General features: G+C 39.6%; 1 protein-coding gene across 4 annotated transcripts; it reads right to left on the bottom strand.

Annotated features, from left to right (window-relative positions):
- Window positions 1-19,455: 19,455 nt before the first annotated feature.
- Window positions 19,456-70,691, bottom strand: gad1a (glutamate decarboxylase 1a). 4 transcript variants are annotated; one of them, XM_073047276.1, is made up of 17 exons: window positions 70,552-70,691; window positions 69,178-69,356; window positions 66,409-66,471; window positions 60,851-61,009; window positions 60,211-60,453; window positions 55,389-55,479; window positions 52,813-52,925; window positions 49,004-49,119; window positions 48,823-48,902; window positions 48,657-48,711; window positions 48,377-48,493; window positions 48,222-48,286; window positions 47,665-47,743; window positions 34,772-34,921; window positions 25,617-25,724; window positions 25,063-25,152; window positions 19,456-21,140 (listed from the first exon to the last, which is right to left on the bottom strand). In XM_073047276.1, exons 2-17 carry the CDS (start codon window positions 69,257-69,259, stop codon window positions 20,967-20,969), a joined length of 1,785 nt encoding a protein of 594 aa, XP_072903377.1. In that variant the 5' UTR covers window positions 69,260-69,356; window positions 70,552-70,691; the 3' UTR covers window positions 19,456-20,966. The 4 variants fall into 4 exon arrangements, with proteins under 4 accessions (XP_072903377.1, XP_072903375.1, XP_072903376.1 ...); XM_073047274.1 differs by having other exon boundaries at window positions 70,384-70,676; XM_073047275.1 differs by lacking the exon at window positions 70,552-70,691 and adding an exon at window positions 70,239-70,374.
- Window positions 70,692-72,089: the final 1,398 nt, after the last annotated feature.

Raw genomic sequence — 72,089 nt, 5'->3', positions numbered from 1 at the left:
AATAAATTAACATTGCGAAAAAGGAAGGACAAGGTAGTGTTCATGGGTCCTGGACCATTCAGAAAGCAAATGGTAGAGGGAAGAAGCTGCTTCTAAATCATTGAGTGTGGGTCTTCAGGCTCCTGTACCTTCTCCCTGATGGTAGTAATGAGAAGAGGGCATGACCCAGATAGGAAAGGTCCTGAGTAATGGATGCCGCTGTCTTTTAAAGATGTCCTCAGTGGTGAGGAGGTTGTGCCTGTAATGAAACTGGCTGAGTCTACAACCCTCTGAAACCTCTTTTGATCCTCTGTATTCAAAGATTCAAAGGTTCATTTGTTATCGAAGCGTTATCCATATACAATTCTGAAATTAGTCTTCTCTGGATAGCCACAAAACAAAGAAAAAACATGAAGATCTTTCAGGGAGGAACATCAAACCCAGATACCCCCCCCCTCCCCCCCAACAAAAAACAATGGCATCCTGTGGTGAACTACATATACCTGTCTGGACTGCTCCTGTGGCTCCTCCCACAGACCCCTGCTGACAGCTCCTGTGGCTCCTCCCACAGACCCCTGCTGACTGCTCCTGTGGCTCCTCCCACAGACCCCCTGCTGACTGCTCCTGTGGCTCCTCCCACAGACCCCTGCTGACAGCTCCTGTGGCTCCTCCCACAGACCCCCTGCTGACTGCTCCTGTGGCTCCTCCCACAGACCCCTGCTGACTGCTCCTGTGGCTCCTCCCACAGACCCCCTGCTGACTGCTCCTGTGGCTCCTCCCACAGACCCCTGCTGACTGCTCCTGTGGCTCCTCCCACAGACCCCCTGCTGACTGCTCCTGTGGCTCCTCCCACAGACCCCTGCTGACTGCTCCTGTGGCTCCTCCCACAGACCCACTGCTGACTGCTCCTGTGGCTCCTCCCACAGACCCCTGTCTGGACTGCTCCTGTGGCTCCTCCCACAGACCCCTGTATAAAGGCGACTGTGGGCTGCTGCTCTCCCTCATTTTCCCCAGGATGTAGTGCTGTTTATTCTTCCAGTCAATAAAAGCCGATATCTCACTTCCTAAGTCTCAGCGTGAGTTATTGATGGTGCATCACATCCCAATGAGCAACCCCCCAAAACCCCCTTCCCTGCACAGAAATGGAACAAGAACATCAAATCCCAAAAAGCAACCCCTCCTCCGCACAAAAAACAAACAGAACATCAGCCCTCAAACACCCTCCCCTCGCACAATAAAATGGAAAAGGAATAAACGCATTAGTTCAATCCATAAACGCAGAACCATGATACCATCCCCCGACATCACCAAAGGAGAGGAACACCGCAGAAACACAGAAGCCCACCCACCTTCCCCAGCGAGACACACAGTGACAGGCCACTCACAGACTCCTTCTCAGCAGTGATCAAAAGGCAGGCAGTTGGCAACTTTCACTCGCCCTCCGCATTCGCCTCAAGGTCTCGATCTTCCTCAATACTTTAATTGGCGATTAGTGCAGGCTCATGCCCCGCCTCGAAGTCTCTTCACATTGAGTACGTGCTCACTTCCCAGAATCTTCTTGGAGACGGCAAAGTGCTGGGTCACTCGAACAATCTCCAAACTGTAAACTGCAGGCTCTAACGGTCCCAGAAACACACTTAAGGTGAAAAACAGACGTATGAGAAGTAAAAAAGAATTTTTTTGATGTAAGTGCACTAAAGGGGTAAATAAATTTTATTTGTTTAGATACACTTCAACTCTTTTCCATGTTTTAAATTACTGCAGATAAATTTGTGCCATTCTCATATTGAAATACAATACAGCATAGTAAAAGGCCCTTCAGCCCATCATATCCATACTGACCATGATGGCACATTGACATGTTGTCAGAATGCTGATTTCAGTTTGACATGCAACTTATTGTCCCACAAACCTTTGTGAACAAACTCCTACTCCTCCTCCTCTGCCTAACTACACCACTATACAACTGAGTGTTGGACTTCCTAACGATGGACCTCAGATAGTGAGGATACACAACTGCTGCTCCCTCCTCATCACCCTCAACATGACTGTTGCCCCTCCCCAGGGCTGTGAGCCAAGCCCATTGCTGTACACTCTGTTCAGACGTGACTACATGGCCAAACACCCGAGCAATCACATCGTCAAGTTCACTGACAGCACAGCAGTGGTGAGGCTCATCACCAACAACGATGAGCTGGCCTACAGAGAGGACGTGGAGGAGCTCAAGGCATGGGGTCAGGCAAACAACCTCTTCCTTAATGTCAACAAGACAAAGGAGATGGTTACCGGCTTCAGGAGAACTCACACCACTCTTTATATTGGTGACACAGCAGAGGAAACTACAAACAGTTTCAAACTCCCGGGAGTACACATCACACACAACCTCTCATGGTCCCAGAACACATCCTACACAGTCAGGAAAGTTCACCAATGCCTCTACTTTGAGGAGACCGAAGAGAGCTGAACTTTGCATATCTGTACCCACAGAGATGCAGTAGAGGGCATCCTACCAAGCTGCATCACTACTTGGTACAGAAACTGCTCTGCACTGGACAGGAAGGCTCTACCCGGTAGTCAAATCTGCCCAACGCATCACTGGCACCAGCCTACCTGCCATCAAGGCCAAATATATAGAAAGGTGCAAGAAAAATGCCAGTAATATCATGAAGGTTCCCTCCCATCCTGCTCATGGACTGATTGTCCTACTTCCATCAGGGAGGAGGCTGTGTATACTCCACGCCAGGATCACCGGACTCAAAAACAGTTACTTTCCCCAAGCAGTAAGGCTGATCAACTTCTCCGCCCACTAACTCCACTGACACTTCAGTATTTCCCATCAATCATCTTATGTATAGCCTAGCGTCACTTTATAGACACACAATTAAACTATGCATATAAACTATCTTATGTATTTATACTTATCGTGTGTTTTCATTACTTGTTCTTGAAGAAGGAAAGAAGGAAGTCATCAGGCGGAGGTGATAGTCAGGTGAGGAGAAGAGGTAAGAGGTCAGAGTAGGGAATAAAAGAAGTCGGGGGAAGAGGATAAGAAAAAAGAATTACTGGAAGCAGAAATCAATATTCATGCCACCGGGTAGGAAGCTACCTAGACGGAATACGAGGTGTTGCTCTTCCACCCTGAGAATGGCCTCATCGTGGCAAAAGAGGAGGTTATGGACTGACATGTCGGAACAGGAATAGGGGTAGGAATTAAATTGGTTGGCCGCTGGGAAATTCTGCTCTTTGCAGATGGAGCGGAGGCATTCACCCAATTTACATCACGTCTCACCAATGCAGAGGAGCTGCAACGGGAGCACCGGATACAAATGACGACCCCAACAGATTCGTGGGTGAAGTATTGTCTCATCTGGAAGGACTGTTTGGGGCCCTGAGGTGAATGGGCAGGTGCAGCATCTCTGTCACTTGCAGGGGTACGTGCCAGGAGGGAGATTAGTGGGGAGCGACAAATGGACAAGGGAATCACATGATTGGACAAGAGAAAGTAGAGAGTGGGGGAGGGAAGGTAAAGACGTGTTTGGTGGTAGGATCCCGTTGAAGGTGGTGGAAGTTGCGAAGAATGATGTGTCGGAGGTGGAGGTGGAGCTCTTTGGGTGGTAGGTGAGGACAAGGGGAACTCTATCCCTGTTAAGGCAGTGGGAAGATGAGGTGAGTGAGGATGTCTGGAAAATGGAGGAGATGCAGCACCAATGGTGGAAGATGGAAAACCACCTTCTCTGATGTCCTGGAAAGGAAATCTCATCCTCGGACCAAGTGAATTTAGGGGCAGTGTGGAAGTTGAAGGCAAAGTTGATAAAATTGACGAGCTCTGCATGTGTGCATGAAGCAGCACAAATGCAGTCATCAATGTAGTGCAGAAAGAATTGGGGAACATTACCAGTGAAGAGATGGAACATGGACTGTTCCATGTAGCCAATGAAAAGGCAGGCATAGCTGTGACCCATGCATGCGCCCACGGCTACCCCTTGGGTTTGGAGAAAGTGGCAGGAGCCAAAAAAGAAATTGTTGAGAACATAAGAATATAAGAAATAGGAGCAGGAGTCGGCCATCTGGCCTGTCAAGTCTGCTCCACCATTCAATAAGATCATGGTTGATCTGGCCATCGACTCATCTCCACCTACCTGCCTTTTCCCCATAACTCTTAATTCCCCTACTATGCAAAAATCTATCCAAACTTGTCTTAAATATACGTTTGTATTTACTGAGGCAGCCTCCACTGCTTCATTGGGCAGAGAATTCTTCAGATTTGCCACTCTCTGGGAAAAGCAGTTCCTCTTCATCTCCGTCCTGCATCTACTCCCCTGAATCTTGAGGCTATGTCCCCTAGTTCTAGTCTCACCTACCAGTGGAAACAACTTTCCCATCTCTATCTTATCAACCCCTTTCATAATTTTATATGTTTCTATAAGATCTCCTTTCGTTCTTCTGAATTCCAGTGAGTACATTCCCAGGCGACTAAATTTCTCCTTAGTCTAACCCCCTCATCTCTGGAATCAACCTGCACCACTTCCAAAGCTAGTGTGTCCTTGCTCAAGCAAGAAGACCAGAACTGCACGTAGTACTCCAGGTGCGGCCTCAACAATACCCTATACAGTTGCAGCATAACCTCCTTGAGGGTGAGCACCAGTTCTACCACACAGAAGAGGGTGGTGATGGTGTGGAACTAGTTGGGTCTTTTGTTGAAAAAGATGTGGAGAGCTTTAAGGCCTTCTTGATGGGGATAGAAGTGTATAGGGACTAGACAGCTGTGCTGAAAATGAGGTGGTCAGGGCCAAAGAATTGAAGGCTGTTGAGAAGATTGAGGGCATATGAAGTGTTGCAGATGTAGGTGGGAAGGGGCTGAACCAAGGGGGAAAAAGTGGAGTTGAAGTGTATGGATACAAGTTCATTGGGGCAGGAGCAGGCAGAGACAATGGGCCTTCCTGGATGGTCAGGTTTGTGGATATTGGGTAGGAAGTAGAAATGAGCAGTGCGGGGTAAGGGGACTATGAGATTGATGGAAGTGGATGGGAGATCTCTGGAGTTGATGAGGTTAGTAATGGTGCAGGAGACAGTGGTTTGATGGTCCAAAGTGGGGTCCTTTACAAGGGATACTTAAGAGAAGGTGTCTGAGAAGTTCCTCCTGGTTTCAGCAAGGTAGAGGTCAGTCCACCATACTCCAACCGCACCTCCTTTGTCTGCAGGCTGGGATTGGTGTGGAGAGAGTAGGTAAGGTTCCGAGAGGAGAGACGAGAGCTCAAGTTGAGCCAGTTGCTGCTGCATCAGAAATTAGAGATGAAAGGATCCAGAGCAGGTAGAGAACCAGAAAGGGATGTCCAGGAAGAGGAGGAGGGTTGGAGACAGGAAAAGGAGTCATCGGTGCTGGGTGGGGAATTCTTGGCAAAGATGTGAGCTTGGAGATGGAGGCAATGGAAGAAGGGTTTGGTGTCGTGGCGGACGTGGAACTTAATGAGGTGTGGGCACAGGGGGACAAAGATGAGGCCCTTGCTGAGGACAGAAATTCTGCCTCTGAGAGGGGATAATCAGAGGAAATAGGGAAAACACAGGAAGGATTAAAGCTGCAAATGGAGTGGGGAGGAGAGTTGGTGGCATCAGAGCAGGGGGAGGGTTGGGGAGTTCAGGGCAGGTGGAGTGGAAGGAAAATGGAGGCTCTGAGGATTCAAGAAGTGACAGGGGAGCCTGAGAGATCTGAGGTTGAAGAGTTATGGTTGAGGATGGGGAGCCCAGGGTCCTAATGGCAGCCAGAAAGCTCTTGGCCCGGAGGTGGCAGCCGAGGGCTCGAGTTGGAGCAAGAGGCTGTGTAATTTGTGGTCCGAAGGCATCATGGGTTATTGGAATCAGAGTTGGTGATGGTGGAATCTGTAGGCTGGAGCTGCCCAGGGTCACTGGGGTCAGAGTTAGAGACAGTGGGATCCACAGTCTGGAGCTGCCCAGGGTCGCTGGGGTCAGAGTTAGAGACAGTGGGATCTGTGGCCTGGAGTAGCCCAAGGTCACTGGGGTCAGAGTTAGAGACAGTGGGATCCGCGGTCTGGAGCTGCTTGGGGCTGCTGGGGATAGAGTTAGAGACAGTGGGATCCGCGGTCTGGAGCTGCTTGGGGCTGCTGGGGATAGAGTTAGCATTGGTGATATCCACTGTCTGGAGGCATCCAAAGCATCAGAACTGGAGTTGGAGACTGCTGGATCCATTGGTCTGGAGATGGACTATCTTCCAATCCTTCCTGGACGTAGGGAAGTCTCCAGGAAGCATATTGGTTAAGAGAATGTATACTGGTAGCATTAATTTCAACATTCACAGGGCAACAGTACTATCAATGTCAAACAACATGCTAATAATATTGATCTCTGAGATTTCTGTAAGAGTTTAGAAACACAGCACTATCACTTTGCTGTACAACAATGTACAGCATTGTTCCAGAAAATACATAGTGCTGATATTATTAATTTCAAGGAAAACTAACACTAATACTGCCAGCATTGGACAATATCGGTACAACACTGACTCTGATTTCAAAGAACATATAGCACCAACTTCAATGACTTCTAAGTTCACAATGCTACTAGATTAGAGAAATACAGGAACTATATCAACTTTGTGCTATTGACATTTTTAGCAATCCATGTGCTGATAGAGCATCACAAGATGTGGTTGCTCTTTTCATTTCTGGAACATTACCTTTATTGTCTGCCATGGATCAATCCTTGCTCCACACCTGCTATTCATCTACATGATCTGCCTCAGCAACATCATCTGAAAACATATGGCCATTAGGAAGAGTTGTGTGTTGTCAGCATAAAAATCTGGCTGAGTGGTGCCATAACAACGACCTCTCACTCAATGTCAGCAAGACCAAGGAGCTGATTATTGACTTCAGGAGAAGGAAATCAGTGATCCATGAGCCAGTCCTCATGGGAGAATCAGAAATGGAGGGGGTCAGCAACTTTAAATTCCTCTGTGTTATTATTTTGGAGGACTTAACCTGGGCCCAGCACGTAAGTGCAGATAAGCAAGGCAGAGCCTCTACTTCCTTAGAAGTTCATGAAAATTTAGCATGACATCTAAAACTTTGACAAACTTCTATAGATGTGCAGTGGAGAGTATATTGACTGGCTGCATCACAGCCTGGTATGGAAACACCAATGCCCTTGAAGAGAAAATCCTTTAAAAAGTAGTGGATACAACCCAGTCCATCATGAGTAAAGCCCTCCCCATTACTGAGCACATTTACATGAAATCAGCATCCATCATCAGGGACACGACCACTCAGAACATGTTTTTTTTTTCTCTTCTCACTGCTGCCATCAGGAAGAAGATACAGGAGGTTCAGGACTCTCACTTCTATAGATTTATTGAGTATGCCCACGAGAAAATGAAGCTCATGATTGTACATGTTGATATATGTACTTTGATACAAAGATTTACTTTGACCTTTGAAACATGACAAAATCTCTTGATGCTCTCATTATGTCTACTTTGTAAAAATGTTTATCCCCAGAATCAGTTGAGTAGATCCCATAACTAAGTATTAGAAATACTAATGCCTATGTCTTAAGAAGATACAGGAGCCTCAGAACTCACATCACCAGGTTCAGAAACAGTTATTATCCCTCCACCATCAGGCTCTTGAACCAAAGGGGATATCTTCACTCAACTTCTCTTGTCCCATCATTGAAATGTTCCCACAACCTATGGACTCACTTTCAAGGAATCTTCATCTCATGTTCTTGATATTTATTGCTTATTTATTTATTATTACTTTTTTTTCTTTTTCTATTTGCACACCAGTTGAACACTCAAGTTGGTGTAGTCTTTCATCAATTCTATTATGGCCATTATTTTAGTATGGATTTATTGAGTATGCTTGCAAGAAAATGAATCTTAGCATTGCATATGGTGACATATGTATACTTTGATAATAGATTTACTTTGACCTTTAAAAATCCAGCAAAAATTCAGTTCTACGGCCTCTATCTTTTTCAACTGCCCCAGGTTGAACCAGACGATGTTGTCCCTCAACACGAGCTCCATAGCTAAGAAAGCCCAGCAGCATCTCTACTTTTGTGAAGGCTGAGAAAAGTCTATCTCCCACCCCCCATCCTCACCACATTCTACGGAGGATGTATCTAGAGTATCCTGAGCAGCTGCATTACTGCCTGGTTCAGAAAATGCATCATCTCAGATCCTAAGACCCTGCAGCAGATAGCTGAAGGGATCATCAGGGTCTCTCTTCCCGCCATTACAGACATTTACACTACATGCTGTATCTGCAAAGCTAACAGCATTGTGAAGGACCCCACGCACCCCACATACAAACTCTTCTCCCTCCTGCCGTCTGGCAAAAGGTACCGAAGCATTAGGGCTCTCACGACCGGATTGTGCAACAGTTTCTTCCCCCAAGCCATTAGACTCCTCAATTGTGTTGTGTTGTGATAACTACTAATGTACAATAAACAGACTTTTCTAGGAACTGTTATACATCTGATCATTAATTTTACATCACTATGTCATGATTAAAATAAGGCTCTATTTAATTTCAACTACATTTTATATTACATGTGCCTGGAGGCGGAGGAGTTTGGGGAGGTCCTAAATGAATACTTTGCTTCAGTATTCACAAGTGAAAAGGATCTTGATCAGGATGAGGTCGAAGTAGAGCCGGCCTGTGTGCTGGACAATGTGGAGATTAAGGAAGAAGAAGTGCTGGATCTTCTTAAAAACATTAAGATTGATAAATCCCCAGGGCCGGATATGATACACCCCAGGTTGTTGTGGGAATTGAGAGAAGAGATCGCAGGAGCATTAGCTATGATCTTTGAATCCTCTTTGGCTACAGGGGAAGTGCTGGAGGACTGGAGAATGGCAAATGTAGTTCCCTTGTTTAAAAAAGGTAATAGGGAGAAACCTGGGAACTATAGACCGGTGAGTCTTACATCAGAGGTCTGCAAACTACTGAAAAGGATTCTTAAGGATAGGATCTACAAGCATTTGGAGAAGTACAGTCTACTCATGGATAGTCAACATGGCTTTGTGAAGGGAAGATCGTGCCTCACGAGCCTGATTGAGTTTTTTGAAGAGGTAGCAAAAGAAATTGATGAGGGTAGGGCAGTGGATGTGGTCTACATGGAAAGCAGAGGGTAGTTGTGGAAGGAAAGTATTCTGCCTAGAGGTCGGTAACTAGTGGAGTGCCGCAGGGATCGGTTCTGGGACCCCTGCTATTTGTGATTTTTGTAAATGACCTGGATGTAGAGGTGGAAGGATGGGTGAGTAAGTTTGCAGATGACACGAAGATTGGAGGAGTTATGGATGGAGCTGTAGGTGGTCGAAGGTTACAGGACGATATAGACAGGCTGCAGAGTAGGGCAGAAAAATGGCAGACGGAGTTCAATCTGGATAAGTGTGAGGTGATGCATTTTGGAAGGACAAAGCAGAAGACTGAGTACAGGATTAATGGTCAGTTACTTAAGATGAACAAAGGGACCTTGGGGTTCAAATCCATACATCCTTCAAGGTCGCTGCGCAGGTCGATAGGGTAGTTAAGAAGGCCTATGGGATGCTAGGCTTCATTAACAGGGGGATTGAGTTTGAGAGCAGAGAGGTCATGTTGCAACTCTACAAATCTCTGGTGAGACCGCACTTAGAGTATTGTGTTCAATTCTAGTCACCTCATTATAGGAAGGATGTGGAAGCTATGGGGAGGGTGCAGAGGAGATTTACCAGGATGTTGCCTGGTTTGGAGAACAAGTCATATGAAGCAAGGTTAGCAGAGCTGGGACTTTTCTCTGTGGAGCATCGAAGAATGAGAGGGGACTTGACAGAGGTCTACAAGATTATGAGAGGCATAGATAGGGTGGATAGTCAGTACCTGTTTCCCAGGGTACCAATAGCAAACACCAGAGGGCATATGTACAAAACTAAGGGAGGGAAGTTTAGGGGAGACATCAGGGGTAAGTTTTTTTACACAGAGGGTTGTGAGTGCCTGGAATGACTTGCCAGGGATGGTGGTGGAGGCTAAAACATTAGGAGTATTTAAGAGCCTCTTGGACAGGCACATGGATGAAAGAAAAATAGAGCGTTATGGGGTAGTGTGGGTTTAGTACTTCTTTTTAAAGGATTATATGGGTCGGCACTGATGCACCATCAATAACTCACGCTGAGACTTAGGAAGTGAGATATCGGCTTTTATTGACTGGAAGAATAAACAGCACTACATCCTGGGGAAAATGAGGGAGAGCAGCAGCCCACAGTCGCCTTTATACAGGGGTCTGTGGGAGGAGCCACAGGAGCAGTCAGCAGGGTCTGTGGGAGGAGCCACAGGAGCAGTCAGACAGGTATATCTAGTTCACCACAGGCACAACATGGAGGGCTGAAGGGCCTGTACTGTGCTGTAGTGTTCTACGGTTCTATATCCTAATACACATTCTCATCTGCTGAAAGAACTGAGCCTGAGGTTCTTACAATGTAATTTATGATGCAAAGTCACTACCATGAAGGTCAGATTCCCAAGAGTCTTCTGACTTCAAGGCTATTTTGAGAACTTATGTCCTATATAAATTTTCATTGCAAAAATAACATTATTATAACCTATTCGTAGATTCATACGTTTGAATCAGGCTTTCCTGTGGAGCATTGAATAAATTCACATAAACTGCAAAGATTCAAGGGACACATTCTGTTTATTGTGGCTGTTTCTCAGTTGATCCAGGTAATTGCTGCAGACAATATTGCAAGAACAGAATACTTAAGAATTAGCAGCCTTAAAGAGAGAATGAGCAATGTTTTCAGTCTTTTTTTTCTTTACTCGGCTAAAAATCTAAATTCCAAGATATTTCACTTAGTCTCCCAAGAGACAACACCTCCCCACCATTGAGCTGGTGAACAACATCATCCCACCAAACCACCACAAACAAGAGAAAATGTGCAGATGCTGAAAATCCCAGCAACATACACAAAATGCTGGAGGAACTCAGCAGGCCAGGCAGCATCCATGGAAAAAAAGTACAGTCAACGTATCGGGTCAAGACCCTTCAGCAGGACTGGAGAATAAAAGCTGAGGAGTAGATTTAAAAGGAGGGGGAAGGGGAGAGAGAAACACAAGGTGACAGGTGAAACCTGAAGGGAGATGGATGAAGTAAAGAGCTGTTGCTCCTTCCCCCTTTCTTCCATGGCCTTCTGTCCTCTTCTATCAGACTCCCCATTTTCCAGCCCTGTATCCCTGTCACCAATCAATTTCCCAGCTCATGTTTCACTTATTACCTTGCGTTTCTCTCTCCCCTCCCCTCACCTTTTAAGTCTACTCAGTTTTATTTCACCATTTGTTCCACCAATCCATTACATAGCCCTCCCTGCTTGCTATCCACCGGCCACTCTCTCAAATATATATTTGCCACTCAACCTCCTCACCAATTTCCCAGCATGTACTCTGCAACAATTCCAGTCTGACCCTTGCTTAGTCCTGTTAGTAACTAACACTTGTCCAATTCTCCGCCAATGACCATTGCCCTGAGCTCTCTTCCTGATCATGAATCTGCCCTATTTCCCTATTCAATGTTCCAAGTTCCAATTCCCCAGCTGTTGTCTTAACCCCACCTCCTAATCCTCTAGACCTGTCATTCACAATCCTTTTCCATTTTCCATTTACCTTCACGCACTTTTCTATTTACTTTTAGAATATACAATCTATTCAGTATGACTCATTCTGTTCTTATATACAACTGAATTTTGCAGTGGTGGCCCACAAATAAAATCTTTGTGCATTTTCTTGTAGGTTGTTCCATTGTATTAAACTCACTTCAACAGGCATGATTTAATTTCTGGGCCAAGGAATGTATTAACTTTGTTACATAGCCAGCTTGGTACAGGTAGCCTTGAATCTTCTCTCCATATCACAGCATTAACAATCAGCACTACTTCATTCATTTACAATGCACGCTCATGCTCACAGACACTGCACAAAGCTTCACTGAGAAAAATGGCATTGCTAATGCAATTGATGAAGCAGATCAAACCAGTGCAATTTATTCTGCGTCTGAATTAATTGTTTGCAAATTGACTATTTTAATATAGCTTTCATACTAGTTTTGCCACAAACAGTAAGTGTGTCCTTCATTAACTGTTATTTTTATAATCACAAAAAATTAAATTCTTCATCGAATTTTTGACTCAAATTTGGACAAAATATAAAAAAATGTTTTGCCTAACTATGATTGATGTGAGAAGCAAACTGCAACCCAGGAACAATTTTGAGAATCAATCAACAATAACTGGGAAACTAATTGCTCTATTTTGCAGTGTTATAGAAGTAGGAGTATATTTTGCACTATCCAATTTGCAAGGGCCTATCATACAGAATTAAAATGGACTAAAATGTCTACAGAGTCTTGTTTTAGTTATATTGTCTCCTATCCAGTATGCCATACTGAATATAGATGGCATTGTATATTACCACAGATGGTTTGTGTGAGGACCACAGCCTGCTGATGAAAGCTTTATTGAATTTCAATTATTCCCAATGTCTGAAACACCTGCTTCCAAATTAGTTATACAGTCATGCAGAAATTCAGTCCACTAAATAACCTTTCCATTCTGGCAATGTGAAACATTATAGAACTGTATACACACACACACAGAATAAAAAGTTAGCATGTTTCAAGACAAACAATTAAGCTCTCAAAATGAGACTGTAAACCTGAAGAGCAAAACCTAAATGGTTTCTGATTAAACCATTTACTTGTGTCGGACTAACTCTTGAAATAATTGATTGTGCTTTCCAAACTAGTCTGCATGCTGCTGTCTCCTGCTCCCTGTCATAATTGTTCAAATGATGAGATATAACACCAGTTCAGAAAGGTGACAATAATTGGGCATTTCTAACTCTGTCCTCCCTTGGAAATTAAGTGAGCCAAAGACACCTCCTTCTGTGGCCACCTCCTATGGTATACGGAAGCATGCATATTTCAGTAGCTCCTAAGAAGAAACATGTTGAGACTGCAAGTTTTAAGGAAAGAATTCCACATGCTAGATACTCAGTAAGTGAAAGTACATCAGCGGTGGAATGAATTATTTGAATATAAGCAAGAGTCCCAGAATGAGAAGAGTTCAGATATCGCAGAGAATTGTAAAGATTGGATGTCACAGAGAAATTTTAAATTGATCTTCAGAAATTAAAAATTGCAACATTGCTTAAGCAGGAGCTAATATTGTCAGTAAGCACATGGGTGATAAGTGAATGGAGTTGTGTCTGTTAGACCAAGGGCGACAGAGTTCTCTGTCAATCATTTAATGGAGGATAGAAAATGGAAGGCCAGTGATTGAATATTTAATTCAAGAGGCAAGTAAATTGTAATGAGACTTTGAGTTGAATTAGGCAGAGATAGCAATATTTGTCCTCAGTGTTGTTGTTGATATGCAGTCACAAGCTCGTCCTTGTCAAATACAACACCAAGATGTGGACAATCTGATTCAGCCTCAATTGCCAGTAAGAGGGATGTAATTCGTATCTAGGCAACTGAACACATGGTGGGAATAGATCATACTAATATTTAGTTGCATGTTTCTAATTCCACTAAAAACTGCTAAGCTGTTTGTCTTTAATTCATTATATTTTTAAAACCGAGATCCTTAAATTAAATGCAAACAATGGTTGGTAATTACCCTTTCTCATAATAATCCTTCTCCTTTATTGGACAGAATGCCATTGGATGTGTAGAATTGTTCATCCATGAAGATAAGATGGAGTGTTACAACAGAGCTGGACAAAGATAAACAATTAGGGAAGCTGTGGGGAGACAAGATGTGCATTGGAGCAAGTAAGGGAAGAAAAAAATTGAAACATTTCATCTGTGTGAACCAGGTATGCATGAACTTACAGATTATGAAAGCTTTCTTGATGGCAGGGCCAACATGTTTAAAATATTAATGAAAACAATATTTGTCAAGGAAAAATGTAATTTCTAGTTACTGTAAGTTGTCAAAAATTACGATACGGTGGTAGGGAAGCCTGCAGTGACAAGCTATTATCTTTTCTTTTGCCAAGACAATAATGAAGGCTGTTAACATGTTTGCTTGACTACACCAAACAAAATAGGTTAACATCAAAGGAATTCTACAGGCTAAATACCCTGTTTTTCTTCTGTTTTTACTAAAAGACAGAGCATGTTCTGTGACATATTACATTCCAACCAAAAAAAGACTGAATTCAATGGAAGATTTTTTTTAACCAAAGGGACTTTACATTTCAACAAATTAAAATGAAGTTTTCTGTACAGGATAAATTAATTTACTGCGAATTGATTCCAGTTCATTTAATTAAGTGCTGTTCTATTTAGTAATGTGGCTCACATAAAAACTGGAATAGGAGTTTTACTTGTTTAGCGAATCTAGTATTTGAAATAGATTAAAAAATCTCTAGGAGATAAAAATCACGCAAACATGCAATGTATTCTCTGAGTAACAAGATTGATTGTTGTATGTGCCAATCCAAACAGAAAAATAATAAACATATTTGGAAACTGTCCTAAAGCCATAGGCACAAGTGAAAGGATGTGAGAAAATCTTCCAGCTATGCACATCTTGAATAGATGGTCCAAAATAAATAAAAAAGTAACCTGCAGTTATGTAATGATATTTATGCCCTCTGGTTACCGCCAAAGTGCAACTGAAGTATTTATGAAGTGCGAAGTAAGAACAGGCCTAATGTTGGAGAGATATAAATATGTTATAAGCTACACAGTACATGTTAAAAATAATAAATATATAGATAAAGGTTTCAGAATTCCAAAGGTGCAATGCCGGTAGGTTACACGATAACAGATGGGTCCCCTTTTTAAAACTCTGATCCTTCCCCAAAGCAGTCTCCACTTTTATATCTAATACTGCATCAGTACAAGTAAATAATATCCTTATTAATCTTGAGAAAGACAACGTCAATTCATGGGGGAAGAGTACTGTAAATAGTAAAATGTTTGAAGACTGGAACATACCCCAAACAAAATTAAGAAAATAACTGGAATAATTTTACTGATTGTTCCCAAGTCAGCACATATTTGGTGCTATCTCATCCGACAAATGTTTGCTTCCTCAGTTTATTTTAATTCAGGTATAAGACGAAGCCTCTTCTTAGCAAGGCATGCAGTTATGGCCTCTCCTCAAATTAAAAATGAGTCTTTTTCTTGAACTGACGCAAGCACACCATTGGGTATGAGATTCCAGGACTTTGATCCTGCAATGAAGAAGGTATGGTCATATATTTTCTTCCAAGATGCAGTGTGACTTGAAGAATGACTTGGAAATGGTGGTATTTCCATATCCTTGTTGGTGGTGGAGATTGTGGATTTCAATGATGCCTAAGAATATTACAGCTGTGTATTTTGCTGATGGCACACACACAGCTAGGTTATATAAAGTGTAATAGATAGGGATCTATTCTTCAAAGAGGTGTTGGTAGGGCTAGTGGCAGGGTGGAATGTAGGTGGCCAAAATAGCTTTCAAAGCAATTTGGGAGATGGGAATTGTCAACTACACAGAGAAAAGACATGCCAATCAACTGGCAGACTGGTTCATGGACCAGGGACTTTGTGCCAGGGATTAACTCTGGTCAAGAACGGATTTTGAGAACGAGTGACAAGCAAGCTCCACTGACTCACAGAAAATCCAGTCCTGTATATAGAATGACGGACAAGATGCAAATCATTGGGCTGCTTTGTCCTGCAGAGGGTTGAAGGTCTTAATGTTGTTGGAGATGTACTTAGCCGAGTATTAGTGCTTACTTAACACTGAACCTGCCTAGTAAGTGATTGAAAATTGTGAGGCAATGGGAATTGAATTACACACAATGACCTGCTCTTATAGCTCAGTATTTATGTGATTAGTCCAGTCTTTGGCAATTCCTAGAATGTTTAATATGGGTGATTCAACAATAGTACTTGTTCTTTAATATTGAGGTATAATCTCTTTTAGAGCATCCTGAACACCAAGGGAGTTAAGGGAATGGAGAGAGAAGAGGAAATTGTTGATCAAGCCAACACTGGATCAGCCATGATTTTTTTGAATGGTAGAACAGGCATCAATCAGGAACTTTTGTCTCACTCTGAATCCTGTTTCTTAAGTTCCTAGGTCACTTGTAAGCATTTGTCACTGCTTAGCATTTCTATGGCATAAATGTTGCTTGCCTCTTATCAATTCAAGCCTGGATTGTCCAGGTACTTCCATGTGGCCATGAATAAACAATATTGTCATTTTTGTCATTGTTTAATAATTATATTTCTGGCTCTTGAAATTAGCTGAAAAACCTTTGGTCCCCTGAGTTTGAAGCTCAGCTCCTTCCATCATTCCAATAAATGTTTCGGGTCTCACTATCTACTGGATTACTTTGTTGAATTGGTTCTTTGATCAAACATCCTGCTAAGCAGGTCCTTGATAATGCCCCTAGAAAAGTTGTTCTATAATTTTATATTGAGCTCTTTCACTGGATTATTAGCCCACCTCAACTCACATATCTCAGTCCTTCATGTCCTCCATCTTGTCACTACTCCTTCTCCATACTTAGTGCTTTGTTTCAATATCACTCTCCTGAATCTGTCTGCTCCTCTGTCCTTTCCACTTATTCATCTCCCATTCCTTCTTTCTTCAACCAACTGCCTAGCAATTTTCTTCAAAATATCTTTCCATTCATCCCCTCTCTCTCCCTTCTTCCTCCATTCACCATCCTTCACTCTCTTTTTCCAATGCTTTCTTCCCTTTGCTTTTCATTGAAAGCACCAGCACAGGTGGGCATGCTAGACTTCAATAGTAGGGGCACCAAGTATAGGAGTTGGAACGTTATGTTGTAGATGTATAGATTATTGGTGTGGCTGCAACAGGAGTACTGTGTAGAAATTTGTTTCCTTGTTAAATGAAAGATGTGATTAAATGGGAACTAGAGGGCCTGAGTTATAGGTATAGGTTGGCCAGACAAGGTCTTTATTCCTTGGAACATAGGAGAATGTGTGATGACCTTATATAGGTTTATAAAATCTTGAAGGACACAGATAAGGTAGAAAATAGCAGTCTTTTCACCAGGTAGGGGACAGGGGAAATTTTTTACAAATACTGGAAGTGCAATTTTTTGTGTCAATGGTGGCAAATGTATGGAATGAGCCACCAGAGGAAGTGGTTGAGGCTGGTACAATTGTATTATTTAAGAAACACTTGAATAGGTATGTGGAGGAGTGGGGCGAATACATGAATTTGGGACCAGATGGGTGGGCACAACAGTCTCCATTGACTCCTGGGGCTGAAGGGATTGTATCCATGCTGTACTGCTGAATGACTCTTTATCAGCTCCTATATCTACTATTACCTTCATTTACTGCATCTTCCCTTCTTTTCTCATCTCACCAAGTTTCACCTGCTGCACTTTTTCCCTTATCATTCCCACTCAGAGACCTGCCTGACCTGCCCATCCCTGATGACCCCTTCTGCCTGATAGCCTACAACCACTTACTGACACCAAGGTTAGCATATAGATAGACACTTTCAGCGTCCATCAACATGTCCTTCAATGTACATGCTTAATATTGGCAAAACTTTCTAATGAGTTTTAAGACAGCATACAATCCAAAGGCTTTTATAGCTGACAAAGGCTCATCTTCTCCCATAGGTCTAACAGTTCTGACAAAATGTATAAATCTCCAAACTTTGACAATGATCTCTCAGGAATTTTTTATTCTCATGCACCTAAAGGATGTGAACTTCCCTCGGGACAGTCATTTTAGCAATCTATGAGCACTGAAATAAGTTTGAAATTTGCTCAAATTACTATGTTCTAAAAAGAAAAATCAAGAGAAAGATACAACTTTATAACAAAAATTAGGACAAGAAGAACAAATGATCCTAATGACTAAAATCCTCTTAAATAGTTAATAAATGGAAAACACTGAAACAGTGCATCACATCATTAACAACAGTGCATAGACAGGGCAAAATAATTTTTCCTATTATTATATTTTTGATGTATATAAAACCACTTCCATGTCTCTCAAGAAAATTGAGTTATCAGAGATCAGCTGATTTTAAAGATTTTTTTTAAAGTATTAATTTGATGTTTTTATCTTTAACTACTGAGAGACTCCAATGTTGCCTGATTGTAGCAAAGGGTTGACAGAAGAATCACTCATTGCATTTTCCAATTTCTACACATTGCTTAATCCAAAAATATTGCATGCAACCCATTAAGTGTTCTCCATTTTTAGTGTTTTACAAATAATTGCTTGATCAAAGAATGCTAAAAATATCAACTGTTCTGCAATGAAAATTAAACAGAACGTCAATACTTTGTAAACTATGAGTGTTAATCTGTCATCATTTAGTATTGTGTGAGCTATTTGAGAAGCTATTTAAATTGAAATAGAATGCCAAAAATTAGATAGATAGAATATAATTAGGAAATGGTACATTTATATTCCTATTGGTATTTTCTCAAAGTCGTTCCTTAATATTATTTTACCTCCAGATCTATTCATATTAAAATAAAATAAATTGCTGGAACTATTCAGCAGGTCAGGCAGCATCTGTGGAAAGAGAAAAAAGGGAGTTGGCTCTTAGGGCTGACAACCTTCCATTGAAATTCAAAGGGAATTGTCCTGACCCATAAACACTGCATAGATACTGCCTGACTTGCTAAGTTTTTACAGATTTTGTATTTCTATTTTACATTTCCAACATCTGCAATTTATTGCTTTTAATGCAGATTAATGACAATTCCTAAAGTGGGAATCATATAATGTGATAAGGTAATCAAATGATAAGGGAAAATACTTTAAATGCATCTTAGTCTTAATTTCGGTGCAGAATAATTGAAGAATGATTTGTCCATTTTGAAAGAATGGAAAAACATGCCCATAAAAATGTAAGACAATAAAAGCAATCCATATTCTACTATTTTGTGTGACATCTCCTTTCAAATCAAATTTGTGGGATTGATACAAGAAAAAAAATTTGAAAATCTATTTTAAGCATCTAAGAACAGAATTCTGATGTCAGAATTGAGGTAGTTGAGCAATTAATGATACTGTATATACACACCATTAAAGGAAATACACAATGCTTAATTTGAATAAGATGCTATGCTCTACTGCAACCTGTATAAAACTTTCAAAACATGTTGTCATGATTCAACACAAACCTATTAAAATATGACCTTTTTTAGTTAAAATGATTTTTCCTTGAGTACATGGTGCAATATTGGAACTCAAATTTATGGGTGTAAATGGACAGTGTCAGTACATAAAAATTAACAGGCAGGTTGTTTACGATTGTCACATCAATGTTCTTCCAAGTATCTGAGAATAAGAAAAGAGCTTTTAAAGTTCATTTTTGTCTTTAGTAGCTGTGAAAGCAAAGCAACAAGTTTGATACTCAGTTAACAGCTCAATTCACAAAGTTCTTTCTTAAATAGAATCCATTTTCTTATATTGTACAGTAGATATAATAACACACTGAATTTATTGTAACATTGTTGACAACATTTTCCCACTTTATTCTACACCATAGTAGGGAGAATTGTACATCGATAACACTGTCTCAAAAAAACATGTTTCAACTTCTGAATTGAAAAGTTTTGCTCTTAGGGATGAAAAACTAGTTTCAGCTTGACTGCTTGGTTTAGATTAATCAAAACTTGCCCAAACCAAATTAAATTTAAATACCCATTGTACCCTAACAAATTCAACAAATGATAAGCTTGGATCAATTTCTACGGTAATAAAAGTGTGAATTGCACCAGATTTATACAAATCCAAACATATTGACTTATTAAAGTACTAAAATTGGTCTCTCCAGTCATAGCTCCTGCTGAATCTCTTCATTTAAAGAACCTGGATTAAAAACAAGAATTTATAATACTGATTTTTTTTCTTCCCTGGGTGTGTTTTGTAGGTGCTTGTTGAACTACATCTACAAACATGTTTTCTGCACTTGGACCTCTGCCTTAAGAAAAAGTTCTACATTAAACAGATTAACAATAGTCAACATTTAATCACCATACCTAAAAATCCACGTACCAACTTGTGAGTAAAGTCACAAACTACAGTACATTTAAGACGGTATTCAATTTTACGTCATACTTTGTGTTCAATAAGTGCAGCAATATATTCACATTACTTCAAAGGCTGCACAACTGCCACATTAAATAGAAATGCTATTATCACTATTATTTTGCTGTATTCTTTGGCTCACATATACACTAAAATACCATAAACATTATTTAGAACTCCTTTGATATCATATATAAATAAAGATACAGTACATACAAATGGAAGAAAATACTAGACACCTCTGTAAGACAGTAAATTTCTGAATATAAATAAGCAAATATTTTGTCATATACCTACATATTTAAACAGTTTTGTTACTGTAAAACTAATACATTTATTCCTTTTCACAAAAATCAGTTAACGTTTGGTATACACAATCTACACAAAATTAATATTTTTCTAGAAAGACATTTAGTTTCTATCTGTTACAGTATTTATGCAACTCTTACCCCCAAATCACAACTAAAGGGGTAATGCATCTAGAATAAAATTTGGTGCTTCACACTCCATAATTTTACATTATGACAAAAAGCACCATACACAGTGTAGCTACGAAAAGGTTCTGCACAGTCTAGGTAAGTCTACTATGATAGAATTACACTTTACCTCTAAGGGTCAAATTCACAGCACGTTGTCCACAGTACTCACAGTTCATATTGCTGAGCTCTTTCAAAGGAACATACACGCTGAGGCTCACATGTAGGTACAATATGTATTTAGATTTTGCATCTCTTAAATAATTACTTCTAATAAATGCTGATTGGCTAAGGAATAGATTTACATACTGCCTGACAGTACTGCAATGTGTTGCACAGTTCTTCAAATAACACATTTATTGTACATTGTGATCAGTTTCAAGAGAAAGCATTGACTAGTAATAGCAAACAAAACCACTTAACCAATTACAAATCCTGTCCCAGTCGTTCTATTTCCTCAATGAGGAAGTCGATGTCAGATCTTGTTACAGCTGGATTTGAAATGACCATGCGGAAGAAGTTAGTTTTATCTCCTTGAGGCTGATACCCAACCATTGTGGTGCCACATTCCATCATTAGTGCTTTTATTTTTGGAGCAACCTATCAAAAGATCAGAGATTAAGTTTCTCTGAGGAAGACAATGCTCAAAAGGGACATATAAAACAATACATCATTAGTTAAGGAATAGAAAGGTATAAAGATAGAAATATCAAAAAAGTATTTGTTTCACTGTATTTCCAGACATCTTTACTTTTGTTCTGGAATTGTATTTAATCCTTCATAGAATTCTAGTAGTAACATTTTTGATATTTTTACTGAATTTTGTGTGGTTCTGTAATACATTATCAACTGAACACTTTTCATTTTGCTTGTAATTTTTATGCAACATATTCTTAACATAAATGTGAAAAAATGAATTAACATATACATATTATTCAAATGATGCAAATTATTGATACTTGGATTTCATGCATGACAACCCTTTTATTGATATGTTCACAACTAAAAAAACTTTTTCCCCCACTGAAGCTGGTGTGTTTCTAGGTGGTACCAATCAGAGCAGTTAGAAGGCCCAATGAGAGTTTAAATCTATCAGAGTAATTGAAAATTAAACTTAAGTTTCAATGAAATATTTTTAATGTTTTTATTCTTTGCTCTCTTCACTAACAGAAAATAGTTTCTAATAATTCTTAGTACAGACATTTTATTCTATGTTTGGTGTCAAAGAGGTTGAATTCAAGAAGAGAGAGTACAGAGAAGATTTACTAGAACGTTACCTGGGTTTCAGCACCTAAGTTAAAGAGAAAGGTTGAACAAGTTAGGTCTTCATTCTTTGGAGCGTAGAAGTATGAGGGGGGACTTGATAGAGGTATTTAAAATTATGAGGGGGTAGATAGAGTTGACGTGGATAGGCTTTTTCCATTGAGAGTAGGGGAGATTTAAACAAGAGGACATGAGTTAAGAGTTAGGGGGCAAAAGTTTAGGGGTAACACAAGGGGGAACTTCTTTACTCAGAGAGTGGTAGCTGTGTGGAATGAGCTTCCAGTAGAAGTGGTAGAGGCAGGTTCGATATTGTTATTTAAAAAAAAATTGGATAGGTATATGGACAGGAAAGGAATGGAGGATTATGGGCTGAGTGCAGGTCACTGGGACTAGGTGAGAGTAAGCGTTTGGCACGGACTAGAAGGGCCGAGATGGCCTGTTTCCGTGCTGTAATTGTAATATGGTTATATGGTTAAGTCCTGCTGAAAGGAACTTTTGGACTGTCTGTCCCTTGTTGCACAGATGTTTACTTCCGTTAAGTTGCAGCTTTTATTTGGAGAGAAGTATGTTCCTTTGTAAATTGTCAGGTTTGTAAATGAAGTGTGCAATAATTCCAGGGTGAAGAGAAAGAGGGAAGGCATTTTTAACTAGGAATACTGGGAATCCAGAGCAACACACACAAAATGCTGAAAGTACTCAGCAGGTCAGGCAGCATCTCTGGAGAGAAATGTATAGTCAACTTTTCGGGTTGAGACACTTCATCAGGTCCTGATAAAGTGGCTCAGCCCATAAAGCAACTCACTTCCCTCCAGGGATGCTGACTGACCTGTTAGGTTGCTTCAGTGTTTTATGTGTCTTGCGACTTCAGTACCAATATGATGCAGTCTGCACAATATGATCAAGTACAGAAGATACTAGTTGTCAGCGCATGTGTGATTCAAATTAATCCCAAACCTGTACACTTTATCTAAATCATTCAACAAATCTATTCCCTTCAACTATGTATCCAATTCTCTCTTGAATCTTATTATTGGATTTGTTTCTATCAGTCATTCAGAGATAAGCCAACTTTGCATGAAGTATAGTCTATATTTTGTGGTCGGCAGCAAAGTGCTTCAGCTTGCTATTTACTGCAAAGTGAGATTAAAAAGTAGAACACTAGAATACTACAGCACAGTACAGGCCCTTCAGCCCTCGATGTTGTGCTGCCCCATATATTCCTTTAAAAAAAGTACTAAACACACACTACACCATAACCCTCTATTTTCCTTTCATCCATGTGCCTGTCCAAGAGGCTCTTAAATACTCCTAATATCTTAGCCTCCACCACCATCCCTGGCAAGTTATTCCAGGCACCCACAACCCTCTGTGTAAAAAAACTTACCCCTGATGTCTCTGCTAAACTTCCCTCCCTTAACTTTGTACATATGCCCTCTAGTGTTTGCTATTGGTGTCCTGGAAAACAGGTACTGGCTATCCACCCTATCTATGCCGCTCATAATCTTGTAGACCTCTATTAAGTCCCCTCTCATTCTTCTACGCTCCAAAGAGAAAAGTCCCAGCTTTGCTAATCTTGCCTCATAAGACTTGTTTTCCAATCCAAGCAACATCCTGGTAAATCCTCTCTGCACCCTCTCCATAGCTTCCAAATTCTTCCTATAATGAGGTGACCAGAACTGAACACAATACTCTAATATGGTCTCACCAGAGATTTGTAGAGGTGCAACAAGTACTATCACAAATTGTAAATATAGGAGGCAAAAGTGCAATTTTCATAGAATATTATGAACACTTTATTGAGTACTATGTAAAAAAAGGAATCTTCACTTAAGGTGAAGACAGAGGTGATATATTATAAATTTATTTCAATAAAGTTAACATTTAAGTCCATTATATTTTGAATTTTTAGCTCAAGTTCTTTAAAGTCCTCATAATTTAAATCATGAATTTTGGAACTAGTGGTTTTTAAACAAATTAATTTAGTAGACCATTAAAATCTCACAATATCCCAAAAATATAACATTTTCAGATTATTTTACAGACAAACTGGTTCACAAATGCCTACAAGTTATGCTAAATTAACAATTTTTCTTAGTTAAGGTAAGGAAGTCTGTAAAGAACAGTTGAGGGGCTAATGAGCTAAAATTAGAGAATCATAAAGTTTTAAAGCACAGAAATAAACCCTTCAGCCCGCCACCTACGTGCTGACCTTTTGGCCCATCTTTGCTATCCCCATTTGCCTGTTTTAGGACTGTATCCTTTATTGCTGTCCCTATTTAAGTATCTGTCTAAATATCCCTTAAGTATAATAATTGTATCTGATTCCATCACTTCCTTTGGCAGTGAGTTACAGATATCAATCATTCTCTGTGTAAAACAAAACCTACTCCTAAGATTCCCTTTAAATCTCCTACTGCTCACTTTAAAATCTTGTTTTTGATACCCTACAATGGGAAACATCTACCCCATCTATGCCTCACATAAACTTATACACATTCATCAGGTCATCCCTCAACTTGCTTGTCTCCAGAAAAGTAAAGCCCAGCCTTTCCAATCTCTCCCTGCATCTGAAAATGTGCAATCCAGGCAACATTCTGATGAATCTCCTCGGCACTCTCTCCAACACAATTGTATTCTGCATAGGATCCTGAACAATATATTCTCATATCAGCTCCATTCTTCTATCAATCAACTTCAGTCCATATGCTTGGGATAAAGGTCCTTTTGTCACTGGAGACCATTTCTCTTTCCTGGTATTATCAATACCTACTCACAGTTTTGAATAACCCCCCCATCTAACTGCACCTTAATCTTCTCCACAGCCATTGCCCACCTTCTTACAAAACATGATTGATACTGGGTAAATGTTTCATCCCATTGTTGGACCCTTCAAATACACCTAAGATCAGCCTTATTCTTTTCTGTTGCTGCACAAATTTTTGTGAAGATCCAAAAAAAGTCAGTTTTTAACATATTTTACAAACAGTGTGACAGCTGGAAATACAGACAGTGAGCTACATACAAAAGAGGTGCAGTGATAAGACTTGCCAGCTCTTGAATATTCAATTCACGTGCATTATTTGAGACAGTAATCAGCATTACTTTCAGTAATAAAGCATGCTTAGTGACATACTAACTTCATAAAAATAGGAATTAATTAGACAGACAAGCATATTATACAATTAGTTAACAATTATTGCTAAAACAAATGTTTTATTACCTTAACAATTACGATTGCTTGCAAAATTAGTAAATTTACCTTGCGAAGCTTTTCCTTTCTCTCTTCACAATCTGGCATGTCGCGAAAACTTGGTGGAATATACCAGAAGCAAACATTTGTGTGCTCAGGCTGCAAAAGAAATGAAGAAAGTTTGTGCTTTAATTGTTTCATACCAAAAAATAACAGGTCAACAGCAACGAACAGAACATTTTTCTGTGATTGGAACATTGATCAAAGTCAGTCAGATTAATAGGCCAGACAAGTGTATCCAGTAAAACTTGCAGTGCAAAAGATTTTCAGGAAAACAAAGGTGATATGAATTATTATGGCTATGTTCTTCCTCACCATTAATGAATAAAGGTGTACTTCTCCTGAACAGCTTATCTTATTTGAACACAGAAATAGGGGCATTAATTTATTTGTAATCAGGAAGACAGAGTTTCAGAAGATACAGTCTAAGTGACTGAAGGTGTTAGAGCAGAGGGCACATAAAGCAACAATTATTGCCTGCTATTCTAGAATTGAAGAAGAAAATGGGTGTTAGTTACAATGTTCAAAAAAAAAGGAAAGTGAATAATAATCATTATACTTACTTCTGCATCAAATACCATTTGATATCCTTCCCTCTTTCTAATCTTGTTATAAAGGTACATTGCCAGATCCAAGCACTTGTTAATTTGATTTTCAAATCCCACTGTCCCCTGCAATGAAATGAACAACAAAACTATTAAATATTGAGTTCAGAATAATTAAAACCATTTTTGAAATTCAGTATTTATGAAGCCATTATAGTCATTTTAAATTGCAAAAACATTCTGTTAATACCAATGATGATTAATGGGAGCCAAATATTTTGAACATAAGAAGCAATTATAACACTTGATTGTACTTGTCAGATTGAGTTACTGCATTAAGTAACTGGAGAGGAGGATGACCAAAATTAGAAACTAAATATTCCAAGGTAATCAATATTTAGGAGGGACAGGCTAATAGGAAGGAGAGATGAGGGAGTGTTGTTATTGGATCAGCAGATTATACATTGTTTTAGTATCACAGAGAACCTTGTTGCAGTTGTTTATAGTAGTTATGATGTAGTGCATTGTATGAATTAGGATATTAGAGGTCTGTATAACAGCAGTGATACAGTAATTGCGCAGATATTAATCTCCTTACAGACTGAGCAAACTACATTAGCACTAACAATGTACAGGATTAATTCCTAGAAAATCTACAAGATAGATTTCTGGATCAGTGTGTTGAGGAACCCATTGGGGAGCAGACTATTCCAGATAGAGTACAGAGTAAAGAGAAAGGGCTAATTAATTGTTTTGTTAACGGACCTACTAGAAAAGCATTTTGCATTGTTTGAAAGCCCTAGTTTCCAGTCTACACAAAGTGAACTATTAAGCCATAAGGAGCAGGTTGACTGCAGTAGATTGGTTAACAACATTAAAGGCCAGAAATAAGAAGATTATACAGTGTAACATGTGGCTAAGGAGTTGGTGTAGGAGGGAGGGTGTCAAATTGCTGGATCTATGGGCTTGCTTCCAGGCAAGGTGGGACCTGCACAAAGGAGCCAGCTTGCACCTGAACTGAAGTGGGACTAATTACCTGGCAGGAACGAACGTTAGCTAGTGATGCACCGGGTGGATGCTTAAACAAGAGTTGTAGGGGATGGGAGCCAGAGTGCCAGAACAGAGAGTGGAGAGGTTGTGGAGAGAAATGTTGTTACACCTCAAACGAAGTCAGGAACCAAAAGGTTGAGCATGGTACGACTAATGTTCTGAACTGCTTGTATTTCAATGCATGAAGTATTGTAGGAAAGGTGGATGAACTCAGGGCATGGATCAACACCTGCAATTATGATGTTGTAGCCATTAGTGAGACGTGGCTGCAGGAGGGGCAGGACTGGCAACTCAATATTCTGGGGTTCCACTGTTTTAGATGCAACAGCGTGGGAGGGATTACAGAAGGAGGGGCAGTCAAGGAAAATGTCAAGGGAGTGCTCAGTCAGAACAGACTGCAGAACACGTCTAGTGAGGCATTATGGAACTGAGAAATAAGAAAGGTATGACCATGTTAATGGGGCTACATTACAGACGTCCCAATGGTCCGAGGGATTTAGAAGAACAAATTTGTAGTGAGATCACACACTGTTGCTAGAAACATAAGGTTATTATACTAGGTGATTTTAACTTTTCACATATTGACTGGGACTCCCAGACTGTAAAAGGACTAGATGGGATAGAGTTGGTCAAATGTGTTCAGAAATATTTCCTTAATCAGTATGTAGAAGTCCCAGTGAGAGAGTGTGCAATACTGGCTCTGCTGTTAGTGAGTGAGACAGGGCAGGTGATGGAAGTTTGTCTAGGGGAACACTTTGCATCCAGTGATCATAATAGCATCAGTTTCAAAATAAATATGGAAAAGATAGCTCTGGTCCGCAGGATGAGATTCTAAATTGGAGAAAGGCCAGTTTTTATGGTATCAGAAAGGACCTGGCAAGTGTGGATAGGGACAGGCTGTTTTCTGACAAAGGTGTACTTGGTAGGCGGAAAGCCTTCAAAAGTGAAATTTTGAGGGCACGAAGCTTGTATGTGAATAATGTTTAATTTGAATAAGTGTGAGGTTATCCACTTTGGGAGTAAGAACAGGAAGGCAGATTATTATCTGAACGGCATAGAGTTGGGTAAGGGAGTAATACAAAGAGATCTCGGAGTCCTTGTTCATCAGTCACTGAAGGTGAATGAGCAAGTGCAGCAGGCAGTGAAGAAGGCTAATGGAATGTTGGCCTTTATTACAAAGGGAATTGAATACAAGAGCAAGGAAATCCTCTTGCATTTGTACAGAGCCCTGGTGAGACCACACCTGGAGTATTGTGTACAGTTTTGGTCTCCAGGGTTAAGGAAGGACATCCTGGCTGTAGAGGAAGTGCAGCGTAGATTCACAAGGTTAATTCCTGGGATGTCTGAACTGTCTTACGCAGAGAGGTTAGAGAGACTGGGCTTGTACACGCTGGAATTAAGGAGATTGAGAGGGGATCTGATTGAAACATATAAGATTATTAAGGGATTGGACAAGATAGAGGCAGGAAATATGTTCCAGATGCTGGGAGAGTCCAGTACCAGAGGGCATGGTTTGAGAATAAGGGGTAGGTCATTTAGGACAGAGTTAAGGAAAAACTTCTTCTCCCAGAGAGTTGTGGGGGTCTGGAATGCACTGCCTCGGAAGGTAGTGGAGGCCAATTCTCTGGATGCTTTCAAGAAGGAGCTAGATAGGTATCTTATGGATAGGGGAATCAAGGGATATGGGGACGGCAGGAACCGGGTATTGATAGGAATTGATCAGCCATGATCTCAAAATGGCAGTGCAGGCTCGAGGGGCAGAATGGTCTACTTCTGCACCTATTGTCTATTGTCTATGTGGCGGTCAGAATAAAAGGTAAATATAAGAGATTTAGGAAACCTTGGCTTTCAAGACATATCGAGGCCCCGGTTAAGAGCTGCATCGAAGGTATCAACAGGTAGGAACAAATCAGATACTTACGGAGTATAAAAAACACTTAAGAAAGAAATCAGGAAGATTAAAAGAAAGCATGAGTTTGCCCTAGTAAACAAGATGAAGGAGAATCCCAAGGTATTCTACAGATATGTTAAGATATGATAAGAATTGTAAAGGACAAAATTGGCCCTTTGGAAGATCAGAATGGTCGTTAATGCATGGAGCCAAAAGAGATGGGGAAGATATTAAAAGGACCTTTTATATCTGCATTTACTCAGGAGACAGAGTCTATAGAAGAGAGGCAAAGCAGCAGCAAGGACATTGATCTAATACAGGTTACAGAGGAGGAGGTGTTTGCTGCCTTGAGGCAAATTAGAGTGCATAAGTCCCCAGGGATTGACAAGGTGTTCCCTTGGACTCTGTGGAAGGTAAGTGCAGATATTGCAGGGATCCTAGCCGAGATATTTAAATCATCCTTAGTGACAGGTGAAGAACCAGAGGATTGGGGGATAGCTAATATTGTTCCACTGTGGGAATGTTATTGGAAGGCATTTTAAGGGACTGGACATATGAGTATTTTGATAGACATGGACTGATTAAGGTTTGTTAGCATGGCTTCATGTGTGGTAGGTCATGTCTAACCAATCTTACAGTGTTTTTCGAGAAAGTTACCAGGATGGTTGATGAAGACAAGGCAGTGGATATTGTCTACATGGATGTTAGCAAGTCCTTTGATAGGGAAAACTATCAGAGCCTGGTGCTGGATCTGGACCAACTGGTAAACTGGGCTGAAAAAGGGCAGACAGAATTTAATGCAGACAAGTGTGAGGTGTTGCACTTCAGTAAGACCAGTCAGGGTAGGTCTTACACAGTGAATAGAAGGGCAATGTGGAATGCTGTAGAACAAAGGGATCTGGGAATACAGATCCATAACTCATTGAAAGTGGTGTCACAGGTAGATAGGATCATAAAGAAAAATGTTAGCACATTGGCCTTCAGAAAGCAAAATAATGAGCAGAGGAGATGGGATATTATGTTGAAATTATGTAAGACGTTGGTGAGGCCTAATTTGGAGTATTGTGTGCAGTTTTGGTCACCTACCTACAGGAAAAATGTAAATAAGGTTGAAAGAGTACAGAAAAAATTTATAAAGATGTTGCCAGGACCGAAGGACCTGAGTTATAAGGGAAGATTGAAACGGTTAGGACTTTATTCCTTGGAACATAGATGATTGAGGGGAGATTTGTTAGAGGTATACAAAATTTTGAGGAGTTTAGATAGGGTAAATGCAAGCAGGCTTTTTCCACTGAGGTTGATTGGGACTCAATTAAAGGTCATGGGTTAAGGGTGAAAGGTGAAAAGTAATGGAAACATGAGGGAAAACGTCTTCACTCAGAGGGTCGTGAGAGTACAGAATGAGCTGCCAGAGTGGTGTGTGCAAGCTTGATTTCAATGTTTAAGAGAAGTTTGAATAGGTACATGGATGGTAGGAGTATAGAGAGCTATGGTCCCACAGCAGGTCAATGGGTGTAGGCAGTTTAATTGATTTGGCATGAACTAATGGGTCAAAGGGCCTCTTTCTGTGCTGTACTTTTCCATGACTCCATGATTTTATGACTAAAGGGAATGACAATGGACAAGCACTGGCTAGCATTTGAAGAAATAATTTATGATTTGCAAAATTGTACATTGTTCTAAGACACAGAAGCACAAAGAAAAAGTGGTCCAACTGTTGATTACAGAAGAAATTAAAGACAGAAGTAAATCTAAGTACCCTAAAAAAGGGGAAACTAGGGGATGTTGGAAAATTTAGAACTCAACAGGATAAGATCAGGAAATGGATAAAAGAAGGGGAAAACAAAATGAGAATATACATGTGAGAAACATAAAAACAGTCTGTGAGCTTCTATAAGAACAGTGAATGGAAAAGACCAATAAAGGCAAATGTGGGTCCTTAACAGACAGAATCATAAGATATTACAAAACAGGGATTAAAGAAATAGCAGAAAAATTAAACAAATATTGTGTGTCTTCATGGAAGGAAGCAAAGGGCAGAAATAATGGGAGTGCAAATGAGGAAATAAAGGAAAGAAATACTATCAGGGTGGTTAATGAGTCTGAAAACTATTGAATCCCAAAGGCAGATGATCCACAAGCCTAACTTTGGTCAAGGTAGCATACAGATAGTGGAAGATGAATTTAAAAATTCTAGATTATGGAATGATTCCTGCAGAATGAGGGGTAGCAAATGTGACTCATTATTTAAGAAAGGCGGGAGAGAGAAAGTGGGTAACTGCTTACATCGATACTAGAAAAAAATACTGGGATCTATATTAAAAGGATGTGATATCAAGATATTTTTTAAAAATGACAGCACATGGAAAGGTGGATATCTGAATGGAAAATCATGTTTGGCTCAACTATCAGCATTCTTTAAGGATATAGAGCATATTAGGTGAAATCAATGGACATGATGTATTCAGATTTTCAGAAAGCATTATATAAAATCCCAAATAGACCCACTGATGAACAAGGAATTTGGGGTAAGATACTACATGGCTTGAGAGGTGGATTAACAGATTTTTTTTTTGAAAAAGTTAAGGATAAATGGGTTCAGTGACAAACAAGAGATTATCTGCAGATGCTGAAAATCCAAGCAATACACACAAAATGCCGGAGGAACTCAGCAGGCCAGGCAGCATCTATGGTAAGGAGTACAGTTGACGTTTCAGGCCAAGATCCTTCATCAGAACTGGAGGAAAAAAGATGAGGAGTCAGAGTAAGAAAGTGGGGTGGAGGGGGAGGAAGAAAGGTGGAAAGGGGAGGGATGAAGTAAAGAGCTGGGAAGTTGATTGGTGAAAGAGATACAGGGCTGGAGAAGGGGAAATGTGATAGAAGACAGAAGGCCATGGGAGAAAATAAAAGGGGAGGAGCACCTGAGGGAGAGAGATGATAGGCTGGTAAGAAGATAAGGTGAGAGGGAAATGAGAATGAGGTGTGGTGAAAAGGAGTGGGTGCTCCGAATCTGTGTCAGGTCTCACCAATGTACAGGAGGTCACACTGGGAGCACTGGATAAAGCAGGTGACCCTACTAGACTCGCAGGTGAAGTGTCGCCTCAACTGGAAGGACAGTTCGGGGCCCTGAGGGAGGAAATGTGGGGGCAGGTGTTGCACTTGTTCCACTTGCAAGGATAAGAGCTAGGAAAGAGATCAGTGGGGAGGGATGCATCGCTGTGAAAGCAGTAAGTGGGGGAGGGGGAAAGGGAAAGATGTGCTTGGTAGTGCGATCCCGCTGGAAACGGTGGAAGTTATGGAGAATTATTTGCTGGATGCAGAAGCGGTGGGGTGATAGGTGAGAACAAGAGGAACTCTATCCCTGGTGGGATGGCAGGAGGATGGGGTGAGGGCAGACATGCGCAGAATAGAACAGATGCAGCATTGATGGTGGAGGAAGGGAAACCCCTTTCTTTGAAGGTGGGGGACATCTCCTTTGTTCTGGAATGAAAAGCTTCATCTTGAGAGCAGATACGATGGAGATGGAGGAATTGAGAGAAGGGGATGGCATTTTTACAAATAACAGGGTAAAAAGAGATATAATCCACGTAGCTGTGAGATTCCATGGGTTTATAATAGATAAATGGCTTCCAATGTTTTCTTTATTTTGTGACTGTCTGTGAAGTAGACAAACCTCAGAGCTGTATATTGGATACATACTTTGATGATAAATGCACTTTGAACTTTGAAATGCTTCCTTCTTGTGGTTAGACAGTGACTATCAGGGTACTGCCAGAATCAGTCCTTGGGGAAAGGAGAAGAGAGCAGTAGTAATAGGGGAGAGTCTGTAGAAGGGCTTAGACAGATTTCGAGAATGGGTAAAGAAGTGGCAGGTGAAATATAGTGTAAGGAAGTGTATGGTCATGCACTTTAGTAGAAGGAATAAAGGCATAGACTATTTCCTAAACGAGGAGACATTTCAAAAATCAGAGGAGCAAAGACTCAAAGGTTGAGGAAGACAAATGCAATGTTAGCATTCATTTTGAAAGGACTAGAAAATAAATACAAGGATGTAATGCAGGGGCTTTATAAGGCATTGATCAGATGACACTTAGAGAATAGTGAACAGCCTTTTCTAAGAAAGGGTGTGCTAGCATTGGAGAGGGTCCAGAGGAGGTTCATGAGAATGACCTCAGAAATGGAAGAGTTAATGTATGATGGCTCTGGACCCACAATTGCTGGAGTTTAAAAGAATGGGGGGGGGATCTCACTGAAACCTATCAAATATTGAAAGACCTAGACAGGGTGGATATGGAAAGTAGGGGTTTCCTATTGCCGGAGAGCAGGAAGCACGATGGAGACATTCTGTAATAATCAATAAACCAATTGTTTGGAATCAAATGACCTTGCCTGGTGTCTCAGGGCATGCCAGCACCTGCACCTTCCCCTGCCCCTGGCTCTCCTTCTCTGCCACCTGACCCACAGCCCTCCTACGGCAGCATTCCCAACATCTATTGTTCCTGCCAGATTTACAAACCCGCTCTTCACTCCACCTTAACAAATACAGTAATATGCAAAAGTCTCAAGCACCTTAACTATATAAATGTGCCTAAGACTTTTGCACAGTACTCTGAACATGTGAACATTTGAATTCAGGGTCAGAATAGGACAGTCAGCCCATGAATAACAAGATCCATGTTAATGTTAACTCCTATGCCACAAACTTTTATTTTCTGCAATAATCTTTGATGGGAAAAGATCCATATTAACACTTCATGAACAATTAGATTTTGAATATGCGTCCTACACACAATGCATTCTAGCTTCACTGTCACGACACTTGCTTATACAATCAGTCAATTCCAACACAATTTCCCGTGTTTTGTACAGTGCTAAAAGAAACCACATTTGTAACCTAGGCAACCTCAGACAGGAACGACAGCAAAATTGAGAGAGATTATTTTCGAGAATATTCTGCATGATTTTTTTGCTTGAAAAAGCATCACCTAATAAGTAAGGTGATGAATGCATTTTAATTAGAAAATATTCGTACATATAAAACAAACCAGACATCGGCCTATAAATTGAACCATATGACGCCCTTTATTAGTGTTAAACAATCAGTTTCGCTGGGAGTGAATTGTAAAATCCATCATTGTCGAGTTGGTTTACATATCTCTGGAATCTGATGGAAGCCATTCACACTGCTGCACACCTCTGTGCTTTTTCCTTGATATGCAACTCAGTCACGCACAATCGTCACTTGTGCAATGCCCCTGTCTGATCAGGTCCCACCAGGTCGCCAATTATTGGACAGTCCAGGGAAGGGTTTAATCGTGCCGCTTGCACTGAGATTATTTAAGATCCTTACTTTGATCAATCAGCATCGTCTCAAATTGCACCAACCTCACTACCCTACAGTCCCATTCTAAGCCATAAACTACTCGACCCTCCAGACAATCTTCTTTATCATTAAAGTTTCCGATGTTCTCAAAAACCTGGTTATTTCCCGCATCACTAACTGGCACATTCCAGTAGCTGGAAGTTCTGAGCAGCATCCTGGCAGCACGGAGGAGTTCTCAGTCTAGAGAGGGGGCAGGATTGAGGGAGCTTGGGGTCCAGGGAGAGGCAGGAATGAGGCAACGCCCGGGCATAGGCCTGGGAGATAGTTTAGACTGAAGAGCTGATTATCACAATCCGCATTTAAAACATGTTTAATTGACCAGTTGTGAAGTTGATTTACTACAACTTGATGGACTGTGTTGTAGAGACAGTTACACTAATGTAACAGACTGGCAAGTTAATAGGTTTGTATGCACCAAAGTTGTATAATTGACGGTATGGTCGGACTGACATCTGGGTAGAGCTGAGGAGCCTCCAGGCTGACAGATTATCTGGCATTGAATGGCACAAATGATTAATCAGCTGATGTAAAGTCCGGCACATGCTGGATAATGGGGCATTTAACCTTCGAAAATCTGTCAACTCCTCCAGCTTAAATTCGGGGAATAGGAATCCAGACTGGTCAAGTCTCACAAAGTATATCAGTTCCACATCATAACTTGCGGAATTTCTACTCGTGTTTTCTGCGGTTGTATTTCAATAAGTTAAATTTCTCCTACCGATCCGATTGTTATTTGTTGTATTTTAATTGGTAGTTTTAAAGTCAAACTTAAGCACCAAGAAACAAATCATCAAAGTAAATCATACGAGGATGTGTTGCAATATATTGTAAGTTTAGAAATTTCCATACCTTAGCCTTCCACATCAGCCAAAATTTGAAAATGTCCACGTGACGACCACATTGTATTGCTTTATCTCCCGTGTCATAGGATACATCGTACTGTTTGTCTTGCTGGAATAGATACCCTGCACACATCTGATTGCAGCCTTGGAGGATACCCTGCGAGTAAAGCATAACCGTTGATTTACACTGTTAATTCACTAATAGTTAAAAAATCAAAATGTACATTTATACTTGTTTTCAAATATAATTATTTGTTCTTTTTCTAAGCAGGATGAAAGAAGATAGGGAAGTTAAAATTCAAAGTGAAGAAGATCATTCAAACAAGGCAAAACAGCGAAAGTCTTAAGACTACTAAGATAGAAAAGAGACAAAAGAAACAGTTGACATCTATTTTATAGCACATCCACTGCAGGTCCTTTCCAATAATTTAATTACCTCCATTTTATTTGTTCATCCTTACTTCTCCCTTGTCTGTTATTGTACACAGCCTTCCAGAGGCCAACTATTCAGAGAAATGTAGAAACAAATAAGGCCAATGTTGAGAATTTCCTTGTGAACAAGAAACCTCTCCATTTTAATATTGCTTTACCAGAGCAAAGCAGCAAACATTAGTAAAATACAAAACAAAAAAAGCCTGTATTAAACCCATAAATGAAGCAATGGGTAACAACTAAAATACAAAATAAGCCGGGGAAAATTAAGCTATTGAAACATATAGGATACTACAAAATGATGATAAGAGACTGAACTGTTGAATTTTCTCCATATACCAAAGGTAAGACAAACTCAGATTGTATGTTTGTAGCTTTCAAAGAAAATGATGTAAGCTATGTCAAAAAGGCTTAAATGAGAAAGGTTTACTATTTTTGAAGGTGCTGAGTAAACTGGCCAGCTGTTGTACTTTGGCCTGGCAAAAATTTCCAATAATTCACCCATGTCCTCTGTCATCCTAATAAATGGGAAGGTACATCTGGTGTCCTCATCTGAACGGGTAGAAACTTTGAAAACTATTGACAAGTGAGGTAAAACTGGAGTCAGAGAAAAAAAAAAGGAGCCTTTGGCAAAGGAGAAATATTTGGCAAAGATTTGGGACTTGTTCCAATCAATGTTATCTCCCAATTACATCACATCCTATCACAGAGCGAAGTTTCATTTGTTGGGTCCAGCCAGATGGTTCAGCCTTGCAGATTCTCCACAGTGAGTGCAAGACAACTGGGCACTTGCATTTTGCTATCATGCTTGGCTTTAACTTTGCATTTTTACTTTTCAGATGGGAAAAAGCAAACACTGTGCTGAGACACAAGTTGTTGGAGGTTTTTAAAATTCCAAGGGGGTTTCTACTTTTAGCAAATCCAAGAGTTTCAATTCTTAACAATATTATTTCAGCAGAAAACTACAACATCTGTTCCCACATTTCAATACATTTTCCCCCCAAAAAAATCACTGTTGTCATACTCCCTTGTCTTAATGCACAATGGTAATTGGAGTGATGGAAATCTACTACATTTAAGGCATGCAGATGGATATGTTTTCTGGAAATCATTGTATATAATTTTCGTTGGCTGGAACCAATTTCTTCTGTCATCATCCAATAATTAGAGTCACTTGAATAAAATTGACAGGCTGCAAGTAGGGGAGAATATTGGTGGAATGACAGAATCAACTGAAGTGCCAAAAATTAGAAGTACATTTTCATCTCATAACTCAGCAGGCAGAGTTGGTATAATTTTAAAAGTACTCCTGAAGCCCGCTGTAGTTCAAAGTAAAGCAAATGGATGCCATCCTTAGCATCCTTGAGATGTAAAATGATAGGTAATGGATTACGTGATATATTCCCAGCATTTGCAACTAATAGTAATATGGTGACTCATTTGTCTGGTACTTCTGGTCACGTTTCCACTGGGGAATAATAGACTTATCGTTTAATGGCAGTTTAAGGGTGAAACGGCTTTGTCTGAATTTCCTTTCTCAGGTCATACTAAGGCATTCAGCCCTGTAAGTCGTTCATTTATTTGTGGAAATGCATTTTGTTCAACCAGCTGTTTCAGCACTATCAAAAATATATTTTCTGCACTTTTCAGTACCATTACTGTAATACTGGCCTTAATAGCCCGTTCTTATTCCCATTGGTATTACTGCTTCTGTGGCTTGATACTTACAATTTAGACCTTAATTGGGTTTTAACAGCTTTAATAACTCCATTTGTTAAGTTTAGCCAAGCAATTCCAAAGCTGTTGTCTGAATTTATTAGAACTTGCACTTAAGAGCATCAAAGGACTCAAAAGTTGCCATTCCACTTACGGTATATTTTTTTTCTTGCAACACATCAGTGAAACAGAGAAATTTGGGTGGAGTCTTTCCCCTACTATTTAAAAAGAATAGGAACACAAGAAATGGAAGCAGGAGCAGTGCATTCAGCCCAACTCATGTTCTCTGCCATTTGATGAGATCATGTCTCATCTGGTATCTCACTTTCCTGCACTAATCCCAAATCCCTTAATTACCTTAATACCTAAAGCTTCTCCTATCTCTGTCTTGAGTAGCTAGTTCAACAATATGCATTACCCTCTGTGTGAAGTGTCTAGGTTTATGATCTAGTTCCTCTCATAACTCTTTTTTACCCAAACTATATGTTATATACTATGTAATTTAGATATTTAGTACATGTAATTAAGAGAAAGCATAAAATGGCAAGGACAGAAAACAGATCTGATGTAAAGACATTGGATGTTTTTCTCTCCACAGATGGTGCCCAAATCACTGAATAATATTTGCTTTAATTGTAATACATTAAGGCTTCTACCACATTAAGGGGTTGGAACTAACTGGACAAATCTTTTTTGGAAAATTTCAGAGACAATTTGCAAAAAGCATGTGATTAAACTACACATTTATTCATATTCCTCGTAGCTCTGGATTTATCTGCAAAGACACTTATTAGAGGTTAAGACCTAACTCTGCACAAATATTGTATCCTATCATATTTGTCCAGATGATGCCACTTTTCAGATTAATATTTCTTTTTTTTTAAACTGAGGATTCCCTTCCCTCATAGCAGAAGGTCCACAGTAACGGCCTTTTGTTTCTCACACTCTTCCTCAAAATTTTTGCCTTTCCTTCCAAAATCTTTACAGGGTTCCCTTCATCTTTGTCTTCTGCATCAGTGGGTCATTCCACTGTCATTTCCAACAGTTCCAGTGTGACACAAGCACCAAATACATCTTCAGTCATTGCAGAGGAATTGCTCTCCACAATACTGGTTTCTCCTTGCAACACCAAGAAATACTTCCCTTCCCAAGGCACTTTCTGTGAAATTCCAGTACATGATAATCTCCTCCTTTTCCACTATTCACAGCCCAAGTACTCTTTTGATGTAAAATACAGATACACATTTTTAAATGCACTGCTTTCATTGTTTTCAGTGTGATATATTTTGTGATAGACACATCAATCACAGATTAAGTGACCCTTGCAGAGCATTTCAGTTAAGAACAAACTTTTAGTCTGTTACCATTTTAATTCTAGCTCCCATTTCCATTTCTACTTCAGTATTCTGTTTCAGTAGGTTCATGGAATAGCACATCATTTTCTGACCGTGTATATTACTTTTGGACTCAGAAATGAATTCAACAAAATTCATTTTGTATTTTCATCTTCGGCTTCTGCAGCTAATTTTCCAAAGATGTTTTTTGATAATGATTTGGCTTCTGCAATAATCTATAATTTGCATTTTTCTTCTTTTTTTTTTTGCTTTGCTTTCCACAATTTTTAATTTAATTTCTTCAGTCCCTTTCATTACACCTTTGCCTTTTCTCTACTTTTCCCAGTTCTGATGAAAGATTATCAACCTAAAGCACTGCCTTAATTTTTCTCAACATATGCTGTTTGACTTGCAGAGTATTTCCATCACTTTACATTTTCAGCATTTGCAATAATTTGCTTTTAACAGTTTTCGCAGTCCTGTCAATTTCATAATTGATGTGTATCTGTATCTGTATTGCATTGACACGAAAGGTATGAATTGTGGTAGTTCATAACAACAGCTACAAGTTGAGTTGACTATTGTATCTTTTGTGCCTCCATCATGGTGCAACTTTATACTTTTACATAGGAAATGTCTTGCTGGATCCTTTCACTGCTCAGCATCACCTCTACCCCCAGTCACTGCCCAAATGGAGAGTGCTAATTTTGCTGACAGCAAGATGCAGTGAATATTCAGCAGCACCAGAAAGTATAACTTTGAGCTCCTATCCCAAAGTATGAGAGACAAAGCTGGGTGCAGAGGTTTGTCTTATCAAAGACAAAAGAGACTGCAGATGCTGGAATCTAGAAAATAAACAGAATGCGGAAAGAACTTAGTAAGTCAAGCAGTATCTGTGGAGACTAAAGGTATAAGTCGACATTTTGTGTCAAGACCCTGCAGCAGGAATGAGAAGAAAACGTATCTCATTAAAGCTGGATGGTAATTTAACAGCTTTAAATGATTTAATATCTCTGATAGTGAGACACTTTTAGAAACTTAATTAGATGCAAATACTTAAAAAATATAAACCCAGTTGTGATAACTGGAGGGTGTTTTCCCTTCTGTTGCCACAGGAAAATTAATTCAGAAATATCCCATCAATTGACTCCTAATGGCCAAACAGCTGCTTCCCAAAATGCTGTACAAATTTCATATGTCTGAAGGCACAGTGAACATCATCTTCACGATGTAACATCTTCAAGAAAAATGGAGGGAGCAGCATAAATGACTACACATAGACTTTTTAAAAAGTCTTTGAGTCACTCATGCTTCTTAGAATTGGCTGCCCACAGAAGTTCATCTCCATATTACAGAAAAACAAATCATATTTGACTTGTTTTCTTTATTTTGGGAGCAATCTTTTAGCAATGGCAGAAAACAAAGATACAATTCACAATTCAGTGAACCTTAATCTGTTTGAGGAAAATAGCACTGAAGTTCAAAATCTCTATGACACAAAACTCATGGTCCACGTAACAGTAAAGATTCCATCCCTTCTATATGCTCCTGGGTCTTGGTCCACCTATAGCAGGCATCTCAAAGCACAGCAGAGAGGTAGGCTGCACAATGCTGTTTATAAAGAATCCATTGGCAGCTTACGTGAACCAACATATCTGCCTTGTCCTAAACCAACACCCCCAGTGTCAAGATTGTGATTACTCTCAGATACAAGATTCAGGATTATTTAATATCATTTCCAGTACACAAGTGTAAAGGAAAATGAAATAATTGTTACTCTAGATCTGATGCAGCACGAAAGACACAATAATATAAAGAACACAATAAATACAGTACATAGATAACTTATATACATAGATTGTATGTTCATAAAGTGATGCTAGGTACAGGTGTGTCTGTACATGATGTGACTGACAAATGATAAAGTAGTGGTGGTGGGTCAGTGGAAGAAGGTGTTATTGCTTGGGGTAAGTAACTGCTTTTGAGTCTGGTGGTCCTGGCATGGCTGCTCTGTAGACCATTAGACATAGGAGCAGAATTAGGACATTCAGCCCATCGAGTCTGCTCCATCATTCCTGGCTGATCCCACTCAACCAAATACACCTGCCTTCTCACCATACCCTTTATGCCCTCACCAATCAGGAAACTATCAACTTCCACTTTAAATATACCCATGGACTTGACCTCCTCCACAGCCTGTGGCAGAGCATTCCACAGATTCACTACTATAAAAATACCTCCTTACCACTGTTCTAGAAGGTCACCCCTCAAATTTGAGGCTGTGCCCTCCAGTTCAGGATACATCCACCAGAGGAAACATCCTCCTCCCATATTCTTCTAGATTCCAGTGAGTACAGGTTCAAAGCTGCCAAATGCTTCTCATATGTTAACTCCTTCTTTCCTGGAATCATCCTCGTGAACCTCCTCTGGACTCTCTCCAATGACAACACATCCTTTCTGAGATATGGGACCCAAAACTGTTGACAATACTGCCTGACTATTGTCTTATTGTGCAGCCTGACTATTGACTTATAAAGCCTCAGCATTATCTCCTTGCTTTTATATTATATTCCCTTTGAAATAAATGCCAACATTACATTTGTCTTTACCACAGACTCAACATGTAAATTAACCTTCTGGGAGTCTTGCATGAGGACTCCCAAGTCTCCCTGCACATCTGATGTTTGAATCTTCTCCCCATTTAGCTAACAGTCTACACTATTGTTCCTTTCAACAAAATGAATTATCATACATTTCCCTGTATCCTATCTGCCACTTTTTTGCCCATTCTTCCAATTTGTCTAAGTCCTGCTGCAATCACATTGCTTCCTCATCACTACCTACCTCTCCACCTAGCTTTGCATCATCTGCAAACTTTGCCACAAACCCATCCATTCCATTATCCAAATCACTGACAAACAGTATGAAAAGCAGCGGTCCCAATACTGACCCCTGAGGAACACCACTAATCACTGGCAGCTACCCAGAAAAGGTCCCCTTTATTTCCATTCACTGCCTTCTGCCTGTCAGCCATTCCTCTATCCATGCCAGTATCTTTCCTGTAACACCATAGGATTTTATCTTGTTAAGTAACCTCATGTGTGGCACCTTATCAAATGCCTTCTGAAAATCAAGCAAATGACATCCACTGTCCACCCTGCTTGTTACTTCCTTGAAAAACTCTAACAGATTTGTCAGGTAAGATTTCCACTTACAGAAACTACGCTGACTTTGACTAATTTTATCAATAGTCTCCAAGTACCCCAAAATCTTATCCTTAATAATAGACTCCCAACACTTTTCCAACCACTGACGTCAAGCTAACAGGCCTATAATTTCCTTTCTTTTGTCTTCCTCTGTTCTTAAAGAGAGTAGCCTCCTTCCTGATGGAAGTGGGGCAAATGGTCCATGAGCAGGATGGGTGAGATTCCTCATGATATTGCTGGCCTTCTTTTCAGCACCTTTCTGTATATCTGTCCTTGATGGCAGGTAGGCCAGTGTTGGTGATGCATTGGGCAGTTTTGAGAGTTCTGACAGGTGTACCTCGATGCCCACATTACTGAGAGAAGATTCCTAAAGCAAGCGCTCTATGTTTTGTAATGAAAAAAGAAAACCAGGTGGACAGAGACAGTGAATCAAGGATATTCTCAAAGCCTTCTTGAACATGTGTAGTGTCATCCCACTGACTCGTGGGAATCAGTGGCTCACAACACCTCAAAATGGAGAAAGGAATTTTTGCTGGGCCCCCAGAACCTCAAGGAGACTGGCACCTGTCAGGAAGGAAAACTTGGGAGTTCTCCATTCAGCTGTGAACACTCAAATAAAGATGGCAGTTCTAATCATAATTTACTGATTTCAGTCAGAAAGATTCACCCTGATGGCTCAGATTTTACAGTGAACAGCAAAGGTGTTTGTTATACATCATACTAATAGCTGTTCCCAGATTGCCCATGGGTTCTGAATATCATACTATATTAATTGGCAACAGATCCAGATGGCATCTTCTTCAACGATTCCTGTATGAATGCAATATGGTTCTGTGAAGTTCCTAAGTGAATCAGATTTAAATAATCTTCTCAGAGACACTTGTTGGGAAGTTATTGCAAAGGCAATGGAAACTGAAAGTCAAAACTAAGGACTTGGATGTTGCACTGCAATAAGTTCAATGACATAATGAGTTGTCAAGGTCAGTGAATGCGTTTTCAAATGTCATATCACAGCAACTGTTCCATTAGCCTCAGATACTGCTCAGTTGAAACAGACTGGAAGGGGACACTAGTAGAGATGACTGTAGAACATCAACAGCTGGAGTTTCTGGGAGTAATTCTAAAGATACAGGAGCGGTTCATCCCAAAGAGGAAGCATTCTAATGCAGAGCGGGTTAACTGAGGCTGACAAGGGAAGTAAAATTCAGCATAAAGCCAAAATAGGGGGCATACAATATAGCAAACATAGTGGAAAGCTAGAGGATTGGAAAGCATTGAAAAAAACAACTGAAGGCAATTAAAAAAGCAATAAAGAGGGAAATGATTAAATATGAAATTAAGCTATCCAATAATATAAAAGAGGATACCAATTTTTTTTCCAGATATATCAAACGAGAGGCAAGAGGACATCAGACTGCTGGAAATGACACTGGTGGTAATGGGGAACAAAGAAATGGATGAACTGAATAAGCATTTTGTGTCACTTTTCACTGTGGAAGACACCAGCATGCTGGGTATATGGGAGATTCATGTGGTCAAAGTGAGTGTAGTCATTATGAGTAAGGAGACGATGCTTGGGAAGCTGAAAGGTCTGAATGTAGACACGTCACCCTGATAAATCACCATAAGAACCCTGGACTACACCTCAGAGTTCTGAAAGAGGTAGCTGAAGAGATTATAGAGGCATTAGCAGTGATCTTTCAAGAATCACCAGTTTCTGGAATTGCTTCAGAGGACCGGAAGATTGCAAATGTCACTCCATTCTTTAAGAAGGGAGGGAGGCAAAAGACAGGAAATTATAAGCCAGTTAGCTTAACTTCTGTGGTTAGAAGGATGTTGGAGTCCATTATCAAGGATGAGGTTTCGGCGTACGTTGAGGCAAATGATAAAATGTGCTGGCTAGTATGGTTTCCTTAAGGGGAAATTTTGCCTGACATATCTGTTGGAGTTCTTTGAGGAAGTAATAGGCAGAATAGATAAAGGAGAATCAGCTGATGTTGTTAACTTGGATTTTCAGAACACCTTTGACAAGTGCCACACATGATACTGCTAAACAAGAATGATACTAGCATGGATAGAAGACTGGCAGGAGGCAAAGGATGAGAATAAAAGGAGCCTTTTGTGGCTACTGCAGATTAGTGGTGTTCCCCTGGGGTTGGTTTTGGTTCTGCTACTTTTCACATTATGTGCTAATGATCTGGAATACAGAATTGATGGCTTTGTGACCAAAATTGCAGATCTCCCCTCCAAAGATAGGTTGAGGGACAGGCGACGCTGAGGAAACAGGGGTACTGCAGATGGATTTGGATGAATTAGGAGAATGGGGAAAGAAATGGCAGATAGAATACAGCGTAGGGAAGTGTATGGTCATTTACTTTGGTAGAAGGAATAAAAGTGTAGGCTATTTTCTAAACAGAGAATAAATTCAGAAATCAGAAGTTCTAGGACTCCAGAGGTTTAGTGCTGGATTCCCTAAAGGTTATCTCACAGGTTGAGTTGGTAGTAAGGAAGACAAATGCAATGATGGCATTCATTTCAAGAGGACTAGAATATAAAAGCAACGAAGTGATGCTATAGCTTTATAAGGCATTGATCAGACCGCAGTTGGATATTGTGAGCAGTTTTGACTTCCATATCTATGGAAGGATCTGCTGGCTTTGGAGAGAGTTCAGAGAATGTTTATGAGAATGATTCCAGGAATGTATGGGTTAACATATGAGGAGTGTTTGATGGCTCTGGGCTTATACTCACTTCAGAAGAATGAGGGTAAATCATTGAAACTTACTGAATACTAAGAGACTTAGATAGAAGGGATGTGGAGAGGATGTTTCCAAAAGTGGGTGAGTCTAGGACCAGAGGGCACTATCTCAGAATACAAGGATATCCCTTCAGAACAGAACTAGAGAAATTTCTTTAGTCAGAGGGTGGCAGATCTGTGGAATTCATTGTCACTTAACGCTGTGGAGATTAATTCATTAGGTTTATTTAAAGCGGAGATTGATAGGTTCTTGATTAGTAAGGACATCAAAGGCTATGGGGCAAGGCTGAAGAATGAGATTGTGGGGGAAAATTAACCAGCTATAATTGAATATTGGAGCAACTTGATGGGATGAATGGCATAATATTGAGAGGTCTTGCAGTTTAAAAGCCCTTTGCTCAGCTACATTGCAGTTTGGCATGTTTGTATGTTGGTTGCTTGTCCAGCCAGTTGAGTGTGGTCTTCATTGATTCTATTAAGCTTTTTGGATTTACTGAGTATGCCTGCAAGAAAACAAAACTCAGGGTTGTATATGGTGAGATATATGTATGTAGTCTGATAATAAATTTACTTTGAATGCCAATCTTTATCAAAGGAAACTCATATCAAATGTTAAAATGCCTCATTGCATGCACACATACTTATCACAGCTATGTTTCACGCCAAGGTCACACATTTTACAGACACTGCCAGCTCTTCCAACAATACTCCAAAATCATCTAAACCAGATTGCCCAAATAACTCTCCTTACACTGGCAGGTGGAACACAACCCAAGGAAAGAAGAGCAAATTGTAAAGGCTGGAGGTGCATTTGCATGACCAGATCTCAAAGGAGATAGTAATGACCAATTATTGGGAGAGCCATTGGTGAGGCGGTGGCCAACAGCAGAGACAGACTCACTGAAAATGAAGGTATCCTGCAACCTAACTGTTATGTTTTTCCTGATGTGGTTTGTTTATCTCTGATTACTAAGTCTCACTACTTGTAAGTTCACAGCTGTTGCTAATGACCTATTATCATGTTGTTAAGCAATTTGCCTTTGACATTAGGTCGGCCATTATATAATTATTTGTATATTTCATTTAGTAGTTAGAAGCACTTGTTAGAAGGCAAAAGAATTTCAATCAATATTTGAATCTGCCTTTTGTTAGAACGGTGAGAATTACTGTCTTTTTACATCGGCTCTTTGCATACTGTAACATGTTGGTGATTAGTAAAACTGCCTTCAACTACAGCTACACTGGGACTGGAGTCATCTATCTGTATAGCTTAAGAAAATACATAAAACTCCTGAGTGAGGGCAGAATAGAAACAATAATCTAACGTCTCACAGTCCCCCTGAATCTCTACTTAATTCAAACTGTCTTTGGATTTTCAAGTCCAGACATCAGAAACACAAACTTCTTACTTTCACCCCCATGCTTTCTCAACCCCTTGCCTTTGAAACGTTTTCATATCAGAAACCAAAAACCTGCAACCTGCTTAGGTTATTGAGGATGACCAAGAATACAGTAAGTTCAGAGAAATCCAAGAGAAAGCTTCCTGGAAGCTAATACCTGTAGGATATAGAGGACAGTCATTTTCCTGGAACCTTTATCAGGGCTTAATCAGGGCTGTATTTTCAGCTGCTTTGTCGTGATCATCTTTCCATTATAAGATCAGAGGCTTGGATAACTGTTCAGAATTCAGTTGCACTTCCAATTGCTCAGTTAGGATAAATGCAGCAAGATTTGTACCTGATGAAGGGTCTCGGCCTGGAATGTCGACCGCTTGCTCACTTTAATAGCTGCTGTCTGACCTGCTGAGTTCCTCCAGCATCTTGTGTGTGTTGCTTTGGATTTCCAGCATCTGCAGAATTCTTGTGTTTAAAATGTGTAGTATGTTCAGGCAGAGGCCAAATATTGGTTAGTTCACCAGATAAGGACCAATGACCAATTCCCCCCCCCCCCCACTGTCATTCAACAAAATGATTGTTGAACATCCACCGTCAGCATTCTGGACTAGGGTTTTGGTGGTGGTCAGGTCATTTACCAGAATCTTAATTGGACCAGTAAGTCAAGCTTGGTATGCTGGCACACATCTCACTAACTGACTTACTACCTTCAAGGAAACAGGAGTGTGATGAAATATTCTTCAGTTAAATGGATGAATAAAGCATAATAATTCTCAAAAAGTTAAAATAGTCTGGAGAAAACAGTCTGCCTAATTGACACCAACACCTCTGGTGCACCATAAATGCAATATGTATAAATGCACTGGACCAGCTTGGCAAGGGTTCTCCAGCAGAAAAAATGGGCTCATATTCCCATCCAAGTCTTGCATCATATTGACCATGGCTGCCTAGTTACTGGGCCAAAGTTGTGAAATTTCTTACAGAAAAGAACTGTTAGAATATTTTCTATAACAAAGACTGCAAAAGAACATCACCTTTTGCAAAAGAACATCACCATCACCTTTACCATTGGGGTGCATGTTAAGAGCAGGCATTTTCAGTATTGCCCATGTCCCATTAATTAAGAAAAATAATGAAGGCATTTGGTTAATACAATTCACATTTGCAACTACCAGTTCAGTTGCTGACATCATGCATAATTTGAAGGTTTACATACAGTAGAGGTGGGTCCTGCACATGATAGCCAGAGGATAATGCAAATGCAGCACTTGTACCATCTTCCTGGAGGGTTCACTAATTTTGTTATGATGATTAAGCACTGAGCAGGGTATATTGTTATCCATCCATTCTTGCAGGAGGTGGTAACTTGGATGATATTCCACACAAGACTTACCTTGGAAAATCTGCCTATCAGTTTAAACAGCAAATGAAACTGGTTGAAATGGAAAAGTAACAGTGCACTGAAAGTGGGTAACTAGGCTGATTCCCTCCGCAAGAGTGGATTTATATTTCAAGTTATTGATGAAATGATTAGATGGGAATGAAAGAAAGAGAAATCTTTCACCCAAAAAGTCATGGGGGTTTGGAACATTAATAAGGAAAAGAACAAGTGGCCATTGTATCGTGGGATTTAGGATTACTCCCTCAGCAACATATGCATGTTCCAACTTTCCAAAAGAAGGCATATCATTACACCACAGTGAGATTTTGGTTGGTGCCAGTTTTTTTACCTCCTGTGGTGTGATGAAGAGTGCAACAATTTGAGCACGTTCCCACCAATAATACTCTGGTTTTACAAAGTACCATAACGTATACCTTTTCCTTAACAATTTACAGATGAACATTACTTTTAGAATAATTGTGGAAGATCCTCTGAAAATTCCAGCAAAATTAAAATATGAAAGAAATCTTAGAATTTATATAACTTAAATTGTATTTATGTTTATTATTTGGCATTGTACATGTGTGGAGTTGCATTATAATCTATGTGGAACTTCTTTCATAGTAACTTTGCATTTAGAGAAAGAGACAAGTTTTTCTTTTAAATTCAAGTAAGATACCTTTTCTCGAACAAGGATGGCAGAGCACTGCAACAAAACTCCCATCATCTTGTGGGGATTCCAAGTAACTGAATTGGCCCTAGAAAGAAAACCCAAGATGTAAGTGCATTCCGTATGTACAATATACACTTAAAAATTGAGAATATTATCCATTCTCTTTTTGTGATTAGTCCTTTAGAATATCAGATTCATGTTTAGTAGCTATCAATTATATAGAACAGTATGATTTTATATCTCCCCAAACTTAAAAGGGTCATTTTAAAGAAGTAATGAAAATAAGTATCACCATTTTGCTAAATTTAAAAGAAAAAACTATTTTATGTTGTTTATTAACATTGTAGCCACAATTGATTCCATTCTTTCACTTAAAATCAATACAGAACAGACAAGGACAATGAGAAACCCAGAAAAGGACAGAGAAAAAATAAAGACAGGAAAACAAAAAGAATGAAATTAAACTTGCAGGAAGTGAGTTATATTATTAAACTTTTTTTTAATTTCCCACGTGCACTGCCATCAGATAAGGGTATTACATTCTTAGAAAGAACCATAATTACCTTTCAATCCCATTCAGTTTATGGCGATGCTTTCTGGACATCAGAAGTCCACCTCCCCATGCAGCCTGCCATTAAAAGAAAACAAAATTTCTGCTTCTCTATTGTAGAAATGCATATAATGAATTTGAACATTAATCTTTAAATGTAAGGCTTACATCAACGTGGAGCCAAAGATTATATTTGGCACATATATCTGCAATTTCTTCGATGGGATCAAATGCACCATAGACTGTATTTCCTGCAGTTGCATTGACATAAATTGGAAAATATCCCTGAAATTAAACATACCTCTGTTACATTTCAAGAATGAAAACTATGCAACACAAGTTTCTGTAATAATTAATAAAAAGTTGGAAAACAGAGACAAGGATTTATAATGTCAAAACGGTTTCCGGGTGACCCAGTTAAGGTAATTAAAATTAAGCAAACACAGACCTTTTGTCTAGCTTCAATAATTTTTGCTTCCAGATCAGATGGCATAACTTTCCCCCTGTTATTATTTCAAAAACAAAATAGATATAAAATGTATTATCTTAATATATGGAAAATCAGTAAATAATCAGAGTTTTCAAGCGGAGTTTTTAAAAGGTATGTACTTTACCTCTCATCACATTTCAACAAAATCACATTGTCTGTTCCAAATCCAAGTGCAGACCCTGCTTTCTTTATTGAGTAATGACTCTGTCATAAACAAACACATTCAAAATAATTAATTTTAGGAAGTGTTCATCAAAATTTAAAGAAATAATACTTAAATAAATTTAAGGGAATGCCCATCTTACATTTTCTGATGTGAATAGAATCAATTTAGGAACTGCAGTCATCCCTTTGGCTTTAACATCTGGGAAATACTTATATCGAGCAGCCATTATGCTATACATGTTTGATATAGCTCCTCCTGAAAATGCAAAACAGTCTTAAAGTCATCTTTACAAGCATACTACTGAAGAATTTTCAATTTAATATGTGAAATTAACAGCTACTTCGGAGCTTTAGCAAATACTTGTTAAAATATGTAATTTTAATGTGTTTAGAATAGCGTCTCTGAATGCTGACAATTAATTTGTAAGTTTTTAGCTGTAATCTACTCCAGGTTAAGATTGTAGTATTAATTTTAACTCAATATTATTGCTACAATTAGTTGAATGTTAAATGAGAACACACTTAGGTGAAACAAAAGAAATAATTATCTGAAATACAAGATTTAATGGATTCTGTTTTTAAACACACAATTATTTCTCACTGGCTATCCTGAACTTACTAGTAGATAAGTGAATGTTATGGTTTGAAATGTACTGTTTGAATGGGTTCTTACAAACCAAAAAATGAATGTTATTTTTATTTCATACTATTTTCATATTGTCACTTCATTTCCCCACTTACAGACAGGAAATATATTTCTGAAAAATTGCTCTATAGCTAACTCTGTGTAACCTGATTTTTCACTGTGTCAATTGGCTTGTGTATTTTTGCTGCCATTCCAAAACAAGCCAATCTCTGTTCTGTCTTTTTCTCCCACTTTTTATGTATGTTCTTATTTTGGTCTTGTAAAACAATCTTCTGTCATTAATACCGTCTTTTATTTCTACATTCAACTATCATCCGACCTTAAATCTGTTCTCTAAAATCTTAAGTAATCTTTTACTTTCTCCCTACATATGGCAACAGCACCCAAATGTAGGGCTTCCTACACCCGATTCCACTTTTTTATCTCCTTTCTGTTCCTTGTTTGCTTTCAGGATATTGAGATAATAATTGCTGGGCTTTGAAACTTGAGTTTCCCTGAATTCATTTGTGTAAATACTTTGGCTGCAATTCAGATCAGAGCTCATCAATTCTATTGTCACTTTGCATCTTTTTCTTTCCCTCGTTCTAGAGCTCTATGTTTACACTTTCATTCCTCTTTGCTCCTTGCCAGGTTCTCTGGCTCTCCAAATGCCTCGTTCAACACAATTGTTATGCATGACCTTACTAGAATCCTACCAATTTGAGTGTCTCATAGATAAACTGCAGCTTGGTTCTTCCTTGGCATCTTTTAAATTGCCCATTATTTATTTCTACTTCCTTATCAGCAGTAGACCCAACTGCCCCACCTATTTTATCACCCCTTGCCCCTGTTCAGGAATAATCTTGCCACCTTCCTCACTTGCTAGCTTTTCTTCCATGTGTTGACCTTGTGGACTTTGTGTCTTACCTCAAGGTTGTCTATTCATTTATGAACATACCATTTACTTCCCATGACCTTCCAGTAGATGAATTTGAGGGCAATTGAGCTGAGAAGTGACAATTCCTTCTAAATCCAGCCTTACTACATCTTTCATTTCTTGCCTAGTCTCTATTGTTTACATGATGATTTGGCTCTTATTAGTTAATCAGATCATGGCGTGCCCTCTTACATTCCTTGCTCTTATTCCTACAGAGCATTATCCTATTTCACACCCTTGCATCTCATTAAAAATCCTCATTCTTTGCTATCCACCCAAATTTTTCCAAAATGTTGTATGATTTCTTCCTCTGGAACTTCAACTCCTTTGACATAACTCCTGTTCAAATCTCCCTTCACTCTTACACCCACAATAAACTCTCCACCTCACACACAAATATTTCCTTGATTTTGCCAAACAACCTATCTTCTCCTATTGCCTCACAGAGAAATAAGGCTCTGCTACACAAATCCATCACTCTGTATTCCTGTCCTTCCCATCCTAATCTTACTTTCCTTTGTGCCGCCCTTGTTAACCTGAACATGCACTTACAAACTCACGGCTTTGCACTCTTTAGCCCTTTATCCACCGCTATATATCTGCAGGTAAGTCTCTTCAACATTATCCTTACCATCAGCTATAATATTCTAATCACCTTCATGTCCATCACACTCTCATGCCCAACTCACGCACCAAAGATGACCTTTATCCGAACTCTTAAATTCCAGAGATGCAATCCTCAGTGGAGATGTTGGATTCTAGTTCGGATATTCACTGACAGATATGTCTAGTCCATGTAAAGAACCACAAATTATATTGCTATCTGGCAGAAGTGTTCACTTCTTGAAATGGAAAATCAATCCCCAGCTTCTTTTTAACTATTTCAAACAAGCCTTAACATTATTAATAAGACATTCAGCACTGGATGAACAGAAGATTCCTGATACTAATATTAGGAAGATTAAAGCCATTGTCTTTGGGTTCCCATCACAAACTTCATTCCCCAGCATTTGATTCTATCTTCCATCACAACAATCTTCTACATAAACAGTCTGTGCAGATCCATATTATCACACCATTATTAATAGCAAATTCTTCCACTTATGAAACATTATGAAACTAGCTAAACTCTACATAGTCAGCACCTCAGGGTTTATTTGATAACTGTTGACCAGATCCCCAGCTTTCACCCTCTGTAAACATCAAATTATCCAAAATTGTGCTAGCACTGCCTTTATTTCCTCATCTACAATTACTTCCATTTGAGCAATGCTTTAATTTTAAAATATGTCATTTCTGCTTTCAAATTCCTCCAAGGTCTTACTTCTGCCTGTCACAGTAACTTAATCCAAACCTACAATTCTTTGAAATATCTGGTGTCCTCCAATCCAATCTTACTGTTCTCCCTAGTATTTTATTATGTCCCCACTGTTGTCTGCTGTGCTTTCAGTTGCCTAGACCCTAAACAGCACTTCACTCTCTAAACCTTTCTTGCACTTAACCTCTCTTTTCTTCGTTTAGATGTTCCTTAAAACCTACCTCTTTGATCAAGCTTTTGATCATTTGTCCTAATATCTTCTAATGTGGCTCTGTGTCAAATTTTGTTTGATAATATTCCTTGAGCGTTGTGAAGTTCCTTAGGATGGTTTACTACATTAAAGGTGCTATATAAATGCAAGGTGTGTTGTCCCATCTTCACTAGGGTGTACAATGACTTCACATGCCTGGTCAAAAGGGTTACAGAGGAAACATCCATTTTAAATAATATCAAACCTGATTTTTAAAAGGGAGAAGAGGTACACCAGAGAGAAAAAAATATATAAACCATCCTCCAGTGGTGAAGGCAATAAATATAACTTTTCAACTAATTTTGATTTGTTGGAAAGGCTATAATTTTTGAGCATGGTTTGGAATATCAGTAATTATCATGAATACAGTGTTTTGTATTGATGCTCAGGGTTGACATTAAGGGTGACATACTCTAGGAGAAGAAATATTGAACAAATCCAAACTTTTATAATTTAACACTGAAGTCCCATGGCACATTATGTGATTTTATGAGATCTTCCAATTATATAAAAAGTAACATTTACACTTTCTGTTTCCAGACTATTGCATAAACAAATAAATTTGGAATATCAGATTATGTTTATCCTAATTTGCTATTTATCTTTTACAATTAAGTATATATTTGGAATTAACAGCAAGATATTGAAAATAAGATAACTAGTATGAATACAAAAACCTGAAGAATATTTGTGAATTTATTATTGTCACAACTAAAGTTTATCTTTCACCTTTCCTGGTTTGAAAGCAAAATCCATTTTTCATCGCTGCACTGTTACAAATTGAAAGTTCCACCAAAGTAAATCTATCATATTACCTACCAGGTGAAAAGATTCCATCACCATCCCCGTTAGGCCAACCAATGATCTCTCGCATTTTCTTCAGTGTAATTTGTTCCATGAGGACAAACACTGGTGCTATTTCATATGTGAACCTGTGAGATAAGTATCACATAAAATAACTCTTCTGAACAATCTTCTCATTTTCAATCACAGTGCCTTTAATGAAAGATTGTGCCATTCATTTATGACAAATAAATCAAAATTATTCCCAGGTCCAGATATTTGGAAGACAATGAAATACTGTCTTCTGTATGTAAAATATAGTCATATCTGCCACTTATCCAGCGCAATTCAATTAATTTTATTTTAAAGAAAGGTCCTATGCCATGATATATCACTTGTAAACATGTCATTGTAAATGATGTGGAATGCCCGTTATTTGAACTCACACAGACAGTCCACCGAACAGAATAAATATAGACAAGCAGCCAGCAAAGATAATTAAAAATATTGAACTGGGTTGCAAAGTCCAAAAGCAATTATTCACATAAAATTATCCAGGTGATGATCCCCCAAGGACAATTTTGTTCTGTAATACAAGACAGTCAATAAATGTCAAACGTAATTATAAATGATGATTTCCCACAACTGAAGAGTGAAAAAAGTCAGCCTTTATGTTAAACTCACGGCAAATGTAAATGGAAAATGCAGCCCATACAATGGCAAAATAACCTGATCAGACTTTAGTCTAATTTGTCTAAAGAATGGAACACCAGATGATTTAAGGAACAGTAACACGAGCCAACATTACCTTGTGTATATCAGCCACTTACATCGGCATTGCCTCATTAACACAATACAATATTCCAAATTGTTTAAAATGTGGACTGGAAGCCAAGCAATAGAAAATGGAGACCAAAAGCGCAGTCAAAATGTAGGCTTTAAAGATGCTTTGAATGACCTTTCATCAGATCTGATCTCATCAACCTAAAACTTTGCTTCCTCTCCACAATGCAGCCTGACTTGCTGAGTATTTCTGTTATTATTTTTTTTTAATTTCAGATTTCCAATAAGCACAGTAATTTGTTTTGTATAGATAGGGATTTCCAAGATTAGATTAGAGTCAAGTGATCAAAGGTCTTGTGAAGGGAGGATGGAATGCATTAGGTATCAGTGACAAAAGATTTGAGGATATTATTTGGGTAAGGTTTCTGTAGGAAAGAACATGTTCATACATGACTTGGAAATGAATATGACAATATTAATTGCAGTGCATAGGGGGATGAAGCAGCAGAGTGGGTCAACATGGATACTGTGGGATAAAATGGGGGTAGCAGTATTAGGAATGAGATGTAGAATTTCAAAAACAATGAGAAGGATATTGGCAACAAATTAAGAGTTAATATTTCTGTGAATAAGATGATGACTGCGGTGAAGTTGGAAAATTGGGGGGGGCCATGTTTCAAGGGTAAACTATGTGGTTGTATTAATGGATAGAATGTGGGGTTTGAAACAGGGCTATGGGACGGTAATGTCTGTTACAAGCAAAGTTTGCATTCTGGTTTGGAATGAATTCAGGGCAAGAGTGAGAATTCTGAATAGGGTAGATTTAGTCTTCTTGTTGTTTACCTGGAGAAAGATCAGGCTCATCCATAACTTTATTTGCTGAGCAAGGAATCTGACAGCACATAGAGTGTTGCAGAGTTGAGTGTCGAGGAAGTGAGATAATGGTGGGTGTTGCAGCATACAGAAATTGATGGATACCAACAGATAATGCCTCCAAGTTGCAACTTCTCTATTGGCAACTATGTGGGGATAAAAAGAGGAACTTTAAAATAAAGTGAGCTGCATTTTCTTCTAAGGGAAGACGAAAATTATCACCACTCATGACAAACTGCATTGCCCCTCCCATAAGTTTCAACCTCCTGCAGGCTTGCAACAGGTCTGTCTTGCTTGGACAAGCACATTATCATTCTGTTACAAAATCTGCCCGTTTCTCTTCCCCTTCTGTCAAGTCCAGGACCATCAAGCTACCCTCAATAGGATTATTTGACAACTTTGTTGAGACTCATTGAGGTCTTATTCCAGCCCAGTGGAAAGCTATACATTCTACAGTATATTTCTGGAAGTGGTGTGTTGAAGTAAGTAATTTAGTGTTCTCTTTAACTGCCGGGAGAGCAAAGCTCTGTGGACACACGAAGCTATCAGAAACAGAATTCCAATGTGATTCCACTTCACTCAGAATCAGATTCGAATCACTCTTCAAAAGAGTACTTGCTTCGCCACTAGACACCACCACCATGGACACTGATCGCTGGTTGCCCGCGGCAGCTCAAATGAAATCCCTGCGCCTTCCCTGTCCTCCACTGTTCTCCCCCCTTCAACCCTGGAATCACAAGTAACACGAATAAGTTTCAAATATCAATGCTGAATTGTTTTTCATTTATCACCTGGAATCTACGCCCTAGCTCGGGTCAACCCCTTCCTACAATGTTTAAATTACTCCGAATATTGAAACTTTAACGTTTATTTCGGAGTGAGTCACGTGGGACTTCGTTTTGTGATACAAACTGGAAGTAAAAGAAGGGTAGAATGAAGTGCACTCCTGAACTTACATATTGGTATTAGCTGTTGATGTAAGCCATTCTCCGGCCAAACCGATAATATCCAGACCAGAAGAAAGCTGGTTGAAGAACCGAGGATGTCCTGTGGGGATTCAAATTAAAATGTTAAGGTGCTGAAAACAATCTCATCCTTTCGCCTAATGTTCTATTATTTGCTACATATTTATAGATTGATATTCATGCTCACAAACACTTGGGTGACATTCCACATAAACTGATCAGTGACTACATCAACAAATCAAAACAGACTATCAAATTGATCTAGATATAAATCGTCAAGCGAAGAAGCACTTGTTCTAAAAATGCGACGAAGTAGGTTAATATAAATTGCGCAAGTGTAAAATATTTATTTCTGCTTCAATTTTTCTAACGCGTTAATTTAACAAGTGTCCCTTAATGTCACCTTTGTAAGTTCCTCTAAAAATAATGGGTTAGAATATAAGACACGCAGAATGTATCTTTTGGTGGCTATCGGAGCCCCTCTCTTCACTAATCGGATAAACTGGTTTAGTTCATTGATGTGGTATCCTCTTCGCTCTGGAGCTGATGTCAATTGTATGGGTAAGTATTCTCATTTAAACCGACTACAAAGCTTTTTGTACGGGTCATCTGTTCTTATCGATACGTGGCTCTGTGCAGGCTGAAAACATAAGGTCTGCTTTGAAAATATAATGTTAGTACAACACAATACAGAGGCAAAACAATATTAATTACGGTTTGGATTATTCTTCTCGGGCTAAATCATTTCAAATTGAGACACCGGGGACTGCAGGTACTGGAATCTGCAGCAACACACTATCTGATAGAACTCAGCGGGTCGAGCAGCATCCGCGGGCCCCAAACCCGCATCAGTCTGCAGGGTGTGAAGTGCAGGATTTCGGCCCGAAACGTCGACAATTTCTTTCCTCCCACCAATACTGCTTGAACCACAGCCTTCTTCCGGTAAACTGTAGACCATATATGTCAAACTCAAGGCCCGCGGTGGAATTATCTTTGGCCCGCGAGATAATATCTAATTACTATTAAAGCTGGCCCCAGTAATCGAAGCGCCTAAGGCGTATGACATGGCTAATGCTGAGTTTATTCAGGTACCAGGTTTTCAGGGTTTTTAGTGTTTATTCGGCAGTCTTGCTCGGCAGTCTTCTTCATAAGAAACGGAATTTGTAAAGTGAAACACTTTGTAGTTATAGCAGAGACTGAGACACATGAGAGCAGGCTGAAAAAACGGAGGCAACGAAAGCTGCGTTCGCACGCGTCCAACTGATCCGGCCCGCATGAAGCTGCATTTTGCTCAATCCGGCCCGTGACCTCAAATGAGTTTGACACCCCTGCAGTGTAGACCATCTAAAGCACTTGGCAACACGCGCGAAAATGCTGGAGGAACTCAGCAGCCCAGACAGCAACTGTGGAAAAGAGTGAACAGTCGACGTTTCGGGCCGAGACGCTTCTTCAGGAGTCCACAGATGCTCCCTGACCTGCTGAGTTCCTTCAGCATTTTGTGTGTGTTGCTTTGAATTTCCAGCATCTGCAGGTTTCCTCATGTCTGTGTTTTCAAATACTTGATCGCCTACAGGTAGAGTGGAATTAAAGGACAGCAAAAAACGTTAATCGCCTAGGGCCAGTCACTATTCAGAAAAAGCTGTGGTCCAAAATGGACGTTTACTTTTAATGGACTAAGCTTCACCGGTTGGGTCGCAGTGCTAGATGACAGTCTGGATGAAGGCAGCTGCTAAGTATTGATTTCAAGAAGCCGTACTGAGATACTTGGGCACTTAAAAATTCTAATTGACAGTCGCTATCGTTAAGAAATATTCACGATATGACACTCGCTGACAAATTCTGGCTTTACGACCTGTCCCTAATTGCCCTTGAGAAGGTATTAGTGAGCCGCTTTCCCTAACCCTGCAATAACGGTACACTGAAGGGCTTGCTATTCCGAAGGGCAGCCAAAAGCCAAGAGACTGTAGGTCTGGAGTCACATAGAGGGCCAAGGAGCTCAAGGGCGACGCATTTCCTTCCCTGAAGGACAGCATGGATATCCAGTTTTTACAACAATTTTCTGTTCGTGGTGATCTTTTGGTGGCTAGATTTGTTTTGAAACTCAGGTTACTTCACTAAGAAAATTTAAATTCCACAGCAGCTGGGTGTGACGCTACTCGAGTAATATGACTACTGCATTCCGCAAGTCATCTCCCAGGAAAGCAGCTGTGCCATTCTTAGTCACGCTTAATGTCAATTTTTTAATTAAGAGTTTATCGACGGTGTGTTCATTTCACAGCATCAAGTAAAAGGATAGGAGCTGTGGGTGATAATTCTTCAGCAATAAAATAGGGCACAGAAAATCAAACCTGGACTTTGCCCGTCAGCTGAATTTCCCCGGCATGACTCGCACTTCCATGTCAACGACTCAAGGCACAATGAAGCAAATGTAGTTTAAAATGTAGTTATTTATCAGAAATGGGTTTTAATTAAATTAATTAGCTTTTATAAGCACTATAAATCAATGATCTGCGTGATTAGTATTTGCCATTTAAAAAGCAAATATTCACTCGGAGAATTATGCTGTTTCCTGTGGCATAAAAATCGCTGGTTAAAAATTGAATGATTAATTTGAAGAATTTTTCGGTCAGTTTCACCTCAGGTGTAAAATGTAACTTTTAATTTTAGAATAGAATATTTAAAAACGGGAGCAAGTGCTGCAGCTCGATAATGACATCATTGAAACAAATCACATTGGATCCTTAAAAATATGGGTGGGTATATTTGAATGTCCATCCTTGGGCATGGTCTAATTCGACCAGTTCCACTGATATGTATTGAGTAGGACAACTGCCGCCGCTTCGTGGTAATTTTACCGCAGGTGCTAATGTGTGTCGTGGACATGACTGCACAATTTACAGGACAGGATTCTGGTCTTTGACGTGATTTGCTCACAGTTTGAAACAAGCTGACTGGCTTTATACTATAAAACTGATGAACTAGGGAGGTGATTTACTTATGGCTCAGCCTAGTGAAGAACACCAAATGTGGTGTTTTTTTTTACACACACTCGATCATTTGAAAATGCTGAATTACAGAATGGAAACGGGCCTCGACAAGAGAGCGACAGGCACAATTTTTAAAAGGGCGCTTGTAATGTAGGACAGGATGTGAACAGATCCTTTCTGTCGCTATTTTTGAATGACAATGGTGAAATATCAAAAACGTAGAGACGACGCAAATAATTTACCGCATATGGCTCCGTTTTAAATCAACGCATTGTGCAAATTGATATTGTTCTCTTTGTATGTTTTTTTGCGACTAACAAGAAGTTTAACGTTATATCGTTTGCAACGTGGTCACCCCGGTTGAAGGCAGCAGACAACACCTGAGACTCAACGTGCTGCTTTGGTGTTTTTTTTGAGGGGGCAGTGATGTTCATGGGACAGTCAACGCATTTGTCATTTAGTGGCAATCACAATAGAATTCATTATTCGAGCCATGGTTGGATCAGATAAGGAATGTTAGCTCCAAAACTCACAATTCCGGTGATCCATTTAATATCCCACCCAGTCCGAATTTCACTTTTGTCCAAATACAACTATGGACATTGAAAACGGAAGTATTTGTGGAGACCGTATGTAGCAAATCATCATGGTTGTTGGCAGAGAATTTCTTTTCTAAAATGTGCATTATCTTCCAGGCGGTGTTCAGAAGCTCAATGTGGTCACTATGGATCCACGTCGCGTCGCGATCAGTCAGACCGTTGACTGCGCTTAGTTGATTACAACGTGATGAGTCTCGGAATGAGTAGGGTGTAACTATACGGAATTATGTCAGTGGCAATCACTGAACTACTCACATCCTTACCAAAGCAAAGCAACCCAATTTGCTGAGAGAGGGGGAGATATGCCTCGGTTAAGAAAACAGCCCACGGCTGAGATAAACTAGCCAAAAGGCACGTGTGGTTGGGCGGAAGAGGGAAACGTCATCCTTCGGAACAATTTTGACTAATTACAATAAAAAGACTAGATTTTTTTCCGTCTCATTGCAACAATCGACCTATAAAAAATGAAAACTTAAGGTAATCTCAGTCTTTATTGAGATACAGAGCAGAGCATATCTTCCGCCACTTCTGGCGGTACCGCCCAGCAACCCTCCGATTAAATCCTAGCCTAATCACGGGAAAATATACAATGACCAATTAACCTACGAACCAGTAGGTATTTGGACTGTGTGAGGAAGCCAGAACACCCGATGGAAATCCACGAGGTCACGGGGAGAACGCACAGGCAGCGGCGGGGATTGAATGCGAGTCACTGGTACTGTAAAGCGTTGTGCTAACCCGACGCTATTCATGCAAAGAAAATGTTACTCAGATTGCCAAGTGAAACAGCATATCCATCTATATCACATGACGTAAAGCTTCATTTGCGTCAATTTAAGGATTGTAGACAAGAAACACTTCTCATATCACACGATATTCATCCCTTTGACAGTTGTGGGCGGATAGAATTATCACACTAATGCAGCAAGTCTTTGTTCCGTTTCCCGAGGGCGGAAATATGCCAAGATCATCTATAATCGACTAGAATCTAGAATAGATCATTACACACCTACACAAGCAGCAATTGTCTTACTCTCCTCGGCATAACAAACACGCACGAAAAAAAGCTATTGGACAACAATGTCGGAGAAACGGAATTTCATGACTACTTGGCTCAGTGGCAAAACCAGAAGAGTGGAAATTTCCTGTTTTACTCAAATTGGTTAATTTAAGACAAACTATGGGGAAATATTAATTGCCTTTGCCTTGAAGGACACTGAGGTTTACCTGTCCTGACACCATACTTAAGCGTGTCCCTGCAGTCGACCAGTATCTGTTCAAGAGATTCAGGGTTGTCCGAAAGCTCTAGGTTAAAACCTTCTATCCCCTCCAAGAGTTGGTGTGGATGGTGGAAGTCCAGAACTTTTGTGGACCTATCGAAAGTTTTCTTTATATAGTTGAGAAGGATATCAACCACTTCCAGAAGGAACTGTGTAGTTTGCTCTTCCCCATTTTTGGCTGGCAACAAGTCTGGAAAATAATTAATCGGACAAACGTCACCTTTATTACAACATAGATAAAGAACATGGAATAAAGATCAAGTAGAACGATAAATGCGGCGGAATTTTACATAACAGGGCATTCGATAACGGTGCTTACACATTCATCCAATGGATCACAGGCATTATTTTACAAAATGCATCATAATCAGTCAAATAATACATAATCAATAAACATAAGCTTAAAAATCCCAAAAGGCCCCTTGATTTAAAAGTTGTAACATTCTCTGAAAACAGGCTAAATAACGGGAGCTCGTTATAAAAACCCTGCTATATATGTGATTTGCTCCAAGATCTGAACGGTGTATTTCCAGTGCCTATGATTGTGTTTGAGGCTAAACCCGCTTATCTCCCGAGCAATAAATTACCTCTGGCGTAGAGATTGGAGAAGTCAGTTTCCGTGCGCCTGAATATCGAGCCCCTGTCGCCGTGTTCACTGGAGTTCAGGTTCTTGGAGGACTGCCGATCCTTCAGTGAACTTACCGCCCTGCTTTTATCCTCGATGCTGTTCGTCCTTTGCAAAAATCCTACATCATTACGAGAAAGATCTGTTAGCGATTGCAATTTCCCCCTCCCAAACATACTGTACGAGTCTTGTCTCGTTTTAGGGTAATTATTGTAAGATGTTGAGTGGTAAATAGGGAGATGCTGCTTGTTAGACCTCCACTGTAACCCCCCAACAGATAATTTATATGGAATATTTGCCCGTAGGAGGCTGAGGTCACGATGTCGTCAGCACAAAACCGACCATGCGAAAACAAATACTCGTTGTATAATGCAGTGGCAAATTCTCGTTAAGTAAACCCGATATAATAGACGGCTAGAAGCAGCCACTAGAGCAGAGTCTGAAAGAGCCTCCGGCCAAACTTTCCAGTTTGTCAAAGTGAGAGGAACGATGATGAATGAAGGCACCCCGCATCGTGCTCACCATCTTCGGGTTTGAATCCCATCCAGTCGAGATTCCTTTCTCAATACGTTCTTTACACCACTCCACCTAAAATAACCTATGTATCAGCATGTGAATTTAGATCTAAAACTCTCCGTAGCTCGTTAATATTGTTGTTAGAGAGCGAAAAAAAATGAATTCGATTTTGGCTCCACCCAGATTTGAAGTTATTCAGCCTGGGCGAAAGGGTTATACTTTGACAATGATTTACATTGGAATAAAACTGCTTCAAATGTAAGCAATTTCAAGCATTGTCAGAACGATGGGAAAAGGCTGCACTAAATGTGAAAGATGGGCTCCACATACTCTCGTCTACTTTAGCTCTAGGGCTTGATTGCAATCAGACTTGCTGAAACGGAATGAAATCCCCAAATCTGAAACAACAGAATACTGCTGTGGCTCAGCCCCGCGCTCCTAGCTACCGGCTCAACAACAAAAAGACACTCGAATTTTAATCTTTGGCCATTAAGCTAAAGTGGAACTTTTATATGAAATGTTCAGAACAGATCGATTCAGGAGTAGGGAGAAATTGAATAAATTTCTTCCGTGCTTGCCTTCTATGCACGCAGTTGATGGTGTTCTTGAAATAATTGCAAATTTTTCAGTATTCACATATAATTCAAAATCTGCACATTTCGCAGGCCTATTCATTAATTCTAACAGTAATTGCTCTTCCGCCAGCTGTCTGTGAAAATGGTCACACGAAATACAACTCGTCTGCCGTTAAAGTGCCAGCTATTATTAACCTAACACGACGTAACTAACCCGACAAGAACCAATGCTGCTCTTCATTATTTATCCAGGCTAGACTGCTTTTATGTTGTAATTTCGGGAGTTTGTGCTCGCTGGCCGCGCTATCTCAGAAAACAGCGAGGTGACGAAAAAGCGTTTAATAAGTTCCCCATTAATCTGTTCCCCGGAGGAAGGCGGTGCCTGGGTAGATAAGGGTGATGAATCCAGAGAAAAAAGGGACTGCAAATCCACGATACCAAATCACACCTTCTAATTTCTTCTCAACAATAAGTTTTATTTTCTTGGCGTTCCAAACGGTGGTATATTTGATCGATTCCATCCCCACAATAACAACCGCTGCTGCGGAAAGTGATTAACTCAGTGGATGAAATATCCTATAATTGGAAATTGTATAAAAAGCTTTACTGCCATTAAACTATACACCGAGAGCAGCTTTCAATACTCCAGCCAAGTGTGTGATACTCCCTTTGCAAAGTATGGTTAGAAAAGATTAAACCAGTATATGGTCTTCGTAGCTTAAAATGCTTGAGATGTTAAAAACATGGGGTTTTTTTTACTGCAAATCATCTTAACTAGGACTGCAAGAGCAAAATCTACTTTTCACCTCGGAGTGACTGTACTAATTGTCCAAAATGCACTGTTACTCAATAAGGTTTGGGTGATTTGGTTAGAAGCATAATTCATGATTCAGAATACAACACTTAGAGATGAAGGTTGTATCAGGTCGGATTAGTTCCAGTCCACTAAAATCACAGCACAGTTAACCACCAGGTGGCGCACCGGTTTGCATTGCTTACTCCTAAAAAAGTAATCGCGCCAGTTATTCCACACAAGTAATGCAATTTGTCTCCCAATTATTCTCCTTAATAAGTAGTTCCTTAAGCTTTTAGTGGTAAAATTTAATTGGCGGTACGGCAAAATACTGAACTATCAGGCGATATCTGAGTATTTAAAAGGAGGCACAGCAAAAATGGTTAACACGGCAACATAATATTATTCCGATGAAGATGTTTTAAAAGAAAGTAATTTGTGAAAAGAAACTGTGACGCAAACATTTCTTGGGGGAAAAAAACAGTCATAAATCTTAAAAGGTTAAAATAAACAACTTTGCTGCGAGTGTAGACGTATAGTTAATTCCATCTGCAGAAGCTGGAAATCCAAAGCAACACACACAGAAAGCTGGAGGAAGTCCCGATGAAGGGTCTCGGCCCGAAAAGTCGACTGTAATCATATCCATAGATGCCGCCTAGCCTGCTGAGTTCCTCCAGCATCCTGTGCGTTGCTTTAGCTAATTTCCGTAGAAGGCTAAATTGTGTGTTCGAAGCGCATTTTTATTGAAGCTCCTTCCACTTGGGTAAGGATTTGCTTTGGATCAGGCTTTAGCTGAGGCGGTAAAGAACGGTAGTTTGATCTCGGTAGATGAGGAATCCAGAAGTCCTCCATTGCCAGCGCTAAAGTGGGGCATGCCAAGATCTAGAGGAAGTTGGGAGGAGGGTGCAGACTACCGGGGCTTTCTAAAAGCCAAGGAGAACAGTGAGCGCGGAAAGAGAGAAATTTCCACCATAATCGACAATGACGATTATGACAACCAAGCAGTAGTTCGGGTTAATAAAACACACCCCATTGTTCTTCGGACAATTTAAAAAATGTTCTATCATCGATCTCTCCATAGTTCGAGCATGATTAAATGTATTGCCCTTAAGATAATTCTGTCAAATTAATTGCGTTATTTACCGTTAAATTTATTCTCACTGGTGTCCAGAGTTCCTTTGTTGATTATAAACCGAGATCCTGCTCTCAATGCAAAATAATATCCTCATTTATTGGAGCTGGAAAGCATACTCAGATTATTCAATTACTAATTTACAGGAATATTCACTCTGATGGTAGTGTTCAAACCTGTGTCTTTTATAATAGTAATAGTAGATAAACTGAGTTATTGAGAAATACATCTAATCTTCCTCGGGTATAAACATAACTGCTGTAAAATGCTGCTTAAAACACCCAAAACTGCATAAGTTAAGCATTAATCGAATTGGAAGTTTATTATCAGCTAGCTATTTAGTTATGAATAACTCTGGGGGTTAGAATGCAAATTGTCTGGCGATCGGAGAATTTATCCGAAAGTACAGCTATACAGGACAGTAATTTATTTTTGTTTACCATTAGTACATATCGCATCATTTTAAAACTCTTTCAGAAAAGTCAAATGCCCTCTGCCAAATAGGTAAGAACTTCCGATGCTCCCTGGCCTGCTGATCATTCCACCGCTTTATGAAACAAATGCTGGAACGTCATTGCACGTGTTATTCTTGCCCCGTCCGCTAGGGGGAACCCATGAGTAACGAAGGTGATTCACGCACGAGTTCCCTCAAACCACATCCCAGCGCCCCGCCACACAGTGATTAGATTGTAACTGGATTATATCTCAAAATAGAAAACTTGAAATGTCTTTTTAACAGTTGTAGTGCTTTGCGTTTTTATGGCGTGCTAATTATTTAGTAAATTGCTCAGATTGTAAAATTTTGTCAATTTTCAGTATGAATTAAAAAATGAAATGTACAAATATGGAGCACGAAAAACGGTACAACGGTGGCGAATCATAATGAGCAGTATTTTTTTCCATTTTGGAGCCTCTGTAGTCCATTTTTTAAAAGTTTATCTTTCTGTATCCTTTCAAAAAAGTACATGCAGGATGAAGACTAAATCGAGCTAGTGAGCTAGATATTTTTCCTATGAATTAGGGTGAAATTTAATTCACATTTCATTGAAAACTAAAATTATAGTTTTGTTGTACAGGGACTAAATTATATTGGGAGGAAGATAAATTAAATGCAATTAGATGGGGGGGGTGTATTTGTTTCATTAAGTTATCGATATAGGGTAACCCGCAGATAAATCCATATTATCATCTTCGTAGTTTTGCCAAACGTATTTCATTAGGTTTCATAGAGTGTCCAGTTTTCGGACTCTCGGCAAATCCATTCCCCTGTTACTAAATTGGCTACAGTTTTCCATCATTAATTAGCATATTTGTCTAGTGACCTTTTACTTCTCCAGAGAATTGATAATATAGACTGACGTCTCGGCGCACAGCCAGGGATTGCTACATCGTCACGGATGTCATCTTTTGGACAAGGCGTTCAATCTGCCTTTTCAGGAAGACACCAAAGCTCTAAGATCCATTTCCTCCCCAAGATGATCTGCAACATTTTCACCGCATCTTGCTTCAATAAGCACCACCAAAATAAATAAAGGGCCTTCCTCTGAGGCATTTAGCTGTGGACAAGATGGTTACTACATTGCTTTACGAATCAAAACTGCTCGAACAGAAGCCATAGAGCACGACACCCCAATATAGGCCCTTCGGCCCATCTAGTCCATACGGAACTATTATTCTGCCAAATGTAAGAAAGTTAAGATTTAAGAGAGTCCTTTTTGCTCAAGGTGGGTACAAGGGCAAATAAAAAAAAGGCTAATCTCATTTTCCCGTTCACCATCCGTAATTCTGTAGCAGAATTTCAGACCGTGATTCAAATACATTTTAAATAAGGCAAGGGAATTCCGGATCCTACCCGTACTATTCTTTGGCTAAAAAAAAGTAAAAATATCGAATTACCGAAAGTTATAATTGCCCAGAAGCGTTTTGATGAATCTTAACGATATAAAGGTCTTTTTCCTCTTTATAATTGATTGCAGTTGCGAATCCGCCATTAATTCGGTTCTGACAAAAAAATTGCTTAAGACATAAATGTCTTCACTTTTGCTGGTGAACATCTCGACTGTCCCACAAACGGGACCTTTTATCAAACAATCTCCATGAGTATAAATCAATGGTGTGTGCATCAGATCCTACCTGATCCACTTGGGGCAATTTAAAGGTAGAATTCTTTAGATCTTGCCAGCTCAGATCAGCAGTTACAGAATTGAGTATTTTACGTTACGATTTAAAGGAACCAATGTTTGTTTTAAGGTTTCCTTTTAATATTAATAATATTGTATGAACATTATTAATATTAAAATGAAACATTAAGGCAAACGTCTTGTTTACCAAGTGGGGATTAACCAGTGTTTAATAATAAAATCAATATAGTCGGCGAAGCCTCCAGATCCTACAGCATGTTGGACGGAGTTTGATTATCCAACTCGTGTTTTGATGGAGCCTGGCATATAGAAGTTACCCACATAGTCTGTGTGTTTATTCATATCAAATAGAGAATTACATACCGCAGATTTTTAGACCAAGTTTTCTTGTACAGCCGTGAGCAACTCCGCACCAAGTATCGTAGGCTGAAATAAAAGAACCGAAAAGAGACGTCAAAAGCCCATATCTAGGTTCTGATTTTTCCCCCGTGAAGCCATCTGACAAAAGCATTTCAGCACATTTCCGATTTATTGAACTTTCCATCCTGAGAACAGAGAAGGTCTGGGGTTATTTAGTGATCTATTACGCTCCACGGAAAGCTTCGAAGCGGTTCAGATGGCATTCAAAACATTGCTGGAGTGTAATGATGATCATTATGCAAACGACCTCAAACGAATGAGATTCAGACATAGCATGAAATTATCTTATTAATTATTTGGTGCATTTGTATAATTTTGAAAACAAATATTTTTAAGTGTAAAGGCACAAAGGCGTTGCTCAGCTTCCTGTCCCCCCCCCCCCCTTTTGTGTGTTTTCTCCCCCTGAAATTCCGAATCAGGTCGTCCTAGAAGTGAATATCTAATAAATGATGGCACACTTTCTGCAAATTGGAAGCTTAAAACAAACCTGCGTGAAATGAGGTCGGAAGGGTAGTCCATGGCTTAATTGGCTGAAAAATGATATTTGACTAACTCGGATCTGCATGACTAGCCGCCAGCCAGCGAATTTTGCACGAGTGCAACTCGTTTTATTTTTTCAAACATCCACCTTCATTTACATTTGTGCATTATCCTATTATTCAGTATCCCTTTTTTAAGTAAGTTAATGATTCGTGTAGCAATTTATTTCAAAATCTGACCAAGTAATACGCCTGGCAGTGCAGCCCAGCACAGCGGGTTACTAAGTGTGTTGTGTGCGTTATACGCTTGAGAATAAGAAATATGATTGAGAACATTTATAATCATTAGAATCTTCAGTTTTAGCAAACGTATAATCTGCGTATAGCACGCACATACCGATGTATTTAATTAAAAATTAGGAACATGCAGTATATATTTCTGCTTGATCTTAACGGCTGAAGGAAACGGCAATTTGGAAGTCCCTCGCTAGTCTGACAGTTCCAAAGCCTGGGTTTATGAGGCGTGTAAATACTAATAGCCTCACAAAGACGGCACAGTAGCTACGCAACAGGAGAGAAAGTGAATGATATAAAAATATTTTACCACTGAAATCCAAAATCAAATATACAGCTTAAAGTGAAATCCGGAGAAAGTATGAAACAACATCCAACTTGTAGATTGCTATAGAAAAAAGGCATTTGTGTGATTACATTTAACCGTCATTAACAAAATAACATGTTAATGATGCAGTTTGTGATTCCACTTGTGTAGGTTGCAATATGCACCTTCGACAGGAAACGATGTCATTTATCTACATTAACAGATAATTAGATGGGGATTTCAGATCGATGGAATAGAGTCAGGACTAGAAAGAAATGTTTGGATTTCGCGAGAAATGAGAAAATTGCCGCCCGAGTGAATCCTAACCCTCCGCGGTTGCCTTTTGTAAACGTGGATGTGTTTGGCAAGCACACGATCTCAGTAGCCTTTGTCCTTTTTGGTGATTTTTGTGACTCTGACAGCCCGAGTGAAGCCTCCTCATGACACTTGTGTGAAAAAGCACTGACACACAAACGCGCCTCAGGTCAATGACTGGGAGATAAAGCATGCCATGAGCTAATGATATAGGACTAGGACAAGCAAGAAACACGATTACAGATGGAAGGACAAAAAATACACACAGTGTACTCTTCACAATTGCTGACTCTTACATTCGGTACACCGGGCCCATCATTTGTTGACCCACTTACTGTTGCTATACAGGCGCTGTGAAATGCAGCTAAATATATCATTTCTTACTTCTATTTCAAATCTTATTTAAAAAAAGGGAAGTTAAATTGGCTTAAATCGTAAATCCCGTGTGGTAAAGAACGGCAACGGGTTGTTTTCTTCTTGAGCAGAGGTGCAAAGGCGAATTACGCCGAAATAACGAAAGATGGGGAAGACTAATGTGGTTGCGTGCACGTTTGTGTCCGCGGGTATGCATGTGTTCATGTGCGTGTGCGTGTGTGTTGTGTGTTCGTGAGTGAGAGAAAGGGAGCGTGAGAGTGAAAGTGATAAAGTGAGAGAGAGAGTGAAAGAGTGAGAGAGAGAGAGAGACAGGGAGAGTCTGAATAAGGGGCGGAGAAGAGGGTGGTGGTAGCAAGATATGAAGATGTTGAGATAAGGCGGCGTCGTACAATTACGGAATTTTAATGCTTGAACACGGACAAAAGCAAAATCTAGGTTACTCCGATGCTTTCGTTCGCAGTGTGTCGTCGTAGCTATTAGCACATTCATAAGAGCTACAATTAGCTGCATCAGCCGCTTTCGCATTCACTTTCTTATAATTACACGTCCACTCAGATTCTGCACGAAAAGGGCCTGTAATAATGAGCAAATTGCATAAATCGCCTTAAAATTACTGCTTAGGCGGTTTCTTTTCCCCCCAGCATGCAGCTGTATGCTTATTTCCACTGAGTGAAAATACCTTTCAGCCTCCAGGTGTTGTATATGAAAGAATACATTAAAATGGCTACATTTTCTGCATTCTCTAAGTACAGAAGCATAAATTAGGCAACGCTAATGGGAACGTTAACGCTGCTTATATTACTTAAACGCTTCTGTTCATTCAAACATTTGTTTGGAAACGTTCTGATTTTGCAACGTTTTCCAGACTTTCCGCCAACAGAATGACAATTCGACGACTGCGCTGTCGTGAAATCTTCTTGAAATTGGTTAGAAACCGCTTACTTGTATTTCTGTCTCCCGGTCGTAAATTTGTTGGGGTGGGATCCTGACCAGCCCCGGAGGATGAAGGAGTAGAGGAAGCCATCGGTTCTGGCAGATGCAAAGTCTTTGGTCAAATGGGGCTGACACCTTTTTTTTTTACAATCCTTTCTCTTCAATGTATGGCGCGAAGTCACAGGCTTCTGTAAAGAAAATAATTAAGTTTCGTTTGTTTTCTTCGGAAGCTGCCGAGTGTCTGCGCGTGTGTGAGAGACAGAGCGAATGGCTTTGAAACGCGCCCTGCGCTTTCAAACATTTCACTTTATTAGCATTCAGGGCGCCAAAGTGCTCTCATGGAAGGTAGGAGAAGCAATGAATCGCGCCTGTACAGACATGACTCACGCAATCGCAAGCGATATGCCCAATCAATATTGATGGAAAGGTATCAAATAATAATTCTAGAAACTCCTTAAAATGGATGAAGCTCGATACAGGACAGACATTTTAATGGCTCGACGCGTCGAAATATTTTGCATTCTGGTCAAAGATTTCATTGGAAGCATTGACTGAAATAATTTCTACTGTCTTTGCTTAGCCCCCAGACATCTTACATTATGCACTTGATCAGGAAGGACTTCCAATAGGACAATGTCACCCACCAACCATTGTCAATCAGCAATACAATAATGGCCACTGTCATTTTAAATCCACTTATGAAAAGAAATTTTTGATTTAACCAGTCTCAACTACAAACAGCAAAGATCGTAGTGAGATCTAACGCGACTAATATATTGCCCAAAATAATTTAAAAGAATTGCAAAAAATAATTAGTGGTATGGCCAGAAAGAATTTTCGGTTAGTAACCAAGCACTGAACAGACTGGTTTGACCTATGGTACTTCTAATCAAACACAAATGCATTATGTATAATTAGTAGCGTAACTATCTGTCCAAACGAACAACCGAATTTGTGGCACAACGATAATTGAACACGCAATTTATATACTTGGACAAACCGGTGGAACACATTACGTTTCACATTCAAGTTTAAGTTTTCTTTTGCAATTGAAGACATATAATACTTACCCACTGGGATTTCAAACCTCCCAAAATATAATCCGTCCATTTGGAGATGCACAGGGAAGTTAGCAGCGGATTTTAGCAAAATAACTCGCACAAGGGGATTGCTAAGAAAATTTAATTTTCAGGTAAACAATGAGGAGGACTTTACCGTGTCACGAAGATGCCCAGGTAGCAGCCTCAACCAATTGGCTCCCAACAACTAAATTACATCTGTAGACATACAAGTTTCTGTCAGCACGAAGGACGCTTATAATACTCCAAGGGAAACGACATCGGAATATAAATCAAGAACAAAAAAAAATCCATTCAGCGTGACCTTTTTATTCCAGAAGTACGTTTGATTTGCGGCTTTAAAAGTGTGAATCGCCCGTTTATCCGACACGACGCACGAATGAGTCACACATCACCTCCTCTGCTCCAAAATGTGTCACGCCAATATTGTTCAGGTTGCTTTGTCTGCAGAAAACCAACGCCCCGCCACCGTTCCGCTGGAGTTACGTGACTTTTCATCAGGTACTTTTAGTGCCTCTAGACTAGAATTTTAGACTTTGTTTGCGAATCCTGATCACGGAGCAGGTGCGCCAGAGGAGGGTTGGAATATCTGACAATAGGTATATATCCAGGACATCTAACATTAAGGGAAAACAAATTCAGACGACATAGGAATAATTTTAAATTTAAACTTTGAAGAAGCTTTTTTAATACATTCATTGTTGTGCGAACAGCTAGCTGTACTTCGCATTTATTACAATCAATGTGGAATCACGCACGTCTGCTTTACTTCATTTATATCAGCAATAATAAAATAGCATCACGGGGGTTCCTTTTTCTAATGCTATTTGAGAAGTTTTTTTTATCAACTGCTAAATGCGCGGCATTATTGGTTTTACTTGGATTTGTACAAGGTCGTAAACAGAAAATAGAACTGACCAGAAGGGGGCGCCCTAGGTCGCCAAACCTTACAGTTCTTGCTTCATCCAAGTGTCAAGAATCTGTCTGGAGGAATCCGGGTAGGTGCGAACCTGTCACATCTTTCACTAGTTACACTTCTTGGAAGAAAAATTGTAAGAATACATCCAGGGATGGGAGATTATTTAAATTCGTGACAGTTGAAAAGGCAAAAGATGTAGCAGTCCTATTAAAATGTTATAAATTTTCAATCGCGAAGGAAACTGGGGAGAAACGCGAGTGAAAAATAAAAGTGGTAGCATTTTGACTGACAATATAAATGAAACGGCTAAACTGTAACCATAAGTAAATTGTTGCTGGGGGGAGAAAAGAGGAAAATGGTTTTAAAGCGGACCTTCATAGACAATGGATTTTGAGCTCGATTCAAGTGTTACCTGATGAACGAACTTATTGATAGAGAGAACAAGATCAGATACTTACAAAATTCTAATTTCATACGATGTTTTGAATGGAACATACATACATTGCTGCAGACAAAAATGCGTTTTCAAATGGACGTGACAATAAATTTGAAGCAGGGTTGTTATGTAAGTTCTATATAATGAAATGTGAGTGGAAAGGCCAGGCTTAATCACTGGAGAAAAAGTGAATTAAATGGAAGAAAATGATACAACTATGACAATTACCCAGCATCCTCTCCAAATGATTCTAATGTCACCTGAGATACTAGTCAATTTCTATGTCGGTGAATATAGCATTTCTGATTGTGTTGAAAGTGAAATGATTCGATCCAAAATAACGATACTGAGGGTTTAACGTTAATATGAAGAACAGTTCGTGCACCTATTGTGGGAACTAATTAGCAATTTCGTGACGGAAACTTCGCATCTTTAAACGGACTGTGCCATGCCTTTAAGTACTGGCTCTTTTGTTATATCTCTTACT

This window comes from Hemitrygon akajei, chromosome 5, assembly GCF_048418815.1.
Source record: "Hemitrygon akajei chromosome 5, sHemAka1.3, whole genome shotgun sequence".
NCBI lineage: Eukaryota > Metazoa > Chordata > Chondrichthyes > Myliobatiformes > Dasyatidae > Hemitrygon > Hemitrygon akajei.
The sequence above is the reverse complement of the archived record's forward strand: the minus strand, read 5'-3'. Positions and strand labels throughout refer to the sequence as shown.

Excerpts from the sequence above, each read along its gene's own strand:
- gad1a (XM_073047276.1), bottom strand. The coding sequence starts at position 69,259 with ATGGCTTCCTCTACTCCTTCATCCTCCGGGGCTGGTCAGGATCCCACC. Across the intron at positions 55,480-60,210 it reads TAAGTATGGTGTCAGGACAG|GACATCCTCGGTTCTTCAAC; the intron begins GTAAACCTCAGT and ends GAATCCCCACAG. Across the intron at positions 52,926-55,388 it reads TCAACAGCTAATACCAATAT|GTTCACATATGAAATAGCAC; the intron begins GTAAGTTCAGGA and ends CTTATCTCACAG.